Genomic DNA, 66,647 nt, shown 5'->3' on the forward strand with positions numbered 1-66,647 from the left:
TGCAAATCCAAATATACACCTTTGGCAAAGCAAAGGAAGAACAAAAGGGATAGAGAAAATCAATAGTTACAATGATTTTTCCCACCATTCTTCTCATACAGCTTACGTCCCAAAATTGCCTCGTCCCAAGACGAGAGGCAATACTCTTAGCAAGTTTCCATTTCCCCGTCTAAACATTCCCTCCTGCTGAGTGTTGGCCTTGTATTTAAAGATACTGTGCCTATTTTTTTTTAAATAGTTTTGGTCCTAAACCCAAGTCAAATACATATAACCTGGTGCTCACGTGAAATTCAATAATCTCTTCCAACACTGAAGGAAAAACCATGGAGGCTTATGGAACGTTGTTTTCTACTGTGTTCATAGACTATTAAAAGGATCTCTAAGGCTAAGTTATATTATACCTTACCCTTGACTTTAGAACATTCCCTCTTCATCCCCACCCCCAAAACTCCATGTCTCAAAATGTGACCCCACTATAGGTAAAGCCAAATGGTTCAACTATGTCACTGAAGCAAATTTGAAAAAAGAGGGTAGAGTCTAGGATGTAACCCCAGAGAACACTGACCGCTAAGTAGGGCTCAGACAACCAAAGATCTTGAAGGAAACTGAGAGCTGGCTAGCGAGGCAAGAGGAAGGAAAAATCAGAAGAGGATGGAAGTTAAAGAAATTTCAAGAAAGGGATGGTCTGTAACTTCAAATAACCACTGGGTAAGATAAAGGTAGAAAAATGTCCATTAGATTTGGTAATAAGAAACTGTTGGCCTTAGCACCAAATCTTACAGAGAGGTAGAGAGGGGGCAGAAGCAGTTAAGGAGTGAGGAGACGATAAGGAAGAAGAAACAGCAAGTGTAACTTACAGCTTTTTTTTTTCCAGGAAGAGTAACTATAAAGGGAAGGAGACAATTTGAAGAGAGTCACTATATATAATTGCTCAGGTTGTGTAATGGTCAGTCCCAGAAAACCTGGTCACCATGTTGATTCTGTGAATGCTCCCTGCTGGGCACATGCAGTTCACAATAGGATGTGGTAGCCTGTTTTGAGGGGGACACTGGATTGAGGAAGAGCTGTTTGTTTGTTTGTTTAGTATTAAAAAATTAACTTTATATATTTATATATATATATTGGGAGGAATTTATATATTGGGAGGAAAGAGGTATCAGAGAGGAGGAAGTTGTGGTGTGTGTGTGCAAATCTGTGTGTGACACAGAGAGAGAGGGAGAGAGAGAGACGGTGGGGGGACAGTTGAGAACATGTGGTTCTGAATAGGCAGGAGGGGGTTTAATCAGAACACACTGGAGTATTTAACTTTGGATAGAATGAAGAATACTACTTACAGTGAAATGGAGGAAAGAGTGAGAGAAAACAATTTGATCGTGGTACAAGTTGGGGATTTATCAGGAAGTTGAGGTGTGTGTGTGTGTGTGTGTATGTGTGTGTAGGAGAAAAATGCCTTGACTGAGAGTAAGGGCATGGGGAAAGGGAATTACTTTTAGCCAAATGATGGGGAAGAGAGCTTGAAGTTTGGACTAGCCACTGAAGACAAGGAGACGAGGGATAACTCAGCACCCAAAACGATTACTGTGGTATTGAGGGTCCAGCTGATAGAAGAGACCACAATTTTATAGTGGAAACAACCCTTGGCAAAGCTTGAAAACAAATGCTGAACTAGTAACAAAGAGTAAATGATGGAAAGATTCCATTTAAGCCTTTTTATTTTGCATTTTAAAAAAAGAGAGAGCTGAATAGGGTTTGTAATCTACTGAAGAGGCAAAAGAGTATAGGAAAAACATTATAGTCATTCACTGAGTATATCCATATGCAGACTATTAAACAGTAAACTGTAAAACTAAAAGAGATGATGTTACATAGACATCAAGTACACAGGACCACCCCTAGGGTGTGAGGGGCCATAATCAAATATATTTTTGCTCAGTTCCCTGACTATAAATACAATTTGATTTAAAAATTGCATGACAAAATTTATGGGCCAATCTGAGAAACAGTGGTTTATCAGTGAAGATTTAAAATAGCTGATAGAAAAGAGATAAAGAATTTGTTTACTGTCCAATCAGTACAGATGAATATTCTTCATAGAGTCCAGGTACCATCTCTTCCTGTTCTTTAGTGTCAAATGAGTTGTTCTGGGCTAATTTCATATGTCCCACAGCTGGAAAAAGGTAGCAACACCATTACTACTCACAATGCCATGGCTCTTTGGAACCTGCCTGAATTTAAACAATATAGATTTCTTACTTCCGCCGTTCCCTAATACCATTTACTGTCTTTAATACTGGTTATAGCATTACTCATGAGGCTGCACCATCTATCATGCCAATCACTCTCTCAAAGTTTGTCCTGTGCTTCCATGATGATGACCACAAACATGAGGCCAGAGTATGCAAAAAAATGTGAACAGTAATTTGTTTTCTAGTCAAGTTAAACTTACTGATAGAAATTTTATAGTGAAGGCATAGAGAAATATCTTCTGATCTTTCCTTCTCTTAAACCCATTAGGACTAATCACTGCATTCCATATATATATACATCAATATGTATAAAATAGATAACTAATAATAAGAACCTGCTGTATAAAAAAAATAAATAAAATTTAAAAACTCAAAAAAAATAAAGGGAACTATATTCAATATCTTGTAATAACCTATAATGGAAAATAGTCTGGAAATAAGTGAATCACTGTGCTGTACACCTGAAACTAACATAATATTGTAAATCAACTATACTTCAATTAAAAAGTCTAATAGTTTTAAAAAAAAAAAGAGAGAGAGAAGGCACCACTGCCTTCCAAACACTTCACCAGCAGGGAGGATAAGTGAGGGACCCAGGGGCGGAGCCAGAGGATGGATCCCATTAGCTTAAGGTCAGTCCCTGATCAGGAAAGGCTTAAGACCCCCTGGGACAGCATGACTGTCATCAATCAAAAAGATTCATTAGTATTGCAGAGCAATGGCCTTTAAAAATCCCTGGAGGAGACAAGCAAGGCCACCCCTGCAGGCTGTCTGACACAAGGCCGGGAGCCTGTGGTAGAGGTGGGGTGACACTGATGAGGGAAGGAGGGTGTGCCATAGAGAACAAGACGCCCACTGCCACCCTGCCGCCCTTGGGTGCTTACACTGGGAGTGACTCCACAGTTGGAACACACGTGGGTGAGAGTCGGAGCATGGCCAATACATGCTGCTCAAGCCCAAGTCAATGCAGGGTCACCAGTACCCCAAAGCCCCGACCTTGTCCTTAGTCCTACATGAGTGAGAATCTCCCCAAACCAGCATGTCCACACCATCCCAGTGGCCCTGCCACCCTGCAAAAGAAATATCTTGCTGGCAATGGGAGCAATCTGTCACCAGGTCACTCCTGAAGCCAGGCCCTGGCACCAGACCCCAGGCTCCACTTCATAGGCATGAGTCTAAAAGCTCCACTGGGCATTATGGCCAACATGGTGGGGGAGATGGGGTGAGGTGATAAAGAGTCAGAAATTGCCCTAAAGGAGAAATGGACCCCTGAGAGAAATAAGTACCTGGGACCATGTGGGTCCTGGTTAAAGCGGGGTACTTTGCCCAGACATTACTTTGCCCAGTATTGCCAGCTGTAGTGATACTAGTCACTGGAGGAAGACTTAAAAACTTTTGAGGAGGGGCTTCCCTGGTGGCGCAGTAGTTGAGAGTCCGCCTGCCGATGCAGGGGACACGGGTTCGTGCTCCGGTCCAGGAAGATCCCACTTGCCGCGGAGCGGCTAGGCCCGTGAGCCATGGCCGCTGAGCCTGCGCGTCCGGAGCCTGTGCTCCATAACAGGAGAGGCCACAGCAGTGAGAGGCCCGCGTAACGCAAAAAAAAAAAAAAAAACCTTTGAGGAAAGCACTTCCCTCCACTGGGACCCATGTGGGATCAGGTCTGGGCTCAGGTGCAGGATGGCACTGCACATCTCAGTCCTCTCAAGCACTGGAGAGGGACCTACAAAATTCCAAGGAAGGCATTCCAAAGCTGGGGCCCAGGGCAGAGACCCAGAATGTCTAGCCTAAGGGAGGCACAGCATGTACCCGCTTTATGAAAAGAAACTCTTATATTTTTTAAAGTTCCGTGTAAGCCCCTCTCTGATAACACCTCTCTCCCTCCATACTCAGAGATAAACAATATCCTAAAATTTTCCTTTTTTTTCTTTACGGTTTTACCACATATATTTGTATTATTTAAAAAAAAAAAGATAGTTTGGTTTTTCATTATTTGAACCTCACATAAATAGAACAAACTTGTATATATTCTTGCTTCTTCCTTGAATCCATGGATCAATTAGGAGAAAATAAAAAAGAGAGGCCCGTGTACCGCAAAAAAAAAAAAAGTTTACTTAGGTTTGATAATGTTAACAACGGGGGAAGCTGGGTGAAAGATATATGGGAATTTTGGTACTGTTTTTGGAACACTTCAGTAAGTCTAAAATTATTTCAAAATAAAAAGGGTTTTTTTTAAGTGGAGAGGGAAGAGTTTGAATGAAAAGGAAAGGCAAATGCAGACAATCATTGAAGCTGAATGGTGGGTATGGAGGAGTTTGTTTTATGATTCTCTCTACTTTTTTTTGTATGATTGAAAATTACTACCAAAAAAAATTTTTTTAAGGAAAACAATCACAACAACAAAAAATTTATCTGGTCTGGGTTTTCACTTTGTGGGACAATTTTAAACAACTGATTTATTTTCTTTAAATTTTTTTGGACTACTATTTTCTATTTCCTCTTGAAGAAGTTTTGGTAGGTTATATTTTTCTAGGAATTTACCCATTTCTCTAAATTTTCCAATTCATAGCCTTAAAGTTGTTAATAATCCTTCTTATTAATCATTTAATTATCTGCTTCAACTGTAGTTATCTCTTTTGTTCTAATATTTATCTGTAAGAGGCTTTTCAAAGAAAGAATTTTGGGCCTTGTTAATTTTCTTTTATATTTTTTTCTATTTCATTGATTTCTGCTGTTACCTTTATTATTTCCACACTTTTATTTATTTTTATTCATTATTGTTTTTCTAACTTCTTAGTTCATTGTTAACTTTTCATGTTTCCTAATAAAAGCATTTAAGGATGTAATTTCTCACTAGATCTTACTTTATCTGCATTGAATACATCCTGATTTATAGTACTTTTGTTGCCACACATTCTAGTATTTTCTAATTTCTATCATAATTTCCTCTTCGGGCCACAGGTTATTTAGAAGAGGATATCTTAATTTTCCACATATGGGCTTTTTCTAGTTATCCTTTTGTTACTGATTTCTAACTTAATTGCATTATGGTCATAAACTGTGATCTGTATGATTTCAAACTTTTGAAAATTGTTGATATTTGCTTTATAACTCAGCATGTGATCAATTTTCAAAAATGTTCCATGTTGGTTGAAAAGAATGTGAATCCTGTAGTTGTTAGATACAGTGTTATCAATGCTTATTCAATCAGAGCCAGCTTATTAATTGTGTTGTTATAATCTTCTATCTCCTTACTGATTTTGTCAGCTTGATCTAATTACTTACAAGTTTACAGAACTCTTAAATTTTCCTGGAGAACTGAAACTTTTATCCTTATGAAATGGTTGTCTTTAGAGTTTTCTGTCTTAAGGACTGTTTTGTCTGATACTAATATAGCAAGACCAACTTTCTTGTGGTTAGTGTCTGCATGGTATAATTTTATCACACTCCTAGTCTCAATTTTTCTGAATCCTTATGTTTTAAACATGACAGATAAACAGAATATAGCGGAACTCTTTCAAACAGAACATATATGTATACACGCACGCACGCACACACACACACACACACACGCACACACACCATCTGTAAATCTTTGCCTAATATGTTGGGCATTGAGTCTATTTTTGCTTATTTTAACTCCTGAAATATTTAAATTTATTTCTACCATCTTATTTTCTGCTTTTTAATGTGACTTGAGCCTTCAATATTTCTTTTTTCTCTGTTTTCATGCACTTTTGTATTGAATATTTTTCTCTTTCCCCTTTTTTTCCTTTTTAATTAAGAAGTTATACACCCTTTTGGTAGTTATTCTGGAAATTTTAACTTGGATACTTAATATCGTTACCATTCTCCCAAACAATAAAAAGGACAGAATACTTGAACTTTGATCATTCCACTCCCAATTTACCTGCTATTCATGGCTGTGTATTTTATTTCTAGCTAGCTTTTGAAAATCTCTTAAGAGATTATTATTATTGTTGTTCTTTTTAGCCCATATTTATTTACAATTAAACACGTATTTAGCACTTTCCTTGCTCCTCACTCCTTTATTCATCTCTGACCTTCCATCTGTGTTCACTTTCTTCAGGAAGAAAATGAGAGCAGCCTTTAGAATTACCTTTTGAGGGTCTAATTGGTGGCAAGCTCTCAGTTTTTGTTTGCTTGTTTGAAGACGTATGATCTTTTCCATTGTCCTTGAAAGAAAATATACAAATTTAGGTTGACAGTAGTTTTCTTTTAGTACACTGGCTTCCGTGGTTGTTAGGTTTAATTGTTGTCCTGTTGAAAGTAATCTGTCTTTACTTTCTTTGGCTGCTTTTACATTTTTTCTCTTTGTTTATGGTATTCTGCATTTCTACTGGAATGTGCCTAAGTGTAAATTTCCTTTTATTTACACTTATTGGGATTGTTGGGCTTTTTGAATCTATGGTTTGTCATTTCTTGGAAATTCTCAGTCCTTATTCTTTCAATTATTGCTTTCACTCATTCTTTCCTCTACTGTCTGCCTGGAATTCTGATTAGATCATTGTTATATTTCTTACAATATCTCCATGACTTATAACCACTCTTTTATGTTTCCATTTCTTTGGGCTAAATTATGTAAAATTTTTCAGATCTATATTTCTTAATCCATTTTCTAGCTGTGGTTATTCTGGTATTAAATCCATCCATTGTATTTTTAATTTCAGATATTACATTTTAAAGTTCTAGTAGTTCTTTTGAGTCTTTTTCAAATCTGCTGGGTCATGTTTTATGTATATTTTCAATCCCTTCTCTCATTTCTTTAAATACATGTAAAATACTCATTTTATAGGCTGTGCCTGGTAATTCCAATGGCTAATGCTTTGTAGTCCGATTCTGTTGTTTGTTGTTTCTGCTGGCCCTTGTTCGTGGTTTATTATTTCCCTTTGTATTTTGTTATTTTTGACCATAAGCTCATATTTCTTTAGAACTTATTGATGGGAATTCTTTAAGGCTTGTGTTGAAGATGGGTACCCCCAGAACAGATTTGTATTTGTTACTGCTAGGTGTCTTGGAACTAAACATTGAGGTTTACTTTAAACTTAATTCTTGACTTGAGTTTTTTGGACTCCCAGGTATAGTGTGGATTTGGGCTGCAAGCCTGTGTGTTGTCTGTGTTACAAATCCTCAAGGAATTTTTTGTTTTTTCTCTCCCTCCATTTAGAGTCATCCTCAAGGCAGCAATTTTCCTTGCAATTTTCTGGGGGTGGAGAAAATGCGGTAGATTTATATGTAGTTCATCCTTTCACAAAATGGGTAGTCTTTTGGGCATCCAGGTTTAAGAAGTGGTGGATGGGTCTATACTTAGACTTCTAACTTTGTGCACACCTTAACCAATGCATTCACTCATCTGGCAAAAGCCCTCAAGGCAAAAGACTCTCTAGGTTTTTGTTTATTTCTCGGGTTCCCACTTGCATTTCTTTTTTTTTTTTTTTTTTTTTTTTTTTGCGGTACGCGGGCCTCTCACTGTTGTGGCCTCTTCCGTTGCGGAGCACAGGCTCCGGACGCGCAGGCCCAGCGGCCATGGCCCACGGGCCCAGCCGCTCCGCGGCATGTGGGATCCTCCCGGACCAGGAGGACACGAACCCGTGTCCCCTGCATCGGCAGGTGGACTCTCAACCACTGCACTACCAGGGAAGTCCAGAACTTGGGTCTTTATCCTAAGAGTAAAGGAGAGCCACTGAAGAGTTTTAAGCATGTGAGTGACATAATCTAATGAATGTTTTAAAAGATTATTCTGGTTGCAGCAAGGGTAACATATGTAAATATGGCAAAAATATCAATTAGGAGGTTGCTGCAAAAAGCCAAGTGAGAGCTTACAAATAGCTAAGCTACAGCAGGGCAGTGTGCGTGAGCACAATCAGATGGATCTGGAAAATATACAGGACATTATGAAGAAGAAAGTCAAAGATGCTGCTCGGGTGACTGGTTTGAGCTGCTGAGAGGCTGATGGAGCCAGTCCCTAAGAAAGAGAGACCGAAAGAGGGTCAGCCATCGGGGGGTGAGTTTAGTTTTAGAATGTTGTGGAGCAAGGCTTTTTGTGCCCTGCTTTCTACCCCATTGGCTCATCTCTGATTTCCATGCAGCTGTGGGGAACAAGTCCCTGTACTCTGAGTTTCCTACTTATGCTTTTCTGCCACAGAGCTTTCTCCAGAGCTGGGGAAATTCATTCAACCTGGCAAAGATGCAGCCTGGAAGTGCCTCAAGTTACCATTTCCTGGGGGCAGTCTGCATCTAATGGGTGCTGGGAGCTGATGGACGATATCCCAGGCTCCCTCATTCAGAGAGAGAATTCTGAGTCTCATAGACAGTGATGGTCAGTCTATGCCCATAATGATTACAGCTCAGCAATGTATCCTTTATGGACTTTTCCTCCTTCTCTGTTTTACTATTCTTGCTCCCTCACTCCTGCTTCCTGGAACTGTCTTTCCAAATAAACTTCATGCATCTAAGCCCTTGTCCTAGGCTCTGTTTGAGGGAGGGAGGTCCAAACTGAGATAAATTTCTGGAGGACTTCAAAGTGAAGACTTACTTCAGACCTTCAGAAGAAGAAATTTGGGGTAGAAGCATAAAGTTGTGCTTTCTTTCCAGTAAAGGCTGAAAACAAAGAAGTAGATTAAATCATCCAGTGAGAAAAGAAAGGAGCTTATGAGGGAAACCTGAGGGACAGTAACATTTTAGGCACTGGCAGAAGAAGAGACAGGAGACTGGCAAAGAGATGACCAGAGAGGCAGGAAAAGAACCAAGAGAGTTAGCAGACATGGAGGCCCAGGGAAAAGGAAACTTCAAGAAAGAGGGAGTGATTGGTAGTGTTAAATGCTATTGAGAAGTCAACAAAAGTATAGATAAGTAGCCATTAGATTTAGCAAATAGAGTTCATTTGTGACTTGGTGAGAAAACAACTCTAAAAGCATGATGAGGCTGAAGCTAGGAAACAAAGAATTGAGTGTTTTGGGGAGAAGTGAGAATATGAACAGAGTAAATATAGGAAACTCTTTTAGGAAGTTTGGTTTTAAGGGGAGGAGAAAGATGAGAAGATATCTGGTTGAATGAAGTAGGGGTGTGTGTGTGTGTGTGTGTGTGTGTGTGTTAAGATGGGAGATACTTGGGCCTGTTTAGTTCATAAGAAGATTGGCACAGAAAAAACGTTGAAGGTAGGGGAGAGTGAGGAACAACAAAGATAATGAGTTTCTAAAAAGAAAGAAAAGGATGAATTCCAGGTAGATAGTTCAGTTCATTCTGAGGGAGGGACTTGTCTTCCACTGAAATAACAACCTGGTTCCCTGCCTGTTTCAAAGATGATACAGGTGGATAATTCCAAAACATGGCTGCATATTTCTTTTGCACTAAATTGTCTTTATCTGATAAATTTTAGTTGAATTTAACCATTGATAGTACTTGATAAAAAATATATATGTCCATCAACTAGTTTACTTGATGTTACCATATTAAGATTGTAATCCCTCAGATGTTACATGGGTATTTGCTTGACAGTGAGTGAAAAATATGTGTTCCTCAAGTAGCGGAGAGAAAGGGAAGCATCATTAAACCTTAGTCTAGTGATGTGGCATTATGTGACCTCATCTGCCTTTTTTAGGGGAAGCCAGCAAGTCATTTGCTGCTTTGTGGTCTGTTCCTCGTTTATAAACTGAGACTCATATAATTGGTATTTATGATTTGATTTATTCCTGGATATTGGTCGTAAACTGAGCTTCTGTAAGTTAAACATTTAATATCTGTGAAGATAGTGTTCCTGAAGATACATTTTAATACTCTAAAATACCAAAATCAATCATGGAAAGACGAATACATGATTTTACAATGATTTTCTAAGTTTGTCAAGAAAAAGTCAAAGTTTCAGATGCTCTTAGAGAATTCTTTTTTATCACCTGGTTGAGGCTTCTTAAAAATGCCTGTCCAAAGAAGTTCTAACTAAAGAAATTTTATTTTTCTGATAAATCTCCCTGAAGCAAGAAAATGCTTCAGTGCTCTAAAGACCTTCAAACTGTGATGAAAATTAGGGCCATCTGTCTAAAAACTATCATTGCAGATTCAGTGGTGAAATTTCTTTGAATGTTAAAGTTTTCCTTATTGCTATGTTCTCTTCCTTTTCTCCTTCTCCTGCACCTCCTCATCGTCTTCCCATCTCCATGCCTGATTTCAGCATCATTAAACACCCAGAGCACATAGTAGCTGTTATCTTTAGCAGGCTCTGTGGATAAATTATCTGATGCTATTCTACTGGTTCTTATGGCTTCTTCCCTGAATAGTTAGTGTTTTGCCAACTATCTTCTAAAAGTGATCCACCCAACTTTTGCTTGCAATAAAAACTTCTCCCTTTGATGTCTTGGGGTAGCTCTTTTTCAACATAAATGGACAACGCCTTTGCAAAAGCATTGTCTAATTCAGATGTTATGGATTTGCTTCATGTACACCTGCATCCATCAAATCAAAAGTTGTTCTTTACTTCTGGCACCACTTCACATAAACGCAGCTTCATTTCTCCTGTCACTTATGATGAGAGTCATAGGCAGTCACATCATGAGATTTGACCAATACTGGGAGAGTCATATTTACAATAATAAAGGTCATAACAGCAGGGGTCTAAAGTGAAGCAATTGTGAGTCAGGAACCATCTGTACTCTTCTATCAGTGTTTATTGTGAGGATTAAGAGCATAAAGTGCTTCAAAAACTGCAAAACCTTATACAAGTGGGAGGAATTATTGTAATCCAAACCTGTATAATATATACAAAACCACACAAACCAAACAGCACTAAGGCGTTGCTCATACAGGTCTGTGTAGCTAGAATTTGAAGCATTTCTTTTCCCTAAAAATCACAGGCTTCTTCTTGCTGAGTTTCAGAAGAATTTTGGTCACCATAGAAAAGTAACACCCAGTGAACAATCCACCCGTGACTAGGAAAGGAGCCATTCTTTCTCCAGCCTCCTCCCTGGTCCCTTCCATCCCTGTACATCACCCCTGGTCTTTCTCCCTGGCCTTTGGCGGAGCCCACTGTCTGCCACTCGGGAATGACATCTCTCACCTTGGAGTTTTCAGGCTTGAAAAATTCTTACAGACAAATGAAAGCACAAAACACCACTGTACCATTCAGATCTGAAACAGTTTTCCACCTCAGTGACAGACTGTTAAAAAAGTTTGCCCCTCCCCAAGCTTTTAAAGGATCAGCGTTTCTTTTATTTAAGGACAAAAGGAAGAAAGAAAAACCCAGCTAACTTGTTATAAACAAAGCAATTTGAAATTCTAGTCACATTCTAGAAAAATGTCAGAAGATCGGTTTTCCACAGAACCCCCCCCCCCAATTAATGCCTCGTGTGACTTTTGGGAAGGCTTCAGGCAGTAGAATGCATGAGAAATTCACTCTGGGTTTTGCTGTCCCACATACTCCTGTAGTGCTGAAGTACCCTATTGGCTCTGAGAAACGAAGCCTCAAAGCAATTGCCCAGCCATTTCCCCCTTAAATTTCTAAAAATTAACGCAACATGGGGGTGTTGGTTACATTCATATGTATTAATTCAATAATGTTGATTAAGTCCCAACCACACCCACACATGTTGTCCCTTTCTCTTAGCTACCCACAATTTGCTTCTAGTGTTTCTTACATCCCTAGAACAACAGCTAGAATAACAACCACAGGAATTTTCGCTAGAATAAACATGATCAGTAGCCCTTGTAATTCTCCATGAAAGCTAAAAAAAGGAAAAATAGAAAAGAGTTACATGAAATATGTCTCCCTTGAGTCTACCAGTATTCATTTCCATGCTTATTTCCAATGTTAGTTACTTGAAAGATAGTTTATAGATCTTTTAAGTCTCCTTCAAAGATTAAGCTGGGAGAAATGGACCTTTGGACCTGACCTTGGTATGATTCTTCATAGTTTACAGAACACCTCTGTGTTCATGATTTCTTTTCATCTGCACAACAATGGTTGGGTAGGTATTACTGTAGATAGAGAAACTGAATCTCAGAGAATTCAACTGTTACAGCTAGGATGCTCAAAACCAGACCATCTGACACTCTCCACCGCTCCATGTTTCCTTAGGTAGATGAATACAAAGACAACAAGACATAGGAAATGATAGTATGAGAAATCTTCAACTATAAAGAATACAGAAAAAATTTTAAACTGAGAGGATCAGAAAAAAACACATTAAAAAGACAATCCTGATTTTTTTTGTATATACACATGCAAACACACACATATCACTGTTTACAATTTTTTAAAATGATAATCTATTTTTCTTCTAACAAGACTGATGGTGTTAATAAATTGGAAAAATAAGCAAAAACCATTTTAACTAACATGTGTTTCTATTGATTTATTTGTGGTGGTAACACTGGGGCTGCTCATAGGCTATCTTCTCCCACATAATAATTATTATTTACTGATGGCAAAGCTCTGTGGATGCGACTAAAGTGTCAGTGACATAAAGAAAAGCCTGTTTAAATGATCTGCAAAGCAGGGCCACAGCTGTAACTTTGCCCTGGCAGAGCCTGTCAAGTAAATAGCATGATCTTTTCAAACACAGCCGTATTATTTTCTTCCCGGCATTTGTAATTTGTTAAAACTCTCAGTGTGCATGCCTTTCTTCCTATTAACAATGGCAAATGGCCAATCTCTGTATTTATCTCTTGCACACACATTATTTCTATATATATTTGATCTGGTTTCTATATTTTAAGAAGTTATATATAGATATTGAAGAATGTACCTAGCTGCAAATTTTAAACAGCATTCTGTGAGTGGTATGATATAACCTATAACTCCACGATATAACACTCAAAAATGCTGAATAAAACAATTTTGTTTTAGGTGCTATCAAAGTAGCCCAAGATCAATTGCTGGATCTACTTAGAAGAAAAAAAAAACACACACACAAAACACACAAAACACCATGACACTTCAAAACTGCTGATATTTGGTTTTGCAAGACATACTACATTTGATATTTATAGGCTTAGTCTTATTGCCAGAGCCCAAGAGCATCTGTCTGGGATCCCAGCCATTGTCTACCAACTTACTTGTACCTTGGTAGATATATGAATATCCAACAGCTTTCTAATTTAGAAATGATGGGTGGATTTTCAGTGACTTTGATTTTATTCATAACTTAAAGATTAGATACTAAAACAGGAGCCACCTAACATCACTGCCAACAAAATTAATCTTTAATATAAATCCCTTAAGGCATGACTTTCCCCTCTGCACAATTATACAATCTCAGGATTTGATGAAATCTTGAAGGTTATGGAAGCCAACCACTCTTTGCAAACAATGTACATTGATTCAGAGGTGAGGCTCTGGAAACATACTGCCTGGGCAGTTCATACTTACCTTCTATGTGATACCAGGCAGGACTTTAGATTCTCTCTGCTTCTGTTGCATTTGTTAAATGGGAATACGATAGAACATCCCTCACTGGGTTGCCATGATTAAATGAGATAGTGCATGGCTCGGTACATGCACACATTGGATGCTCAAGAAATGTGAGCTTTTTCATTCTTACAGCATTCCTGCCACATGGTCACTCAGCCTTTGGTTGAAAACCTCTAGTGACAAAGTACTTTTCACCTCCTAAGGCATCCTTCTAAGAATTTTGAATCACTAACTCTTAAAAGTTCTGCCAGAGCTTAAGTCTCTCTTCCCCTTGCCCCTTAATGATCCTGACTACACTTCCTTGGGCCTTTCAGGAAAAAAAAAAAAATCACTGTTACACATAACAATTTTTTTCTTTAAGTAGCTTAAAACAAGATAATTTGGCTCTTTTTTTTCCCTCCTGTGAGTCTTTTCCCCGTGTAAAATATTTTCAAATATTTTCCTCATATGCCATGTTTTCAAAGTCCCCTCCTTGTCACCACCATGATTATTTCCCTACAAATCTCTTTTGGTTTATGTCCACACAGTAGTCTTAAAATGTGATACATACAGCTAATGAAATAGTCCAGGTGAGGACTAAGAAGTTAAAAGCATATGAAATTCTGATTCTAAATAATGACAATTTTGTTTCTCCTTTTCCAATCCTTACACCTTTTGTTTCTTTCTTTCTTCTTCTCCTTTTTTCTTTTTCTTGCCTGGTTTAGTGTAAATAAAATGTGGGGAGTGGAAGAGGCAGTAGTAGGTATCGCTGTCTCCTTGATTTTAAAAGGAAGCCTCACTATGTCAAGCAAATTTTGTCAGAACTTGTACTAATGTTTTGGAAATTGAGGTGCGGTTAAAAGAAGCATGGAGAGGGCTTCCCTGGTGGCGCAGTGGTTGGGAGTCCGCCTGCCGATACAGGAGACACGGGTTCGTGCCCCGGTCCGGGAAGATCCCACATGCCGCGGAGCGGCTGGGCCGGTGAGCCATGGCCGCTGGGTCTGTGCGTCCGGAGCCTGTGCTCCGCAATGGGAGAGGCCACAACAGTGAGAGGCCCGCGTACCCCACCCCCCAAAAAAAAGAAGCATGGAGGTTTCTGAGTTTTAATAGAGGTTAATGCCTGTGATGTCTGTATCTGACAGTCTGAAAGAAAAACAAACTATTGAAGCTGTACTTTTTTACCTTGTTTTCTGTGAAAACTGTTTGCCTTACCTTGAGGATGAGGAAGTGTTTTTGATTACACAGATTCCCCGACAACTGTTAAAATATTAGCCAATAAAATAATCTCAACCACATTTAAATCAAACATACTCTGAAGTTTTGGCAGTGTTACAGAACTATAGCTTTCCTGATTCTGGACCTTAAGCTTTTACTAATGAAGTCCAAGATCCCAAGAGATTTTTGGCAGCCAAAGCACACTGATGCTGGCAACCTCAAAGCTCCCCCAACCAGAGGTTATGTAATTGGTATTCTGAACCCAAGAGCTGGTCTTCACTCTATTCATATTATATATTATATGATAGAAGATATAGGTAAACAGTTATATAAGGATCTCTTTCTGAGTAGGATATGAAAGGCAAGAACAATTAAAAACAATTAAACGGGAACTTCCCTGGTGGTGCAGTGGTTAAGAATCCACCTGCCAGTGCAGGGGATATGGGTTCAATCCCTGGTCCAGGAAGATCCCACGTGTCGCAGAGCAACTAAGCCCATGTGCCACAACTACTGAAGCACGCGCGCCCTAAAGCCCGCGCACTGCAACTACTGAGCCCATGCGCCACAACTACTGAAGCCTGCGTACTCTAGGGCCCACGTACCACAACGACTGAGCCTGCGTGCTGCAACTACTGAAGCCTGTGCACCTAGAGCCCATGCTCCAGAACAAGAGAAGCCACCGCAATGAGAAGCCCGCGCACCGCAACGAAGAGTGGCCCCCACTCGCCTCAAGTAGAGAAAAGCCTGCGCACAGCAACAAAGACTCAACGCAGCCAAAAATAAAAAAATTAAAAATCAAAAAAATTAAATGATTATAGATTTAACTTCTTAAAGGTGAAAATCTTTTTGTCAGAAAAATAAACTTCATAAGCAAAAGAAAAATGACAAACTTGGAAGAAATATTTGCAATATGTATTTCAAGAAAGGATTAATGTGCATAAGATATAAAAGCCCTTAAGAAACGTTAAGATATACACTCTAGTTAAAAAATGAATGAAAGACATGAACATAGATGCTCCAAAACAAGAAATGCAAATAGTCAATATATGCATGAAACAATGTTCAGCTTCACTAGTATTCAAAGAAATGCAAAATAAAGCAAGACTCTAATTTGTGCTTATAAAATGGCAGGAATTTTGAAAATCATAATATTCAATGGTGAAGCAACAGAGAAACAAGCCAAGATTCTCATACATTGCTAGGAGTTTATCAGAAAGAAATAACTGTAACATTTTTCTAAAAATAATGCCATAGGAATATTCATGGTAATCTTAAAGACAAAAAGGGGGCAACATACTCTAATTGCATAAATAACAGTACAGTCGTGCAATTGAGAAAATATTATTTAATGATTTGAAAACCGTTTGATTTTGAAACAAAAGAAAAAAGTTTAGAAAACAGTATTACAGCATGTTTTGAGAGGAGATTGATTAAATAAATTATGTTATATTAAAATAATATTGAAAAATAATAATGATTTGGAAATGTTTATGATTTCAAAGTGTTAAAATGTTTAGAAAATCGTATTAAATTGTTATCCTAATTATATTTTTCACAAAAAAATAGACTGTAAAAAAAGAATAATTTTCTCAATATTTGGCAATTGACATTTATTATTATTATTTTTTTGGAGCAGAGAAAGGTTTATTGCAAGGCGATGCAAGGAGACGAGGTGGCTCATGCCCTAAAAAGCCTCAAGCTCCCCAAAAAATTTAATATTATCTTTTTGGACTTAGCCATTTTTCCAGCTTGAAGGATCCTGCTAAACAATGTGTTTTTCCTCAGTAAATTTGATAAGCATGTCCTCAGCAAAAGGGGTGATAAAAATGTTGACTAGAACAAGGTCAAGGGAAGAACTTTATAGTAAAAACAAAAGCAAAAGCAAAAATAAAAACTAGATCAAAAAACAACCTCCCTCCAGACTGAAGCAATTTTTTAATTAGTGTCCTTTGGGTATGACCACTTAATAAGTTTCTAATTCACTGATTTACACTCAACATTTAGTGAAAATTTCTCAATCTTGTCTTAAGACAAGGTATTACATATCTTAATGAAGTACTTTGCTGAAGCTCAGATACACATTCAGCCGCATTTCCCTAGTACATTAGTCCCTTGATTGCAATGAAGACAGACTCATTTAGGTCACCTTAAGAAATTAGGGTTTTTAAATGTAAAATGGATGGCTAGTGGGAAGCTGCTGCATAGCACAGGTAGATCAGCTCAATGCTTTGTGACAACCTAGAGGGGTGGGATAGGGAGGGTGGGAGGGAGGCTCAAGAGGGAGGGGATATGGGGATATATGTATACATATAGCTGATTCACTTTGTTGTACAGCAGAAACTAACACAACACTGTAAAGCAATTATACTCCAATAAAGGTGTAAAAAAAATAAAAATAAAAAATGAGTAATCCAAAAAAAAGAGAAATAAAGAAATTAGCGTTTTTGTAAGATTACACATCCAGTACCTAAAACTAAATAAATCCCAAGAATCAAGGCAGTTCTGGAGTAAACATGCTCTTTCTATTCTCTCTTTTATGACCTACATGGTGCCTCCCTCAAGTACTGGCTTCTGTTTCAAGATCTGCTTTGCTCTTCTTTTGAAATTGACTAACCAGTTTCTTCTACATTGTCCCACTACAAGTCATGGAGACAGCTAATCTGATTAGCTACCACTGTGCAAAGAGTAGCCCAACTCTGCTTCCCCGAGCAGGAGGCTATGGGTAAGTCATTTTCATCTAGAAGTTAAACACTGTTATGGTAGGCACTGTGACTGATGTGCCTGATACTACTAATTTGCTAATTCTGACAAAGAAGAAAATGAGGTTAGAATGACATGGTATGCTCATAATAAACATACTCTGGCTAATAATCACAAATTTTCCTTATATATATATTCATAGACCAAAGCATGGGGAGAAAAAAAAAAAGAGAAAATGGGAAGAAGCAATATTTGAATAAATAACACCCAATAATTTTTTAAAATTCCAAAATATATCAGCCACAAGAAGAGCTATAAACCTTGAGATGTGAATTTTTAAAAATTAGAAATTCATATCTAAACACATCATAGTCAAACACTGAAAATCAAAGACAAAGTAAAATCTTCAAAGTAGCCAGAGAAAAAGGTACAATATCTACAAAAGAACAAGAATAAGACTAATGGTTGCCTTATCATCAGAAATAATGGAAAAAGTGGCAATGGTATGTCTGTCATCTTTAAAGATTCTGCCAACCTACAATTCTACACCCAGTGAAATATCCTTCAAAAATGAAAGCAAAATAAAGACATTCCAGACCAACAAAATCTGAGAGGATTTATTGCTAGAAAACTGATACTGAAAGAAAGAGGGAATATAATCCCAGAGAGAAGCATAGAAGTGCAAGAAGGAATAAAGAGCAATAGAGTAAAAGCCTGGGTAAATCTAAATGAATATTAACATAAAACAATAATAATAACATATTGTGGGGTTTCAATTGTATGTAGAATTAAAATATGTAACAACATTAAGGCAAAAGGCAGGATAGGGGCAAGTAGAGTGTTCTAAAGTCCTTACATTGTCTGGGAGGTGGTAAAGTATTCATTTGTATTAGATTCAAGGCTGCATTTTTCTCTAGGGTAACCACAAAAGAAGTAATAAAGAATGCATACCTAACAAGCTAGTAGAGGGAGCTATAACACAATTTAAAATAAATCCAAAGAAAGCAAGAAAGGAGATAAAAGGGAACACAGAAAAAGTGAGAGAAATAGAAAATTATGTGGTAAAGCAAAAGCATTTCCAGAGTTACAAAAGACATTTCATAATGATAGAAAGATCAACTCACCAGGAAGGCATGACAATTCTAAATTTCTAAGTTCCTAATAACATAGTTTCAAAATATCATAAAGAATATTAACAGAACTAAAAGGAGAAATGGACAAATTCGCAATCAGAATGAAGGTTTTTAACATACCTTCCTCAGTGACTGATAGAGCAAACAGACAAAAAAATCAAAATATAGAAGATTTAACTAACATTTAACAAACATGATCTAACTGACTTAAATAGAACACTTTCATTAGTCAGGGTTCTCTAGAGAAACAGAACTAATAGAAAGAAAGATAGATGATAGATAGATAGATAGATAGATAGATAGAGTTTACCCTTGAACAATGCAGGCTTGAAGTTCATGGGTCCACTTACATGTGGATTTTTTTCAGTGGTAAATATTACAGTGTCACACCATCCGAGGTTTGTTAAATCTGAGGATGCGGAATGAGGGATTCTGAGGAACCGCATACAAGAAAGGCGAACTGTAAGTTATATGTGGATTTTTGACTTTGTGGGGAGTCTGTACCCCTAACCCCCGTGTTGTTCAACTTGTGTGCGTGTATACACCTATATATGTATGTATGTTTGTATTTTTTTTTAATAGGAATTGGCTCACTAAGAGTTATGGAGGTAGAGAAGTCCCACAATCTGCTATCTGTAAGCTGCAGAATCAGGAGAGCCAGTGGTACAATTCAGTCTCAGCCTGAAGGCTTGAAAACCAGGAGCTCTGATGTCTGAGGACAAAAAGATGGATGTTCCAGCCCAAGAACAGAGAGAGTGAATTCACCCTTCCTTCCCCTTTTTGTTCCATTCAGGCCCCAGTGGATCGGTGAGGGGGGTTTCTTCTCTCAGCCTACTGAATCAAATGCTAATCTCTTCCAGGAACACCCTCACAGACATACCTAGAATTAATGTGTTACCAGCTATCTGGGTATCACCTAAGTGATGTGCAGTCAGGCTGACACCTAAACTAACCATCCAAACATTGCATCCAACAACTGAAGGAAACATTGTCTTGTCAAGTGTACCTAGACATTTATTAAAATTGACCATATGCTGGGCAATAGAGCAAGTCTCAACAAATATTAAAGGATTAGAATAATACTAAACTCTTTGACTACGATGGAATAAAGCCAGAAATCAATTACAAAAAGGTAACTAGAAGTTCCCTAGTGTTTGGAAATAAAAACAATATACTTCTAAATATCCAATGGGTCAAAGAAGAGATCTCAATGGAAATTAGAACATATTTTCAACAAAATGGTAAGAAAGATACTACATATCAAAATTTGTAGTTTAGTAAAAGCCAAACTTAAGGGAAATTTTATAACTTCTAATATACCTATTAAAAATAAGAGAACCTGAAAACCAATGATCTACATATCTATCTAAAAAATCATATTCAAAGAAAGTGAAAGCCACAGAAAGTAGAAGGAAATGATAAAGATTAGAAAAGAAATTAAGAAACAGAAGACAAATATGGAGAAAACCAAATGCCAAATATTGGTTCTTTGAAAAGACTAAACAGTTGCAAACCCCCTGTCAACACTGATCAAGAAAAAACAAAGAAGGTACAAATAACCAATACCAAGAAGAAAAGGAGAGATATCAGTATAGATCCTGTCAGCATTAAGAATATACAGCTCACACCTGTCAGAATAGCTATTATCAAACAGACAAGAAATAACAGGTGTTGGTAAGGATGTGGAGAAAAGGAAACACTTGGGCACTGCTGGTGGGAATGTAAATTGGTGCAGCCACTATGGAAACCAGTATGGAGGTTCCTCAAAAAATTAAAAATAGAGCTATCATCTGATCCAGCAATTCCACTTCTATGTATTTATCCAAGAAAATAAAAACACTATTCAAAAAGATATATGCATCCCCATGTTTATTGCAGCATTATTTACAATAGCCAAGGTGTGAAAACAACCTAAGTGTCCACTGATGGATGAATGAATAAGAAGATGTGATATATACACACAATGGAATATTACTCAGACATAAAAAAAGAATGAAATCTTGCCATTTGTGAAAACAGGGATGGACCTTGACAGCATTATGCTAAGTGAAATAAGTCAGAGAGAAAAAGATAAATAAATATGACCTTATTTATATATGGAATTTAAGAAATCAAGCAAACAAAAAAAACAAGCTTATGGATATAAAGAACAGATTGGTGGTTACCTGAGGCAAGGGGTGGGGGGGAAGGGTGAAAAGGGGGAAGGGAATCAAAAGGTACAAATTTTCAGTTATAAAATGAATAAGTCATGGGGATATAATGTACAGCATGGTGACTATAGTTAATGATACTGTATTGGATATTTGAAAGCTGCTAAAAGAGTAAATCTTAAAAGTTCTCATCACAAGAAAAAAATTTTGTAACTATGTGTGGTGATGGATGTTAACTGGACTTATTGTGGCGATCATTTTGCAATATACACCAATATTAAATCATTATGTTACATACCTGAAACTAATATAATGTTGCATGTCAATTACAACTCAATTTTTATAAAGGATATAATAATAAGAGGAAATTATAAACAACTGCATGCCAATGAAATGGACAGATTGCTAGATATATACAACTTAACAGAGTGGACAAAAAGGAAATAGCAAATATAAGTAGTTCTATCTATTAAAAAATTAAATTCATCGTGGAAAAGGGATGGAGTGGGAATTTGGGGTTAGCAGATACAAACTATTATATTATAGAATGTATAAACAACAAGGACCTGCTGTATAGCACAGGGAATTATATTCAATATCCTATGATGAACCATAATGGAAAAGAATACAAAGAATGTATATATGTGTATGTATATGTATGTATATAGGTATATACATATATATACATCCTTTGTATTCTTTTCCATTACATACACATATATACATATATATAACTTTTTTTTTTTTTTTTTGCGGTACGCGGGCCTCTCACTGTTGTGGCCTCTCCCGTTGCGGAGCACAGGCTCCGGACGCGCAGGCTCAGCGGCCATGGCTCACGGGCCCAGCCGCTCCGCAGCATGTGGGACCTTCCGACCGGGGCACGAACCCGTGTCCCTTGCGTTGGCAGGCGGACTCTCAACCACTGCGCCACCAGGGAAGCCCCATATATATAACTTAATCACTTTGCGGTACAGTAGAAATTAACACCTTGTAAATCAACTATATTTCAATTAAAAATTTATTTATTTATCTTTTAATTTTTTTTAATAAATTTTTTTATTTATTTGTTTTTATTTTTGGCTGTGTTGGGTCTTCGTTGCTGTGTGCAGGCTTTCTCTAGTTGAGGCAAGCGGTGCTACTCTTCATTGCGGTACGCAGGCTTCTCATTGTCATGGCTTCTCTTGTTGCAGAGCACGGGCTCTAGAGCACAGGCTCAGTAGCTGTGGCACACGGGCTTAGTTGCTCCGTGGCATGTGGGATCTTCCCGGGCCAGGAATCGAACCCATGTCCCCTGCATTGGCTGGCGGATTCTTAACCACTGTGCAACCAGGGAAGCCCCCCAAAATTTTTTAAATTAAATTTATAATTTTAAACCTTCCCACAAAGAAAACTTTAGTCACAGATGGCTTCTTTGGTGAATTTTTCAAAACACAATAGGAAAAACATGAATATTACAGAAAATCTTCCAGAAAACAGAAAAAGAAGGAGTATTTCCAACTATTGTATGAGGTCAGTATAACTGTAACACCAAAAGCTGGCAAGAATATCACAAGAAAGAAAAATTACAGGTTAATCTCTCTCAGGAACATAGATGTGAAAGTCCTAGATAAAATATTAGCAAGTAAGTCCAGGAGCACTCTTTGTAATAGCCCCAAACTGGGGGAAAAAAACCCAAAGTACATTACCATTTGGATGAATAAAATTCATGGTGTATTCAAACAGCAAAATATTACACAGCAATGAAAATGGACGATTTCCATTTACTTCTACACACAACAACGTGGATGAATCTCACAAATGTGATGCTGAATGAAAGAAGTAAACACAAAGGTACATAATATAGGATTTCATTTATGTAAAAATAAAATCAGGCAAAATTAACTTACACATATAGAAATCAAGATAGCAGTGACTTGAGGAGGAGGAGGAGGAGGAGGAGGAGGAGGTTAATGACTGAAAGGGGATACATGGGGGTGTTTCTGGCTGTTGGTAGCATTCTCTTTCCTGATCTGGTGCCGGTTACACAGATGGGTACACTTAGTCAAAATTCATGGAGCTCTACACTTATGATTTGTATACTTTTTTGTACGCATGTTATACTTCAATTAAGAGAAAAGAATAGGGCTTCCCTGGTGGTGCAGTGGTTGAGAGTCCACCTGCCGATGAAGGGGACGCGGGTTCGTGCCCCCGTCCGGGAAGATTCCACATGCCGCAGAGCGGCTGGGCCCGTGAGCCATGGCCGCTGAGCCTGTGTGTCCGGAGCCTGTGCTCCGCAATGGGAGAGGCCACAACAGTGAGAGGTCCGCGTACCGAAAAAAAAAAAAAAGGAGAGAAAAGAATAAAACCACTTTAATTTACCTGGATTTATATCACTCTCACCAGTCTGTGTTGTTCAGAATCGATCATCCCACTACCCTGTAAAAATTAGAACTCTATCTGACTTTGTAACTACTTCCTTGAGGACTCGCAATTCATTGGGTTATAAATATGAAATGGCTTTATTTTTCCAATAATCTCCCCCCAAAATTGTGCTCTGCCCCTGCCATTTTCTTGCTGGGTGTCAACTCTCTTCATCACACCTTGGCTCGATTCTATTTATCCACCTCTTCAAGTTATTAGGATCATCTCATTCTGGCAAGTAAGGTTCAATTCTGTTCATTTTCTACTAAGCTTCAAACTGAATTAAAACTATTTTTCCTCCCTTCCCTCCAGAGAAAGGCAGACAAGTCTGTTGCTAGTGGCTTGGAGTATGTGGCGGGGAGTGGGGGGGAGCGGGGGGCAGAGAGGGTTGAGGGCAGGAGCGCTCTGTTCTGTATATCCTTCCCTCTCCTTCTTTCCAGTGCTTCACTTCTAATGTCAGGGCAAGAGGAGAAATGAAGAAGTGGCTATCTTATGTGGCTCCCCAGTAGGAAGATGGTAATTCCCTCTCTTTTGGATGCTGCTGCTTCTCTAGTTAACCCTGTCAGATTTTCAACGCTCTCTAAACTGGAGAGAATCCAAGTTCTGGCTCCTTCATTGTTGAAGGTCCTTGGGGTGCCTCCCTGCTGCTCAATTCCTTGAGGCATATCTTGCATCTACTTGACCTCCTCCACACGGGGTCCAGTGAGCAGCCTCTCTTGGAGGGGGCAATGTGGGCGACTGTGGTGTCCCTTCCTTCATCTAGATCATCTCTCTACTGCCCCTTCTCCTTGTCCTAGAACACTTGAGCACTCTGCCAGTCCAGGAGAGATCAGAGGTGAGACAATCACCAGTCTCCAACCTAGGAGAGGGGGAAGGTTGGGCATCTCTAAACTTTATAAGCAATTCTCTTGAATGCTCTTCTCTAGACTTTAAGAGGAAGAAGTGCCTCCATCTCCTTTATTACAGTGAGAATGGGGTGAAGAGAGGGAATAGAGTAACCTTATGAATATTCTACTTCACAAAAAGCTAACCTTATCTCTACTCACCCTTTCCTTACACTTCAGGGAGTAGGGATGGGATGGGGTAGGGGATGTTTGGTGTTTGGGCTGTTTCCCTGTATTGACATTTCTTGGCCTAACTATAGGTGGGCTGGCCTAACCACAGGTGGTCCCTGAACTTAGAATATGTGAGCTCATCTCCTTACGTGCACAGCATTAGAACTCAGCCAGGGCCCAGGGAACATCCCTGTTGACATACTATTACACTTGTCTCCAACCACCTGGAAGTTCTGTTAATCTTCACAGCATGTGTTGGAAAAAAAAAAAAAAAGAACAATTCTGTATTAGCTAAAAATATAATAGGAAAAGGAAAGGGATATAGGAAAAAATTGCAATGATTTTCTATTTTGCAAAGCAAATTTACCTTCAAGAAAATTTGGAGAGTTGTGTTATTTATCTATATAAATATAATAAATCATTTGAATTTATTTGAACTCTTTTACCTATGTGTACACCCATCATTTTAATACTAAATTGTCCATTTATAAGATTTCTGCCCTTACAATTTTGATGTGATTGGGGATCAAAACTGAACATGACTAAGCAACGTATAGTACATTATTGAAGACAAAGTATACTATTTGTTAAAAGCACAAAACCACAGTTTAAAACAAGCAAGAGATGGACTTCCACTGTGGTCCAGTGGTTAAGAATCCACCTGCCAATGCAGGGGACGTGGGCTCAATCACTGGTCTGGGAAGATCCCACATGCTGTGGGGCACTAAGCCCGCACGCCACGACTACTGAGCCTGTGCCCTAGAGCCCGCGAGCTGCAACTACTGAACCTGCACCCCACAACTACTGAGCCTGAGCTCTAGAGCCCGCAAACCTCAACTACTGAGCCTGTGCACAAATACTGAAGCCCACGCACTCTGGGGCCCACGTGCTGCAACTACTGAAGTCCGCATGCTTAGAGCCCATGTTCCACAACGAGAAGCCACCACAACGAGAAGCCCATGCACAGCAATGAAGAGTAGTCCCTGCCTGCCGCAACTAGAGAAAGCCCGTGTGCAGCAATGAAGACCCAGCGCAGCCAAAAATAAATAAATAAATAAAACAAGAAAGGGGGGGTAAGATGTATCAATATTTAGTGGAGGGGAGGAACCAAGATGGAGGAGTAGAAGGACATGCTCTCACTCCCTCTTGTGAGAACACCAGAATCACAACTAGCTGCTGGACAGTCATCGACAGGAAGACACTGGAACTCACCAGAAAAGATACCCCATATCCAAAGACAAAGGAGAAGCCACAATGAGACGGTAGGAGGGGTGCAATCACAGTAAAATCAAGCCCCATAACTGCTGGGTGGGTGACTCACAGACTGGAGAACACTTATACCACAGAAGTTCACCCACTGGACTAAAGGTTCTGAGCCCCACGTCAGGCTTCCCAACCTGGGAGTCCAGCAACGGGAGGAGGAATTCCTAGAAAATCAGACTTTGAGGCCTAGTGGGATTTGATTGCAGGACTTCGACAGGACTGGGGGAAACAGAGACTCCACTCTTAGACAGCGCACACAAAGTAGTGGGCGCATTGGGACCCAGGGGGAGGAGCAGTGACCCCAGGGGAGACTGAACCAGACCTACCTGCTAGTGTTGGAGGGTCCCCTGCAGAGGCGGGGGGTGGCTGTGGCTCAATGTGGGGACAAGGACACTGGCAGCAGAAGTTCTAGGAAGTACTCCTTGGTGTGAGCCCTCCCAGAGTCTGTCATTAGCCTCACCAAAGAGCCCAGGTAGGCTCCAGTGTTGGGTTGCCTCAGGCCAAACAACCAACAGGGAGGGAACACAGCCCCACCCATCAGCGGTCAAGCCGATTAAAGTTTTACTGAGCTCTGCCCAGCAGAGCAATAGTCAGCTCTATCCACCACCAGTCCCTCCCATCAGGAAACTTACACAAGCCTCTTAGACGTCCTCATCCACCAGAGGGCAGACAGCAGAAGCAAGAATAGCTACACTCCTGCAGCCTATGGATCAAAAACCACATTCACAGAAAGATAGACAAGATGAAAAGGCAGAGGGCTATGTACCAGATGAAGGAACAAGATAAAACCCCAGAAAAACAACTAAATGAAGTGGAGATATGCAACTTTCCAGAAAAAGAATTCAGAATAATGACAGTGAAGATGATCCAGGACCTCAGAAAAGAATGGAGGCAAAGATCGAGAAGAGGCAAGAAATGTTTTAAAAAGACCTAGAAGAATTAAAGAACAAACAATCAGAGATGAACAACACAGTAACTGAAGTGAAAAGTACACTAGAGGGAATCAATAGCAGAATAACTAAGGCAGAAGAACAGACAAGTGACCTGGAAGACAGAATGGTGGTATTCACTGCTGCAGAACAGAATAAAGAAAAAAGAATGAAAATAAATGAAGACAGCCTAAGAGACCTCTGGGACAACATTAAATGCAACAACATTTGCATTATAGGGGTCCCAGAAGGAGAAGAGAGAGAGAAAGGGCCCGAGAAAATATTTGCAGAGATTATAGTCAAAAACTTCCCTAACATGGGAAAGGAAATAGCCACCCAAGTCCAGGAAGCGCAGAGAGTCCCGTACAGGATAAACCCAAGGAGAAACATGCTGAGACACATAGTAATCAAATTGGAAAAAATTATAGACAAAGAAAAATTACTGAAAGCACCAAGGGAAAAACGACAAATAACATACAAGGGAACCCCCATAAGGTTAACAGCTGATTTCTCAGCAGAAATTCTACAAGCCAGAAGGGAGTGGCATGATATACTTAAAGTGATGAAAGGGAAGAACGTACAACCAAGATTACTCCACCCAGCAAGGATCTCATTCAGCTTTGATGGAGAAATGAAAAGCTTTACAGAGAAGCAAAAGCTAAGAGAATTCAGCACCACCAAACTAACTCTACAACAAATGCTAAAGGAACTTCTCTAGCTGGGAAACACAAGAGAAGAAAAGAACCTACAAAAACAAACCCAAAACAGTTAAGAAAATGGTCATAGGAACATACATATCAATAATTACCTTAAACGTGAATGGATTAAATGCTCCAACCAAAAGACACAGGCTTGCTAAATGGATACAAAAACAAGACCCATATATATGCTGTCTACAAGAGACCCACTTCAGACCCAGGGACACATACAGACTGAAAGTGAGGGGATGGAAAAAGATATTCCATGCAAATGGAAATGAAAAGAAAGCGGGAGTAGCAATACTCATATCTGATAAAATAGACTTTAAAATAAAGAATGTTACAAGAGACAAGGAAGGACACTACATAATGATCAAGGGATCAATCCAAGAAGAATATATAACAATTATAACTATATATGCACCCAACATAGGAGCACCTCAATACATAAGGCAACTGCTATCAGCTATAAAAGAGGAAATTGACAGTAACACAATAACAGTGGGGGACTTTAACACCTCACTTACACCAATGGACAGATCATCCAAATTGAAAATAAATAAGGAAACAGAAGCTTTAAATGACACAACAGACCAGATAGATTTAATTGATATTTATAGGACATTCCATCCAAAAACAGCAGATTACACTTTCTTCTCAAGTGCACACGGAACATTCTCCAGGATAGATCACATCATGGGTCACAAATCAAGCCTCCATAAATTTAAGAAAATTGAAATCATATCAAGCATCTTTTCTGACCACAATGCTATGAGAGTAGAAATGAACTACAGGGGGAAAAATGTAAAAAACACAAACACATGGAGGCCAAACAATACATTACTAAATAACCAAGAGATCACTGAAGAAATCAAAGAGGAAATCAAAAAATACCTAGAGACAAATAACAATGAAAACACGACGATCCAAAACCTATGGGCTGCAGCAAAGGCAGTTCCAAGAGGGAAGTTTATAGCTATACAAGCCTACTTCAAGAAACAAGAAATATCTCAAATAAACAATCTAACCTTACACCTAAAGGAACTAGAGAAAGAAGAACAAACAAAACCCAAAATTAGCAGAAGGAAAGAAGACATAAAGATCAGATCAGAAATAAATGAAATAGAAACAAAGAAAACAATAGCAAAGATCAATAAAACTAAAAGCTGGTTCTTTGAGAAGATAAACAAAATTGATAAACCATTAGCCAGACTCATCAAGAAAAAGAGGGAGAGGACTCAAATCAATAAAATTAGAAATGAAAAAGAAGTTACAACAGACACCACAGAAATACAAAGCATCCTAAGAGACTCCTACAAGTAACTCCATGCCAACAAAATGGACAATCTGGAAGAAATGGACAAATTCTTAGAAAGGTATAACTTTCCAAGACTGAACCAGGAAGAAATAGAAAATATGAACAGACCAATCACAAGTAATGAAATTGAAACTGTGATTAAAAATCTTCCAACAAACAAAAGTCCAGGACCAGAAGCCTTCACAGGGGAATTCTATCAAACATTTAGAGACAAGCTAACACCTATACTTCTCAGACTCTTCCAAAAAAATTGCAGAGGAACGAATACTCCCAAACTCATTCTATGAGGCCACCATCACCCTGATACCAAAACCAGACAAAGATACTACAAAAAAAGAAAATTACAGACCAATATCACTGATGAATATAGATGCAAAAATCCTCAACAAAATACTAGCAAACAGAATCCAACAACACATTAAAAGGATCATACACCATGAACAACTGGGATTTATCCCAGGGATGCAAGGATTCTTCAATATACACAAATCAAGCAATGTGATACACCATATTAACAAACTGAAGAATAAAAAACATATGCATCAAGAGATGCAGAAAAAGTTTTTGACAAAATTCAACACCCATTTATGATAAAAACTCTCCAGAAAGTGGGCATAGAGGGAATCTACCTCAATATAATAAAGGCCACATATGACAAACCCACAGCAAACATCATTCTCAATGGTGAAAAACTGAAAGCATTTCCTCTAAGATTAGGAACAAGAAAAGGATGTCCACTCTCACCACTATTATTCAACATAGTTTTGGAAGTCCTACCCACAGCAGTCAGAGAAGAAAAAGAAATAAAAGGAATACAAATTGAAAAAGAAGAAGTAAAACTGTCAGTGTTTGCAGATGACAGGATACTATATATAGAGAATCCTAAAAATGCCACCAGAAAACTACTAGAGCAACTCAATGAATTTGGTAAAGTTGCAGGATACAAGATTAATGCACAGAAATCTCTTGCATTCCTATACACTCATGATAAAAAATCTGAAAGAGAAATTAAGGAAACACTCCCATTTATCACTGCAACAAAAAGAATAAAATACTTAGGGATAAACCTACCTAGGGAGACAAAAGACCTGTATGCAGAAAACTATAAGACACTGATGAAAGAAATTAAAGATGATACCAACAGATGAAGAGATATACCATGTTCTTGGATTGGAAGAATCAACATTGTGAAAATGACTATACTACCCAAAGCAATCTACAGATTCAATGCAACCCTATCAAATTACCAATGGCATTTTTTACAGAACTAGAACAAAAAAATCTCAAAATTTGTATGGAGACACAAAGACCCTGAATAGCCAAAGCAGTCTTGAGGGAAAAAAATGGAGCTGGAGGAATCAGACTCCCTGACTTCAGACTATACTACAAAGCTACAGTAATCAAGACAATATGGTACTGGCACAAAAACAGAAACATAGATCAATGGAACAAGATAGAAAACCCAGAGATAAACCCACGCACCTATGGTCAACTAATCTATGACAAAGGAGGCAAGGATATATAATGGAGAAAAGACAGTCTCTTCAATAAGTGGTGCTGGGAAAACTGGACAGCTACATGTAAAAGAATGAAATTAGAACACTCCCTAACACCATACACAAAAATAAACTCAAAATGGATTCAAGACCTAAATGTAAGACCAGACACTATAAAACTCTTAGAGGAAAACATAGGAAGAACACTCTTTGACATAAATCACAGCAAGACCTTTTTTGATCCACCTCCTAGAGTAATGGAAATAAAAACAAAAATAAACAAATGGGACCTAATGAAACTTAAAAGCTTTTGCAAAGCAAAGGAAACCATAAAGAAGATGAAAAGACAACCCTCAGAATGGGAGAAAATATTTGTAGACGCATCAACGGACAAAGGATTAATCTCCAAAATATATAAACAGCTCATGCAGCTCAATATTAAAGAAACAAACAACACAATCTAAAACTTGGCAGAAGACCTAAATAGACATTTCTCCAAAGAAGACATACAGATGGCCAAGAAGCTCATGAAAAGCTGCTCAACATCACTAATTATTAGAGAAATGGAAATCAAAACTACAATGAGATATCACCTCACACCAGTTAGAATGGGCTTCATCAGAAAATCTACAAACAAATGCTGGAGAGGGTGTGGAGAAAAGGGAACCCTCTTGCACTGTTGGTGGGAATGTAAACTGATACAGCCACTATGGAGAACAGTATGCAAGTTCCTTAATAAACTAAAAATAGAATTACCATATGATCCAGCAATCCCACTACTGGGCATATACCCAGAGAAAACCATAATTCAAAAAGACACATGCACCCCAATGTTCATTGCAACACTATTTACAATAGCCAGGTCATGGAAGCAACCTAAATGCCCATTGACAGACGAATGGATAAAGAAGTTGTGGTACATATATACAATGGAATATTACTCAGCCATAAAAAAGAATGAAATTGAGTCATTTGTTGAGACATGGATGGATCTAGAGACTGTCATACAGAGTGAAGTAAGTCAGAAAGAGAAAAACAAATATCATATATTAACACATGTATGTGGAACCTAGAAAAATGGTACAGATGAACCGGTTTGCAGGGCAGAAGTTGAGACACAGATGGAGAGAACAAATGTATGGACACCAAGGGGGGAAAGCCACGGGGGGGTGGGGGTGACTAATAAGAACCTGCTGTATAAAAATAATTAAATTTAAAAATTAAAAAAAAACTAATACTAAACTTTCTTTGGGTTATTTGTATTGAAGTATGTTAATATAAATGTTTCAGACATTACATAAAATTCCTAAAAATCTTTTATGTTCTGGTATAATGTTATAAGTCATAATTCTAGTTATTACTTTAAACTGTATATCTCAGAAATAACTAAATTTCCTTGTCAATTGCATTATTATGAACTTTCATCAAATCTTTAACCGTGGTCATTTTTAAGTGTTTTGTCATTTACGGACAGTTCTGGGTGTACTCTGATGTTTTTGCAAAAATGTTCCTATAAAAGGGTTTCATCTTCAAGGAATTCATGGAAAAGACTCTGACAAGTACAGGTTTCTGGTAACTGACTATAATGCTGAACTGAATGAATAAGCATTTTCAGAACTCTAATGGAAAACTGATGAATTCATAAAAGTGCTAACAAAAGATCAAGATGAGAAAAAAATTAATTACATGGGACTGAGTGAACTGATGAGGATGATTATAATTTTTGTGACTTTTAATTTAAAAAATGTGATAAAAAAAGATTAACTTACTTAAGTGAGGTATTATTTATAAAAATAAGTTTAAAAAAATCAAGAAAATGAAAGACTTCATCTGTTTTCTTTTCTAGTGTCTGTACGTTGGAGGAAGATGTAATGATATTCCTGGCATGTCATTTTGTCCTCTGGAACCATCAAACGTTATAGATGTGATTAGGTAGAATTATTTAAATATGGTCGTGTATCTTTACCTTTCTGGTTTGTTGTTTGTTTTTTTTTTTTTAATAATGAGTTTTTGTTTTGAAAAAAAAATTTAGGGCTTCCCTGGTGGCGCAGTGGTTGAGAGTCCGCCTGCCGATGCAATGGACACGGGTTCGTGTCTGGGAAGATCCCACATGCCGCGGAGCGGCTAGACCCGTGAGCCATGGCCGCTGAACCTGCGCGTACGGAGCCTGTGCTCCGCAACGGGAGAGGCCACAACAGTGAGACGCCCACGTACCACAAAAAAAGAAACTTAGTGGAGGGGGAGGAATATTTTATTACAGTCACTAAAAGGTAAGGATTAATTTCCTTTTAGAAAGGGGGACATAATGCACATTTTACAGTGCAATATAAAAAGTATTACTAGCACAATAATACTATCACACTAAAAATGGAACTTATTACTTATTCAGTAAAATGGCCACTTGCTCCTAATCAGTAGCATAATTCACTAGACAGATCTGAGGTTCCCTTAAAGGTTTTGCTTTACTGATCTTCCCTGGGTTTGTCATTCTCATTTCCCACATAGTGTGACGCATGGAGCAGCTGCTTGCTATAGCACATGAAGAGTGCGGTAATCTAACACAAAGAAATGTCACAGAACAAAAAAACTATAATATACACAGTATTTTTAAAGGGAAAGAACTTTCTAGTAAGAATGCTCAATGGGTATGTCTTTGAAGACAAAATATTAAAGTCAGACTTAAAATATCACTTAATATAGTAAGAAAAATTCCTTTCATGAGGTTTGACTGTCTATGTAATTCATAGCCTGGTTCTTTCTTATAAACCTTTGAAAAGTGTTGTGAATAGAATATATTATACTTGGGATTCCAAAAGCTTTTTATTATTCATTAACAATTTGAGGATTATAAGATTACACTTTAGGTAATTTAGAATAAGATTTTTTAAAACTGAAGTATAGTTGACTTACAATATTGTGTTAGCTTCAGGTATACAACAAAGTGATTCAATTATTTTTTTTTAGATTATGTTCCATTATAGGTTATTAGAAGATACTGAATATAGTTCCCTGCATTATACAGTAAAGCTTTTTTGCTTATCTATTTTATGTATAATAGTCTGTACCTGTTAATCCCATACTCCTAATTTATCCCTCCCTCCCTTTCCTCTTTGGTAACCATAAATTTGTTTTCTATGTGAATCTGTTTCTGTTCTATATATAGATTCATTTGTATTATTTTTTAGATTCCATATATAAGTGATATCATATAATATTTGTCTGATTTACTTCACTTAGTATGATATTCTCTAGGTCCATTCATGTTGCTGCAAATGGCAATATTTCATCCTTTTTTATAGCTGAGTGTATCCCACATCTTCTTTATCCATCCGTCCAAGTTGATGGACACTTAGTTTGTTTCCATGTCTTTGTTATTATAAACAGTGCTGCTATGAACATTGGGGTGCATGTCTTTTTGAATTAGAGTTTTCATCTTTTCCAGATATATGTCCAGATGTGGGATTGCTGGATCATATGGCAAATCTATTTTTAGTTTTTTTTGAGGAACCCCCATGCTGTTTTCCATAGTGGCTGCACCAATTTACATTCCCACCATCGGTGTAGGAGGGTTCCCTTTTCTCCACACTTTCTCCAGCATTTATTATTTATAGACTTTTTGATGATGGCCATTCTGACTGGTGTGAGGTGATACCTCATTGTGGTTTTGATTTGCATTTCTCTAATAATTAGCGAGGTTGAACACCTTTTCATATGCCTGTTAGCCATCTGTATGTCTTCTTTTGAGAAATGTCTATTAAGGTCTTTGGCCCATTTTTTGATTGGATTATTTGGTTTTTTGATATTGAGTCATATAAGTTGTCTGTATAGAATAAGATTTTTTAAATGTGGATGCTGATGTGGAATCATATCTAAAGATATTGTGCCATATATAACTTACCTTTAAATTTATCTAAATTCTTATAAATATCTCACAGTTTTTGTTTGTTTGTTTGGCTATGTGGTATCTTATTTCCCTGATCAGGAATTGAACCCAGGCCCTCCTCAGTAATAGCGCAGAGTCCTAACCACCGGACCACCAGGGAATTCTCACAGTTCATTTTAAGGCAATAAATTGATTAACATGTTCACTTTAAAATATTGTTTCTAAACTCTTTATTAGTATCAAGTGGAAAGAATTTATACCTTTATTATAGTAAGAGGTAATTTTAAATTATTTAATAACTCACCAAATCAGTTTCTTGTCACATAGGGTAACATGTTATTACCAAACAACTTTGCCTCTGGTCAAAGAGAAACAAATCATTGCACAAGGCTCAAAATTTTTGTGAAAATAAATATTTAGGAAAGTAAACCATAGATGTAATTGAATCCCAATGAAATACATTAAACAATTATTGGAGAAGTAGCTATTACTCTGACCATCAAGTTTGGTATAAGAAGTAAACAGTTTAGCCCAAACTGCCCTCAGCCGGCCGGTCGGCCGGCTCTGTTATGGCGATCTGCAGCCCCAGCATCGTGATTAGCAATAATTAACCAGCTTATGACCTAGATTTATTTTGTATACCTAATCATTATGCTGAGGATTTGGAAAAGCTGTTTATTCCTCATGGACTAATTATGGACAGGACCGAACGTCTTGCTCAAGATGTGAAGAAGGAGATGGGAGGCCATCACACCGTGGCCCTCTGTGTGCTCAACGGGGACTACAAATTCTTTGCTGACCTGCTGGATTACATCAAAGTACTGAAGAGAAATAGTGATAGATCCATTCCTATGACTGTAGATTTTATCAGACTGAAGAGCTACTGTAATGACCAGTCAACAGGCGACATAAAAGTAATTGGTGAAGATGATCTCTCAATTTTCACTGGAAAGAATGTGTTGATTGTGGAAGGTATAATTGACACTGGCAAAACAATGAAAACCTTGCTTTCCTTGGTCAAGCAGCATAATCCAAAGATGATCAAGGTTGCAAGCTTGCTGGTGAAAAGGACCCCTTGACGTGCTGGATACAGACCAGACTTTGTTGGATTTGAAATTCTAGCCAAGTTTGTTGTAGGATATGCCCTTGACTATAATGAATACTTCGGGGATGTGAATCATGTTTGTGTCACTAGTGAAGCTGGAAAAGCAAAATACAAAGCCTAAGATGATAGTTCAAGTTGAGTTTGGAAACATCTGGAGTCCCACTGAAATCACCAGTAAAATTATCAAATGTTCTAGTTCTGTGGCCAGATGCTTAGTTGAGATTATTGCATGTAACTTCTTAGAATTTTATCTGTTGTATTTTAGAAATGCCAGTTGCTGCATTCCCAAACTCTTTATTTGCACTGTCAGCCTATAGACTATCATTTCCCTTTGGGTGGATTGTTGTTTTACTCGTGAATGAAAAACCTCTTAAACCACACCACTATGGAACGAAAATATTGACATTGTATATGTAAAAAACATTTAAAGAAAAGAATATATTAGTTTTTTAACTGGTATTTTACTTTTTATATATTCAGGGAAGAACAGAAGTGATTGAATATTGTTAATTATACCACTGTGTGTTCAGAAAAGTAAGAAACAGTCAGTTTCATATCAGTCACAGCACTTAGAAGTATCGTTATGTCGGATAAACCACACGTCCTGGAATTATTTTAGTAGCTTTTAGTAGTATTAACTGTAATTTCCCACTTGTTCAAATTATTTTTGGTGAATCTTTGTCAACAGATTGACCTGTACCTTTTAAATACAGATCAATAAGTTCCAAAAACCTACCACTTTTTGAATTCTTCAATATAAAAATCCTTAAAATAAAGGCTGTCTCTTTAAAAGAGAAAAAAAAAGTAAACAGTTTAACTTTATAGGGTTATTTATTAATCTTTTTTTTTTACATCTTTATTGGAGTATAATTGCCTTCCAATGGTGTTAGTTTCTGCTTTATAACAAAGTGAATCAACTATACATATACATATATCCCCATATCTCCTCCCTCTTGTGTCTCCCTCCCAGTCTCCCTATCCCACCCCTCTAGGCGGTCACAAAGCACCAAGCTGATCTCCCTGTGCTATGTGGCTGCTTCTACAGGATTATTTATTAACCTTGCTGGAAATGATTCCCATGATTTTGAGAATGGAGACTCCATACTTCTCTTTAGATCCTTAGTAATAGGTTTAGAATATGGGAAACCCAAATTATACTAGTCTATTGATTCCACAAAAGTAGATTCCCTTCTTTGTTCTGCAGTATTTCACCAATGTGATTGCTTTTTATAAATATTGTGAGAATAAACTAACAGTAACATTTGGAAAGTTTTTCGAGCCCTTTGTGACATCAATAATGGCAGGATACTTTCCAAACCACAAGTTTTTCCTCTCAAAACCCTTCTCTATTTTTGTACCATCATTGCCTCTTCCTTTTTTTTTTTTTTTTTTTTTTTTTTTGCGGTACGCGGGCCTCTCACTGTTGTGGCCTCTCCCGTTGCGGAGCACAGGCTCCGGACGCGCAGGCTCAGTGGCCATGGCTCACGGGCCCAGCCGCTCCACGGCATGTGGGATCTTCCCGGACCGGGGCACGAACCCGTGTCCCCTGCATCGGCAGGCGGACTCTCAACCACTGCGCTACCAGGGAAGCCCTTCCTCTCTATTTTTAATAAGATTTATTTCAAACTATGAAATGCATGGTTATTGTAGGAAATTTGAATAATAAAAGTAAAAATACCCATAATTCGATCAATTTTTCCTCCAGAATTTTGATGAAATAATTGCAGTCTGAACAAGATATGTTACATTTTTTTTCAATGCTAGGAAAAAAATCTTTAAAGGAACTCAAGCACGCAAAAAAAAAAAAGAATTCATGGACACACTCATGGACCATTTTATGGTTAATTGCATCCACTGGGAAAGCAATAGAGGTATTGCCTCACAGATACAGTTGAATTCAGAAACTTAAATACTAGCATGATTTCACTCCATTGTAGGTATTTCTTCTTCACAAATATCATTTTAATAGATGTGTCAATGATAGCTATCACTTATAGAAAGCCTTATTTAATGATAATAATCTTTACATCAACCATAACAGTAAATTAGCACTAGCTTCACTTTACAAAACAAAGGTTTGAAAACAACCGCATAGCTCTTACGTGGTGAAGTGAGAATTTGAGGGGATTTGAACACTGCTCTCTCTGCTTCCAAAGGCATCCTTTCCACTACAGCTTAACTACGTCCTGTGGTTGGGCATTTCAAATGCTCCCCCCACCTTTTTTCTTTTTTTTTTTTTAACTAAAATCAATAATGTTAGAAGTAATATCTTGGAGTATGAAACTTTGTTTTTATGATTATTTCCCCCAAATAGAGCTTAAAATCTGGATTAGTGTGTTAAAGGCAGGAATATTTTTAAGGCAATTTGTACACATTGTTAATTGCTTTCCTCAGTGAGATTGTTCAAATTATAATCCATTCAGCAGAGCATGAGGCTTCCTGCTCCACTGTGCTCTTTATAAAAATCTTGGTTAATTTAATAGATCAAAATTGACTCTTCGTTGCTAAGTTTAAAATTGTTTTGGTTGCTATAGTTAACTGTGTTTTAATACATCAATTCTCCATTCTACAGAGTGAAGGCTGGCTAAGTCTTTGAACTAGAAATGGGAAGATAGGGAAATGGTCTTTAGACTTTTTATTCCCTTTATTCATTCAATGGTTATCTAGTTCCCATTCTAGGTCAGGCATTGTGCTAGTGTTCAGGATATAAAGATGAAAGCCCATCCCTGACCTCAAAGAGCTTGTGAACTAGCAAGAGAAACAGACATAAATAGACTGTAGTACAGTGTGACTGGCACTGTGACCAAAGTAACACAGAAGAATATGCTTTGAGAAACACAGAGAAGGGCACTTAAACCAGCTTCAGGGAGGTCCTAGAAGCCATTTTGGAGGTGCTGAGGGCCGAGCTCCGCCTTGAAGAGAAGCAGAAGTTAGCCAGCTTTCTCCTGACATCCCCAACCAGAATTAATTGCTTCCTCATCTATGTTCCTTTACTAAAATATAGTGTACTTATTTGTTTCCACGTCTCTCGCTTGGCTGTTCTTCTTGATGGGGAGGGACTATATCCCTATTAGCCCAAGACAATGCCCCAAAATGAGTAGGAATGCAATTAACATTTGTTGAATTATTTTGAAATTCTACCCATATAGCGATTTCCTCCCATACCTTCCTCTTGACATTTATATAAATATGTGTGGTTTTTCTTTATATTGTAAAAATAATACTGTTCACCACATACCCATCAGAATGGCTAAAAGGAAAGCATGGAAAATGACTAGCGCTGGTGACGGATTTGGAGCAACAGAAATGCTCATACGTCACTGGAGGCAGTAGAAATTGGTACAGCCACTTTGGAAAAGTGGCAGTATCTATGAAATCTGGGTTGTACCTCATAAGCCAACAATTTCATTCCTAGGAACAAAGTCAACACAAATACATGCATATGTTCACCACAAAGCATATTTTCACCAAAAGCAGCACTACTGATAGTAGCTCCAAACTAGAAAATACACAGATGCTCATCAGCAGTAGAATGGATAAACTTATTGTGGTACGGCCACACCACAAGGAAAAAGAATCTACACTTAACAATATGAAGGAATTTCATAAGAATAATTTTGAGGGCAAAGAACTAGTGTTTTTTTTTAAGCACTTATTGGATAATTACTTTTATATAAAGAATAAAAATAGGCAAAACTATTCTATGCTATAGAAGTCAGGAAAGGTCGGTTAGAAGTGGAGGGTTAGTCACTGTAAGGGAATAGGCATGGAGAGCTTCTGGGGGTGCTGGTAAGTTTCTGTTTCTTGATCTGGGTTTTGGTTACACCTGTATATTCGGTTTGTTCCCTTTTCTGTATATGTATTATACCTAAATAGTTTTTTTAAAATATGTCTTATTTGAGAGAAAGCTGGAAAATACATAATGTTTAAAAACTTTTAAATCACCCACAATCTACTACCTAGAAATTACTATTAACATTTCGGATTATTTCCTTCTAGTCTTTTTTTGAAGCCGCAGTGCTTGTGCCATCTCCTCCCCTTCTCTGCTTCCCACATATTTACACACACATTTACTAAATTAGGTTAATTCCTATTTAGTTTTACTTCTGGTTTTTAATTTTTACTTAAATTTAATCCATATTATCAAATATTCAGGGCTTCCCTGGTGGCGCAGTGGTTAAGAATCTGCCTGCCAATGCAGGGAACATGGGTTCTATCCCTGGTCCAGGAAGATCCCACATGCCTCGGAGCAACTAAGCCTGTGTGCCACAACTACTGAACCTGTGCTCTAAAGCCCGAGAGCCACAACTACTGAAGCCCGCGTGCCTAGAGCCCGTGCTCTGCAACAAGAGAAGCCACCGCAATAAGAAGCCCGCGTGCAGCAACAAAGACCCAACGCAGCCAAAAAAAAAAAAAATTCGTTGCAAGCATGTTTTAAAACTGCTGCAATGTGTTCCATCAAATATATATATGTAATATATGGTGTATATATATAAAATATTCCTAATATAATCATAAATTCCTGGGAGAGAGTTGTGTGTGTGGCATGTATATATATGAAATATTCTTAGTATATAATAACATATATTCCTAGAAGAGAGTATGTGTGTGTGTATACATACACACACACACACACAAACACGTATAAGCTACTGGGTCATGAACGTTCTCTAAGCTCTGCCTTCATTCTGCATTTCCTTCCAGAAAGGTTGCATCTCACTGGCAAGGTTATTAGAGCTCCTTGTATCACAGTCCAACCCCAGGTCATTTATTATTTTTTTTATTCGTTGTTAAAGTGGTGGAGCTTAAAATAGGACTAAGGAATCCGCGGTTTTGCACCTGGCTAGGCGCTCAGCAGGAATGGGTTCCCCCGCACTCCTCTCCCTTCCAGAGAGCCCCACGCCTCGGCCGTGCCGTGCGGCCGCGCGTGCGCCCGGGCCCCCAGCGCCCTCGCCTCCCGGTTGCCGTGGGAACCTCAGAGCACCACAGCGCCCGAAGGCGCAGCAGTGAGCCAGTACCAAGGCCAGAGCATGGAGCTGCCAGGTCCGGTCCGCCAGAGGCTGGGAAACTTCAGCCGGACCGTGTTCAGTGACTCCAGCCGGACCGGGCCGGAGTATAACGAGGGTCCGGGTGAGTGGCGGAGGCCCAGCGCAGGACGTGTGGCCCTCGGAAGACCTGGCGCGGGTTTTGGAGCGGCCAGATTTTGCCCAGACCTAAGATGGCGGTTTCGCCTTCAGGTGGTTCTCCGCAGTGCGGGAAGCTCCTTGGAGGAGGGGCCAGGCCGAGGGATGGGGCTGAGATGGGTACCAGATACCCCGGCCCCGTAACCCAGCGGGTTCCGGGTTGATAGAGCTGCGACCTAGCCGGCTAAATGGCAAGCTGGGCGGCTGAGGTGGCGCCGGCCTTCCTCAAAAAAGAATATAAAAGCCGCCTTCGCAGCCCGCGTCCGGTCCCTTGCCCTCCGAGAACGCTGAGAAGGCCGACTTTGCTTTTCCCCTACGGCATTCGCCCTGGCTTTTCTGGCCAGGGTGGAGTGGAAACAGCCCAGGCAATCCCTTCTTTCCACTTACTATCCCCTACCCCAGTAAAATATCTTTTCCTTTTCTCCTTTCCTAGCAGAACAAGTACTTTCCACCACAAGTCCATTTTCTGGCAGAAGACATGGAAAGAAATTTTATTTTAAACGCTATCCAATACAGAGTGGCACCTGCCACTCTAGCAACGCCTTCAACAAAACTCTTACTCTCCCTGCCTTCTCCTTCCCATCCCCTATTTATACTTCTTGTCCTAAATCAAGTAACAAAATACCACGATGCTACATCCAACATGACAAGTGACAACGCAGTTTTCTGCAAAACAGTTGCCCTCTCTTAAATCATGATAGACAACATACTGTCAACCAAACCCACGCAGCTTTTATCACTGAACTGTGCTGGGAAATAGAAATCTTTTCCTCTTGCTTGGTTTAGGGATTTTTTAAACGGGGCAAAGAAAAGTCATTTCCCATCGTTTCAATTTTTCACCCTGATTACTTGCCTGTCCTCTCAATTTAGGCCTGGTCTTGATTTAGGATGTACAGAGAAAAACATAATGTGAAAAATTAGGTTATTATGTTTTTGATTCTAAAGCCAAGGCACTAAAATCTGATGATATAAAGTATCAGGGGTTTTCTGTAAAGGGCCAGATAGTAAATATTTTAGACCTTGCAGGCCGTAGGTCTCTGTGGCAGTCATAGGTAATGGTAATTGAATAGACATGGCAGTGTTCCAATAAAACTTTATTTGTGGACACTAAAGTTTGAATTTCATGATTTTCAGTGTCACAAAATATTATTATTCTTTGATATTTTTTCCTCAACCATTTAAAAATGTGAAAAAACATTTTTAGCTCACTTGCTGTACAAAAACAGGCAGCTGGCTGGTAGTTTGCCCACCCCTGACTTATATTACATAATGTTTTAATTTAAATTCCGTTTACAGAAGTCAACTTGTACTTTTGCAGAATTTAGTAAATTCATGTCTTGTGCTTTCAAGGTTAATTTACATATTAACTTGATTTTCAACTGCATGATGGTAAGTTTGATCTGCTGAAATACAGACATAACTCTTAAGATGCTCATGTACAAAATTCTTAACATAAAAACTTCTTCGCAAAATTTGACTACAGTGTTTGCTCTAAAGGTATTAAAATTTTCAGCTTAACTAATTTATCACTATTTTTCCACATTTTCTTCCTTGTGGATCTGAATTAGGTTTGATTATTTGTACTGTAATTGCAAGCGTGTATTATGACCACAGCTGACCAAGAGTTGTACTATTGTTATGAGAAAATTCTAGGCAAGTGAGTTACCTTCAGATTTAACAGACTGTAAGAATGCATTCCTTTATTAGTGGTAATTTAATAAATGGGTGCAAGCAAAAGTAGACATAATAATCAGGGATATTCTTGGAGCTAAAGGAAAAACCTGGCTGTGAGAGACTATGACTATCTTATATTTTAAAACTGTTAAATGATAGATATAAAATACTCAGATGCGGAGAAAAAGACATAAAAATCTGTTTTTAAGAAATTTATTTTAGGGGCTTCCCTGGTGGCGCAGCGATTAAGAATCTGCCTGCCAATGCAGGGGACACAGGTTCGAGCCCTGGTCCAGGAAGATCCCACATGCCACGGAGCAGCTAAGCCTGTGTGCCACAACTACTGAGCCTGCGCTCTAGAGCCCACGAGCCACAACTACTGAGCCTGTGTGCCACAGCTACTGAAGCCCATGCGCCTAGAGCGAGAGCTCTGCAACAAGAGAAGCCACCGCAATCAGAAGTCTACACACCGCAACCAAGAGTAGCCCCCGCTAGCCACAACTAGAGAAAGCCCGCGCACAGCAACGAAGACCCAACACAGCCAAAACTACATAAATTAATTTAAAAAAATATTTATTTTAGAGCCTTTGTAAATTCTTTCATTTAGAGCAATGGATTTCAAAATATATATCTGCTCTTAAATTGTTGGAATTTAGTCAAATTTAGGATGCATTTGTAGAGCCCAATTTTAAAAATCAAATTCTTAATTTAGGACCCTTCTCCCTTATATGAAAGCAAAAGGTACTATGTAATCAGCCTTAGATAAATGAAACTCATGTATCATGAATGACTACACTGGTAATGCCCTTATAATAGTATGTTTTCATTCATTCATTAATGAATTCATTAATTCATTCTTTCTGCTTATGCATATTTGGTATTTTCCATGTGTAAAGCAAGATGCTAGGTTCTATGAGGGCCTCAAATTTGGGTAGAATGTGGTCTGTGCTTACAATGAGCCTGTGTATAAGTAAAAGAGAAGGAAAAAGGACTCATATTTATTGAGTGCCTACTAAGTGCCAGGCATAGTGCTAGGGTGAAGTAATTTATATTATCTTTAATCTTCACAAGCAACCTGTGAGGTAATTTTAATGTTACTGTTTTACAGGTGAATAAATTAAGGCTCAAAGAGGTTAAATAATTTATTCCAAGTCTGGCATCTAGAGTTCTGAGGGAGTTTGGGGAGCTCCGGGTTTACTTGGACTCCAGAGCTCATTGTCTCTTCAGTAACCAGATTGTGTCTCAAGTGAGGGGAGTGTGGCTCTTTGCTAGCACTTCTTACACACAGACTAGAGGGATAAGTACCTAGAGGGGAAAGAGATTTCTGCTGGAGTGGGGGAATGGGATCAAGAAAGGATTTATGGAAAAAGTGGCATTGAATTGGATATGAATGAACAGGTAGGATTAGGATATGCTGAAAAGGGGTGTCTGTTTAATTATAATTTGGGGAGATTAGATTTTGCATGAGATTAGTTTATATGTGAGAGATTAGTTGTTATGTATTTTATGTGTTCATTTCATAGGCTCTTTACACAGAACTCTACAAAGGAGGTAATGATTATTATTATCTGTTCAATAGGATTCATATTGATATTCCACATTTAATTTATACCAGTAGTATGCAAAAAAGTCAGCAGACTGTAGTGGGAAAATGATAAAGTAATTGAAAAATATGAAACATACCCCCAAGTAGCCAACATAGGAACTAAATAGTATTATGATGACTATTTCCTTTCACTGTCAATGATTATAAATAGGCTTAAAATTTGGAGTTTCGTTAAGCTGCTGCTATGGTTATTAATTCTAAGGAACTAAAGGACGTATAGGGCAGAGACCAGGGTTAAGAGTTTGTTCCTTTTCTCTCTCTTTCTTCCGTAGATAATGAAATGGTTTCCAGTTTGGCATTGCAGATGTCACTTTATTTTAACACTTATTTTTTCCCACTTTGGTGGGTGAGCAGCATTATGATGCTTCAGATGAAGGTAAATCTACACTTTACTACTTCTGCTGAGGTCTCTTCTGCCGTCCCTAGCATTGTTACATTGTCAATAAAATTAAAGTTCTTCATATTTTTTTTTAATCTCAGGTCAGTCTTACTATATGTGAGATTTTATGAACACGTTTATTTTTGTTTTTTTAGTATTCAATCTTGCCTGATTACTACAAATTCATTGTGGTCACCGTTATCATCCTAATAACCTTAATTGAAGCTATCAGGTTGTATCTGGGCTACATGGGGAACCTGCAGGAGAAGGTAGGCTCTTCTTTCCTTTCTCTCAGTGCTACACATAAATGCAGTAAGATTTTCCTAACAAGGAAAAGGCAGTGAGATGTGATGGAAGGAGCAAAGGCCTGTAGTTAAGGCTTAGCTCCAACTTCACCACATCTGTCACTGTGGTCTGTTTGCTTAATCTCTTGAGCCTTGGTTTCTTCACATATAAAATTGGGGAAATATTTACTTCACAGGTTTGTTAGGATTAAGTAATTTATATAAAGTACCTGAACATAGTAAACACTTAAGAAGTGGTAGTTTTCCCTCTTCTCACCAGTCTTGAAAATACTTGGTCAATTAAACGTGATTATTTAGATCCTGAATAAGAGAATGGGGGGAAATGATAAACTCATTTCCTCTGCAAGGCTCATGTTTTCTGAATCATCATGCTGCCTAAGCATTTACAGTTACCAGAATTTAGGGATAATCCCTAAAGATTTCTGTGTTCTTTCAGGCCCTTCATAAGGGCCTGTTCCAGCCTGTCCCACTGTATACTGTCCCAAGTATTTCTTGCTTTTTCCTAATCCAAGCATCCATTCCAGGTGATGTGTTGTTTCCCAGTCATACTCATTCCACATCTTTGCTTACTTAAGTTCTTGCCTCTTCCTCCTTCTACCCAACTTTAAAAGCCTACCTCCTTGAATTCTGTCTTTTACCTACCCTACTTACCCTCTTGTCTTATTTTTTGTAGCATTTAGTCTATAATGCTAAGTGGTGCATTTCATTATTCACTGTAGTATTCTAGGACTGTCCCATAAGTAAGTTTTCTCTTCCAGTCTAGACTGTAAGTTTTCTGAGGACAAGGACCATGTTGTACTCCTTTTGATTTACAGAGCTCAAAATGTACGTTCACAGTAGTGCCATCAAGTAGTATCACTTGCTTATTGATACAAACAGAAGACTGTACTTCACTGATCTGATACTCATCATGTGTGTCATTGCAGGTTCCTGAGCTGGCTGGCTTTTGGCTTTTGAGCCTTCTATTGCAGTTGCCTTTAATTCTATTCTTGCTGTTCAATGAAGGCCTAACGAATCTGCCCTTGGAAAAAGCAGTACATATCATCTTCACTATATTCCTTACTTTCCAAGTTGTTTCAGCATTTCTTACCCTAAGGAAAATGGTAAATCAGTTGGCAACTCGTTTCCACCTCCAAGACTTTGACCGGCCCTCTGTGAGCAGAGGAGACATGAGAAGAGTGAGATCCTGTATAGAAGAGATTTGACCCAGTGCTGTTGAGTGAAAATCTGAAAGATCATTCTAGAAAACTGCAGGAATTAGGAAAACACCAGAGGGCTAGCACGAGAAAAAGGATAAAGCAAGTGTTTTGAACTGTATGCTCTCTGGCTCTGAAATTCCAAGGTTGGGGGCAATGATAAGACTATTTGCACATCACATGAAAGCAGTAAATCAACCCTAAAGCCTATGTGTTGTCTACCTGATGTCAAATATCTGAAATTTTTTGTTGTTGTTGACTTTTTCAGGTGTGTAAAAACCTGTATTGGTGGCATTACATCTTTACTGTAATATTTCTAATTAGTACCTATAACTAGAAATGTGTATATTTCTTTTAATCTTGTTGGCTATCTATGTGTTGGCAGTATGTCTGAAGCACGTGGAAATGCTTGTCAGTATTCCGATGTATTAGACTACATTTGTAAACTAAGACACCAAATTTTCATGTCTGCTAGGGTCTTAGCTGTTATACTGAGGTTAAGAAGAAAACAGGTGGATTATCATGCTATTTAAGAAATGTTTTTATTCTAAAATTGTTACTTTCATAAAACCATGTTCAGGGACTTCCCTGGCAGTTTGGTGGTTAAGACTTCGCCTTCCAGTGCAGGGGATGCAGGTTTGATCCCTGGTCGGGGAGCTAAGATCCCACATGCCTCACGGCCAAAAAACCAAAACATGAAACAGAAGCAATATTGTAACAAATTCAATAAAGACTTTAAAAGTGGTCCACATCAAAAAAATCTTTCAAAAAAATAAATAAGTAGATAAATAAAACCGTGTTTGGTATTTATGGCGGTGGTGTGTAAAATGTCTTTACAATAAGGTATAAAATATTTATGTTAAAGTATCTGTAGGAATCATTCCTGTCTTGTACAGTTCTTTTGGGCTGTGGGTTTGTTATTTTTATTACAGAGTTTGCTTGGGTGTATCTGAACATTATTTTTAAGTGACTATTGGATTGTCTTAAGGGATATAATGTTTTCTGTCCTATAGGGAAATGTGCCTTTATAAGTAATGTATTTTACTGAGATAGTTGTAGCTACCTTAAAAATCATTCTTTCTAATCTTCCTGTTCTGTAATTCATGCTTATTTTAGGACTTCCATGCTGTGCCTTATACATTCTTATATTGCTTAATTTTTGAAAATTTTTTTATTTCGCACTCTTAATCATACCTGACCAGTCTATTTATGCTCTTTCTATTATTATATATAAAGTTCAGTCAAATTTTTCTACCCCCATGCACTGGCTGATTAGCCTTTCCCCTATACCAAAGCTGTCACTAGGTATATTCCAATAATTTGAAATTCAAAATAGAATTCTGTTTGGATAGTTTACTAAAACATATTTGTTGCGTTTGTTTCCAGATAGGAATAGATAGGTGAGTTTATAAGAAAATATAAAATAACACTAAATCTACATAGCAGATAAATTAAGGGGATGATGAAGAAAGAATTTTCTATTTAATAGCTGTTTCCAGAGTTTTATTTTAAATATCAGAGCCTCTGAAACATTTAACATTTAAACTTTAAGGTTAAACGAGTAATCACTAAAATGTTAAGAGTGATAACCAAAAATTTTAACAACTATAAAAATTGGGGGAAAATGTATTCAATTTATTAAAATTTTAAAAAAATTTTGCTCTAATAGCCATAGTGCTTAAAATACAGATATAATAAGGATGGGAAAAAAGAAACTAAGAAAATCCATTGAGAACATGACCAAGTTATTTGTTTTTTGTCTAAACAATAAAACCATGATTTTGTGTTAGGCTGAACCAATATTTTCTTTTGGAGTATAGCTGGTTCCCTATGTAAGCATACGAAAATCAAGATAGATATTTCCATGTCAGCACATTTGGAGTTTAGGCAGTCCTTATTTTTATTTTATTTGAATAAGTTTGCCCATCCTTAATTCCAGTTACCTCTTCCTCTTCAGGGTTCACAGCACTGTTCTGAAGTTTTCTAGTTAGGACATTGAGCTTCACAAACACTTTGTCTTTCACATATTTTTTTTTCCAGGGTTTTTTCCTAATTATAGACAAGGTGGATGTGAATTTCTGTAAATCGGAATGATTTTTAAAAATTGGATTTTAATCAACATATGTTTGAATGCCTAGTATGTACAAGGAAGAGTGGAGAGTTCATAGACACATAAATGTGCTCCCTGTTCTCAGGGGTACAACGTTGGAAGTAAAGTCTAACTTCATCAGGGAGGTGCAGTGAATGAGTTTCTACCTAATAAGTACCTGACAGCTAACAGTCCTTGGCTTCCAGTGCATCTCCTCTCTTTTTTCCTAGCATTTGGTGTCCAGGATTAGCATACTAGCCCTTCATCAACACCATTTAGCAATCACTATTCCTCTCATTGTCAGAGCACAGGGAAGGGACATGGGGCGGGAGGGGCAGGGAGTGCTGTTAAACACACTTGCTCATACACACTCGCTTGCGCTTGCCCGTGCACACAATAACAAGACGTTTACTGTCTGGTGGAAAAAGCAGATGGGCAAATCAGGGATAGCACTGTAGGATTACAGAGAATACATAAAAGATGAGGAATCTGGGAAGGCTTCCCAAAGAAAGTAACACTTTGGGATTTGAAGACTGAGCTGGTATTAAGTGTTAGTTTCAGTATTAAAAGACAGAAGCAATAGTGACTCTGAGTACTGTTTCAGGTTATTACATGTAGTTTGATAAAACTGGTGGGAAGGGTGCATGAGAAGAAAGGACACAGAATCAGATAGAGAAGCTTGGGAGGAGCTAGTAAGCTAAAGACTCTAATATTCTGAATCCCTGAATAGTTTAAACAGTGAAATATCACATACATTTAGGTTTCAGAAAGATTTCTCTGAAAACAGTGTGGGAAATGTACTATAAGGGTTGGGCTAGAGGTAGAACTTGATGAAGCAACTTTGGAGAGAACAAACTGGCCTGGATAAAGTCAGTGGCAGTAAAATAAACTTGAGTAGAACCTATTAAGATTTTTTTTTAATAATTTTATTTTATATTTTAAAATAGGTATTAAAAATTTTTTTTCTAATGTATCTTTTTGGGGATTACACACAATGGTAAACAAAATGATGTACTCGCTATCTTATCCACCCCCATCCCCTGGCCATTGTTAGATTATTATTAGACTTAAATAGAGCTCTATCTGAAATAGTCTTTTATAAATTTTATTTGACGTGGCATATCTGAAGAGTTCTTAATTTGCATCTGTGAAGACTATAGTTTTCAAAAACTTAAATTTTAAAAGAATTTGAATCAAGATTTTGAGAGTAAAGGAAAGAAAAATCATCTATAATTCCATACCCTAAAATAACAAGTATTAGCAAATGTCCTCTTTCCTTGCAGTTTTCCTGTTGTAAATGCTTTTTAAAACATAGCTGTGACCACCAGCACTTACGACTTTGCACCCTGCTTTTCTGAAAACATTATAAATTTTTACCTATCTTTCTACATAGTCAACATGACCATTATCTTAAATGATTGCACAATATTCCATCAAGTAGATAGACAGTAATTTATTAAACTTCTCTCCTATTGTTGGATATTTGGGTTGTTTTCTTCTTTTGCATGTATACTGTTGGACCTCAGAGCAGGCTGCCCCAAGATATGCTACAATGACATATTGATTAGTTTGAATTTAAGCCAGTGGAGAAAAAATGATATAGAAAAACACTCTAACCCCCTCTTTCCCCATGAAAGCAGGAAATAACCTCCCATGTGAAAGTATCCTCCTTATACCAGGAGGATAGAAAGCATCCTTATCACCAGAGTTAGGAAATTCAAGGCTAAGAAAACTCTGTAGACAAACTTTGTTACCTCTTCATTAGTCTGCTACCCCAAGCACAAGCCCCTTTGTTAAATCTTCACAAATAATTGTTTCCTTGTCTAAAAATAATAAATAAACAGCCTGCTTTGTTCACCTCGAGGATTCCATTTTTATGAGACCTCTGTGCATATGAATTAAATTGGGGTTTTTTTCTTCCTATTAATCTGTTTGCATCAATTTAATTATTAGACCGAGCAAAAGAACTCCCCAACAATACATAACATTGTAATGAACATCTCATGTATACAGCTTTTTTCCATATCTTAGATGATTCTTTTTAATTAGTAAGCTAGAGTCTCAGAAGTGAAACTGCTGGATCATAGGGTATGAACATTTTTGAGGGCTGTTGATGCATATTGCCAAATTATAATATCCACTTTCTGTAATTCTAAAGATATTGCAATGAAAATTTTGACAAGGAAAGACTTAGAGACCTTAGTCACCCACTCATCTTTGTGTTTCTGAGTAGCTATCACAGTAACAGAGTCTCCAAAGGAGGAAAAAATCTAAAAGCTGTGAAAGGAGAAGTGCAAAGAATTTTAAAAAATAATTTTTTTTTTGAATTAAGGGAAAACTGATAAGGGACAGGAAAAGGCTTAGGCAAGCTGGTCGCAGTCAGCACAGACAGATGTGACACAATAAAAACTGGGTCATTGAGTTGGGACAGCCCTAGGACATAAAATGACTGAAATGAAGTAAAGCTCTGGATTACTTTGTTCTTGAATATTGAATTTTTTCAGAAGCATGGAGCATGAAATATTACAGTGATAAGCCAAGATTGGAAACATAGCCAAGAAAAAGAGGTCTTTAAGGGATTGTTTAAAATGTTCTGAAGGAATAATTTGGTTTGGTCTTAAACGGCTCAAAAAGTAAATTGACATAAAGCTTTTGCATAGCAAAATAGGCATAGAGGCAGAAAACAATGAGGCAAGTGGAATGGTTTATCCTGTAAATTCGTTCCAATGTAAAACGTTAGATTTTTGGTCCTAGAAAAGGTTTGTCAGCAAACTTTAATGCTGTATTTTTTAAGTGCAATTAACAGTAATTTGTTATGGGTATACATCTTATTCTAGTTTTAAAAGACTGTTAATTTGAGGGTTTTCAGTCAACAAAAAAACAAAACTAAACAGCTAATCATTCTAAAAATCATTCTAAGAATCATCCTAAAAATCTCCTGTCCACTGCATACCCCACTCCCGCCACAGTGTTTAAGCATTAAGCATTTAAAAACATTCAGGCCCTAGAAAAATGTGTTTAAAATCAGGTTTAACCACAACGTTTAAATTTATCCTGGTACTTACATAGATGTACATCTTTCTGAAAATGAGGGTAAGAATTGGTGTGTAATCATTTCAACCAAACTCAAGAAAGAATAAAACTCTTAAAAAGGCACAGAACAGAAGATAAATAAAACATATATTCTATGAAAAATTAAGACATTTGGAAATTTAGCTTATCAACATGCTCAATCTAAACAAGTTTCACAGCCACACCCTTGTCTGGAAAGGGCTTTCTAAGCCAGTGAGGTCTGCACAATCACAGTGTATATATCACAGCTACTTATTCGTCCTTCATTGTTCCACAAGCCTAAGTGTTTAGCACTTGGCTACATTAAAAATGTAGACTTTTAAAAACAATAATCAACCAAGAATGGCCTTCTCTTTTAATTTTTCAGAACTCTAATAGCACTATATTTGGCTGACAGGAAAGTGGTATTATCGATTCATCTCTAAAGGGTTTTAGTTCCTGATCTTGAGTTACTTATATTCTAATCGAAAATACATTGGAGACACTGCTCAATATTATAGCTCAAAAGAGAAAAATGTTTGATATTCAAATTCAAAATGCAAATTCAAAAAATGTTTGATATGTACATTTAATAATTATTTTATAAATGCTTGATTCATTAGTACCTAGAAGAACTAAAATGATCACTAAAGAGAGTGGAAGTTTAGGACTTTGCTTCAATAGCTTTCCTAAAAAGAATAAAAGCTGGTAAGAGTTAAAGTTTTTGCTATCCTAAAAACTAGAGCTCCTGATGCCCAATAAGCCCTTGCTAAGGAAGGCAGGAGAGCAGTTCACTGTTGATTATTTGGTAATTTACTAAGCAGACCAGCAAAGGATATATTCATGCCTTTTATTTTTAGTATGCTATAATTTTGTTTTGCAAAGTAAACTTAATTTACTTAGCTCCAACAGTATGCCATCCACACTATGCTTTGGTACTCCAGGACAAAAAGATAAATAGGATTGAGTCCCTGCCCTTCCAGCCAAGGGCTCGCAGAGGAGACAAATTTAAGGTGATCATCATGGCTTATGAAAATATTGTAATAGAGCTATGTAAAATATGAAGAAAAGTGAGGAATCCTGACTAGGAGGCAAGATAGTCTTTCAGACAGATGGAACAGCATAGACAAAGGCACAGACATTTGAAAATATAAGGTCTGACCAGAACCAAAAGTAGTTTGATATGATTAAAATATAAGCTATGTTGAGAAGGGCCTGAGATGAGCTGGAAAGACTGGCATCAGGATGTTATCAGTGTTTCATATAATAAAGAGTTCGAACTTTATACTGTAGGCAAGGAATGGTGTATCTATATTGAAACAGAAGACAATGCTGCCATATTTGAAAATGATACAAAGCTGAGAGGGAGAGCTAATTTGATAGATAATGATCACATTTCAAAAGAATCTCATAACAGGCTGAAATGCTGGCACAAATACATTTTACACACACATACACACACACATCTTCCAATCTACACCTCTCAAAAAATCAGTTCACTAATAATTAAGGAGCTCATTATGTGCTATTTTTCAAAGGAAAATATCTGGGTGGTCTTATGCAAGGACAAGCATATCTTAATAGAAGTATAATGACCAGATCATGGAAAGGAACAATCTCACTGTTCTCTTCCACGTTGCACTAGTAAATGTCTCGTCTTTATTGTACCTTCCCTACATTTATAGAGAAATCTAAAAACAAATCTAATCATGCCACTACTCTCCTTAAAATTCCACCAGACTCTCCACTTCCTGCAGCAGAACACCCACAGTCCTTTGCGTGGCGCACCAGGCCTCTTCCCACCTGTCTGGCTCATCTTGCCATCCCTCCAATCCTACACGTGCAGCTCCTCCAGTGCACCATTCTGGATTTTGCCTCCGGACCTTTCCCCTCCATTCAGCTCTCAGCCTGAAGTAGCTTTATCCACGTGGTGAAATTCTGCTTGTCTTATAATGCTTGGCTCAACTGTCATGTCCTCCATGGAAATGTTCCATTGTCTCCTACCTACTTCCAGGTAACACTTGCACACTTTTCTTTGTATCTCCACTGCTCATCTTTTATGACTGTATCTAAAATGATTATATGTATTTTTATATATTAGATTCCTACTACTTAATTGTAAGGTCTTCATGGTAAATGTCTTATTCATCCTTGTATTTCCAGTGCTTACCACATTGTAAGTGTTCAATAAATATTTGGTGATGTTGGGGAGCAAAATTTGCTGCCCCCAAATGTCTCTGGCTTGTAGATGATTTCAAGCTGAAAACAAACAAGGCCCAAAAGCCTCAGGAAGAAACTTTGACCTTCCCCCAACTGCCTAAAAAGAATTTAGATGGAGGGCCTGTTTCCAGAATGGAGCTATCACCACAGATACCTGTAGCGGATACAGGCCAGGTGTGATGAGGGAAACTCTTAGAGATCAGAGTCCACTCTGTGTCCCCTTGTCTCTGCATGGCCTAGCAAACATTTACTTAACAAACATTTGCCTTCCATCTTCATGTTAATTGCCTTCCTCCCCTATGAAGTCCCAGACCCTTAACCCCCAACATCCTCTTTTGTCTTTAACTGAAAATGGTATTTAAGGTGAGGGTTTCAGCCATTTTGGTGATTACTCAGTTTTCCTGGGTCTCTCCCATGTACACGTTATGTACACGTTAACTTTTGTTTGGATTTCTCCTGTTAATCTGTCTCATGTCAATTTAATTCTTAGACCAGCCAGAAAGAAAATTTCCTCCTCCATGACAGTGAACAAATGAATGAACGGACTTAGTTAAGGGGAATCTGTGTTGTACAGTGGTTAAAACCACGGGTTTTGGAAGCAGACTTATGCTCAAATCCTTGCTCCGTTTATCAGTTTGGTCGAGTTATTTAACTTAACCTAATCCTTAGTTTATTCATCTTTAAAATGAGTGCTTATAGGACTTTTGCAAGAATTAAATGAGATAAACATAGTAGAATAAGCATTCACATATGGAAAATATTCTTATAATTTTATATTCTGAATTTCCTGGGCACTTTAATTCCTTCTAGGTCTTTAAACTCACTTTTTTGCTTTATGGGCCCAGCAACTTGACCCTCAGGCTTGATCAGGCAGGGGTTTTGATTACCTCAATCTAAACTGATTAGACACTTACTGATAATGTATAATAGGAGCTATATCGGCTCTGAGTTCCCTGCACACTGAACACAGGCATAAGGCTTGCCCTCCCTGAGGGTCCACGTCCATGTCGGGGGATCAAGTTATAACTGCAGAGACTGCTTGGAAAGCACAGTTTTAAAAGAAGGAAATCAGATATTATTACAAGGATGTTTTTAACAAGCTAGTGTATATCCATTGGGGACGTTTCCACTACAATAGGGCACATCTAAGATTTTTTTTTGTTACACCTTTCTCTTGAGGCAGTATGATCTTAGAGTTGTAAAGGTCTTTAGAAGTCATTGCTGATGTAGGGAGGTGATATAGATACATTGTCTCAGGCGGCCAGCTAACTACTTTGGTGTTGTCCATGTGGGTTTAGAAGTTTGATCCTTGGCTTTTCCAACCAGAAACTCGATTTTGTTAGTATATCCCAAATTAAACAGACTCAAAAGGAGCGACCGCAGTAACTAAACTTATAAAAGATTGATGTACGGGGCTTCCCTGGTGGCACAGTGGTTGAGAGTCCGCCTGCCAATGCAGGGGACACGGGTTCGTGCCCTGGTCCGGGAAGATCCCACATGCCGCGGAGCAGCTGGGCCCGTGAGCCATGGCCGCTGAGCCTGCGCATCTGGAGCCTGTGCTCTGCAACAAGAGAGGCCACAACAATGAGAGGCCCACATACCGCAAAAAAAAAAAAAAAAAAAAAGATTGATGTACAAACCAGGGTACGAATTTATTCATTTATAATGCAAAATACAACTGCCAGTATACTTTCTTCCTATAGGAAATCTATTTAAAAAGCCAAATTATAATCATTAAACTTGCTTGGTAATCATGAGATCAAACTGATGTTTGTGTCATCTAGCTATGATAACTTGAGGCACTCACCTCTGCTCTACAGATGTGTCTGCCAAGGAACTGACTACTTGAATCGAGGCTGATCAGGGCTCCCTCTCCCCAGGCCTGGGGGATGCCATGAGCAAAGTCAAGGAAGGCAAAAATTTCATTTCATGTTGTGTGTAGGGAATCCCATTCAGTGTATGTAATGTTCAAGCGTGAGCTGAGAGGAAGAAAGCAGAAAGATGAGGCTGAAGAGACCAGATCATGGGATGTAGAAAGTGGTAGAAGGATTGACCAGGGCAGGACAAAGAATTATTAAGCGGTATTGAGAGCTCACCTGGGGGTGGAAACGATGGATGTGTGCAGCTATTCCAACCTATGCAATTGCGTCGTTTTCTAGAGCTTTCTGGGTACTCTTGGGCAAAAGGTAGATGTTTAAGTTGATCCAGAGTTAGGAGTATATGGAGCAAATGCAGTGGAAAAACAACAGTAAGAAGATTTTCAGGTATTGCTTATAGTGGCAAGAGGAATGAACCCTGAGATTTCTACTAAGTGAAACTATGAAGGATAATCAGCAGAAAAGGATGGGGCAGAGGTCCTGATGAGGTAGAAAGCAAGTTTGAATATCTGTCTCCACTACAGTTAACGAGCATCTTGAGGACAGGGACTAGGTCTTATTCACTGTATCCCCAGTACCTAAGACCATGCTCGGCACATCATAGGTATTTAAGAACGTTAACTGAATGTACAGATGAATAAACAAACAAGCCATGTTAGAACTCAGAGCTCCTGCCTCCTGTTCTTAATATACAGTAATTTCTCTAATAGGTAATAGATAATAGATAATTTCTACCCTAGAGGGTAGAAATGCCACATTTACTCATACTTAAATCTTTTTGGCATAAAAAAATAATCTTAATTTTAAAACCAATAACCACTCTTAACTAAGTATAAGCTTTCAAATTTTGACGAGACTCCCAAAACTAATACAAGTAATAGACACCACCATTTAATTGAAGGTCTGCCATGTACCAGATGCTGTGCTAGGACTTTATCTCATTTGATTTGCATGACAACTCTGTAAGGCAGGAATTATTCCCATTTTACAGAAGCTAAAATTGGGACTCAGGAGAGGTTAAAGAACTTATTCAGAGTCATACAAGTAAACAGAAGACAAGATTTAAACCTAAGCCTGGGACTTCCCTGGTGGTACAATGGTTAAGAATCTGCCTGCCAGCTCTATTTACAATAGCCAGGACATGGAAGCCACCTAAGTGTCCATTGACAGATGAATGGGTAAAGAAGATGTGGCACATACATACAAAGGAATATTAGCCATAAAAAAGAAACGAAACTGAGTTATTTTGTAGTGAGGTGGATGGACCTAGAGACTGTCATACAAAGTAAAGAAAGTCAGAAAGAGAAAAATAAATACTGTACGCTAACACATATATATGGAATCTAAGAAAGAAAAAAAAAAGGTCATGAAGAACCTAGGGACAAGATGGGAATAAAGACACAGACCTACTAGAGAATGAACTTGAGGATATGGGGAGGGGGAAGGGTAAGCTGTGACAAAGTGAGAGAGTGTCATGGACATATATACACTACCAAATGTAAAATAGATAGCTAGTGGGAAGCAGCTGCATAGCATAGGGAGATCAGCTAGGTGCTTTGTGACCACCTAGAGGGGTGGGATAGGGAGGGTGGGAGGGAGACACAAGAGGGAGGAGATATGGGGATACATGTATATATATAGCTGATTCACTTTACTATAAAGCAGAAACTAACACACCATTGTAAAGCAATTATACACCAATAAAGATGTTAAAATAAAAAAGAAAAAAGAATCCACCTGCCAATGCAGGGGACACAGGTTCGAGCCCTGGTCCGGGAAGATACCACATGCCATGAAGCAACAAAGCCCGTGCACCACAATTACTGAGCCTGCACTCTAGAGACCATGAGCCACAACTACTGAGCCCATGTGCCACAACTACTGAAGCCCACACGCCTAGAGCTCGTGCTCTGCAACGAGAGAAAATACCGCAACGAGAAGCCCATGCACCGCAACAAAGAGTAGCCCCTGCTCGCCACAACTAGAGAAAGCCTGTGCACAGCAACGAAGACCCAACGCAGTCCAAAATAAATAAATTAATTAATTAAAATAAATAAATAAATAAACCTAAGCCTGCTGGGCTCTAAAGACCATGCTTTTTCACTAAGCAGTGTTACTTGTCCCCAAACATATGTTCCAAAAATATTTTTTTGAGTTGATTTAGACCTGTCCAATCTGGAAGCCAAAGCAGGAAAAATGATGCTATTTCTCCTCTTTGGACCCCAGAGCTTCAGGGGTCAAGACAAATAGTAAAAAAGGGGTACACAAGCTATTATCATTTTTTTAATAGAATAGTATGTTTACCTATGGAAAGGCCGAGCGAGTTTTAGCAAACTAGAAATCTGGGGGGGTTTGCTTTTGGTTGGAATTATACTCAGAGCATTGGCCTTGGTCATTTCAGGTTCATCCAAGCTGGCTGGCAGTTAAAGAGACATGTATTTGATTAATTTTTTAAATGGGAACCCTTTTGATAAACTAACTAAAAGGACTGCTATTTTCTGATGTAGTTCCTTGCGAAAAGCTAAATGTTTTTCCTGTATTATTTACTCCTCCAAGGAATTCTAATAATTGTATTATTATTATTTTACATTAGTGTAATACAGCTCTTCCTCTGTTTACAATGGGGTTATGTCCCGATAAACACATGATAAGTTGAAAATATCATAAATTGAGTATGCATTTAATGCACCTAACCTACTGAACACCATAGCTCAGCCTAGCCTATGTTAAACGTGCTCAGAACACTTCTATTAGCCTGCAGTTGGGAAAAATCATCTAACACAAAGCCTCTTTAAAATAAAGTGCTGACTATCTCATGTAACTTATTGGATACTATACTGAAAGTGAAAAGCAGGGTGGTTGTATGTGTATTCATTGTTTTCCCCTGTGATCACGTGGCTGACTGAGTCACTGCTGCCCCTGCTCAGCATCACAAGAGAGCATAATGCGGCATATTGTTAGCCCAGGAAAAGGTCCAAATTCAAAATCTGAAGTATGGTTTCTACTGAATGCGTATGAGTTTTGCACCATCATAAAGTCTAAAAGTTGTAAGTAAAACCATCATAAGCCAGGGACATCTGTAATCATTATAATAGTACCATTTTCCATTTTGCCAGTGAGAAAAACCGAGCAACAGAGAGCTCTAGCAAGTTTATCAAGATCACATAGCCTGTAACTGGCAAAACTGGGATTCAAATTGAGGTCCATCCAAAGCTTTACCACACAGTTCAGTTCTACAGATTAACAGAAGTCCTATTGTTTGGTGGGCACATGGGGTTCTCAGATGAGTTAAGATACTGTTCAAGAGACTTACAGTCTAGTAGCACCTTTCCAAACTTGGGGTGTCAGAGAGAGTAATAAAGGGGTGCTTGTGGGGGGACTCTGGGCCCCACTGGATGGGGTTCCATCCCATTTCAAATAGCCAAGGTGTGCAGAGCACGAACCCACTGTTAGAGGTAGGAAGCAGCAGTGCTTTTAAAGCAGTTTGGCACGTAGAGCTGATTCACTTTGTGATACAGCAGAAACGAACACACCACTGTAAAGCAAGTACACTCCCATAAAGATGTTAAAGATAAAATAAAATATATTTATTAGGACAGGAACATCCACTAGTTACCAATTAAAAGAATCAGGGCAGAAAAGGTGATTGAATGGGAAATTCAGGGTGTTTACCAAAGCTAAATGGCATTTTTGGGGATAATATTTTGCCTCTGCATGGGAATATATTATTTTCAAAATATTTTGTAAATGCTAACTCAAGTAATTTCTAACATTCAATTTTATAGATAGAGAATATTTAATAATAAAAATATTAAAACAAGAAAATAAATAAATAAAGCAGTTTGGCATGCACACTCACTTTCTTCTCTTGAAACAAAACCCAAAGCCACATTTTATTAAGCAAAATTCCTGCAAATGCAAATTAATGAAGTATAAACTGAGAGCTCACACAGAAGCTGACAAAGGAGAAAAACGATCAGTCATATGGGGTGGTCAGAAAAGGATTCTGAGAGGCAATTTAAATTATGGGGGCTTCTGTGCCAGTTAAGATACCATGCTTTTCTGTTTCTTTTAGTAAAGGGCCTGGTATTAAAATTTAAAAATAAGAAAACCTTTCCACAAATGCATAACTTCTTGAGTCCTGTGAATCTATAACTCAGACGTTTCTAAACTGTATTCTTTAAAATGAGTTGCCAGATCTTTCTCAATATTTATACCTCAGCATTTATAGTAAGTTTTTCTTTTTAATATCGAGTTAAATATTTTCTGAAATCCATTTTTGGTCCTACAGAAACAAAAAGGAATTGATTCTGGATTTTGTAGATGTAAGACCGTGGAGCTTAAATGTCCAAACTTACCTAATAACATTTTTCTTTTTTTCCGGTACGCGGGCCTCTCACTGTTGTGGCCTCTCCCGTTGCGGAGCACAGGCTCCAGACGCGCAGGCTCAGCGGCCATGGCTCACGGGCCCAGCCGCGGGCCGCTCCGCGGCATGTGGGGTCCTCCCGGACCGGGGCCCAAACCCGTGTTCCCGGCATCAGCAGGCGGACTCTCAACCACTGCGCCACCAGGAAAGCCCACCTAATAACATTTTAATGGAAGGTTTTTATCTTGTTTTGCTTTGCTTTTTAAACTTAAAAAAAAAAAAGAGTTAAGGGTGATGCCCATGTGCACTAGGGGTGTTATTGTGTGGCTCCCTATCACACAAAATCTTAATAACACACCTATGGCTCGCCAAATTTCTTTTGAAAACTTCAGTCTTCTAGGTTATAAAAACAACTCCCGGTAAGCTGCTGCCTTTACTGTGTGAAATGGAATGAGCCAAACACTTCTTTCCTTTGCAAACAAGCCCAAATCAGCACATAGACTGAAGAGTGAAAAAGACACAACAAAAATACAAGAATAACCAAGCCCCTCACAAAAATGCCCACGCCAATCAATCACAGGGCAATCACAAGGCAACATGGTCCTCACCAAAGACAAAAGCAATTCGCTTGTAGCAAACACAGCGGCAGTTAATAACATGAATGATATCAAGAGCAGATAGGAGTGCACACATGCCAGATTTTCATGATTTCAGTAGAGAAAACTCCACCTTCTACTTCATTCAGGGCCAAGAGTAAAGACAGGCAAATGGAAAATATGCTGGAAACTGTTGCGACTCTCCAATGAAAACATTCCTTCCCTTTTCTTTTTAGCTATCTGAGACAGCCAAGCTCCGGAGCTAGAAGAAGAAGAATCAGTCACCACTTACCCCTGGGGTAAACCCACCCTAGGAGTGTTTTACTATAATGCTTTCTGAGATGCTGGGCCACTCCAGAATATGGTTACCCTTTCCAAAGCCTCAGGGTGTCCATGTGGTGTGCGCTGCCAACCTCAAGTCACCTGGTAAAGGTGTCCATTTGTAGAAGGCATGTTGCTTTCAAGTTTAATTCCTGGCTTAACAGTATAAGCCCCTGTATTATTGACAAAAACATAGCCAAATACCCACACACAATGGTGTGTGTTTGTGTGGTTTTGTTGTTTTTAAATCTGGCCCCTGAGCAGAGAAATTGTGCTAAGGATGGGGAAGTCTTTAATTCCACCCAAAAAAGAACAGAATAAAACAGGAGTGTCAGCAAGCAGGAGCTCAGTATAAGCCTTTTAAATCCAGCCTCTTAGTAGGTTAGGGACTTTCTGTTTCTTTCTTTGATTTCCCTAGATTCTGGATTCAATTCCTGACTTTCCCAGTCAAACTACAAACGAAATTTAGCTTTTAGGAGAACTGCATAAATGAGTCCTATGTGTTTGAATGGCAATCTTGGAATGGCAGTCAGAGTTGCTCCTTGCTAGTTGCTTTTAGGATTGCCCTAAATATCACAGGTTTTCTAATTCTTTTTCAAAAAGCTCATTTGTTATTTAAAAAAAAAAAGTTTGTCCATATCTTGATTGATTGATAAAAATATTCTATTCCTTCATGTAAAATTCAGCAAGGTCAGTACCAAGGCCGTGGCTTTTATTGTCCACGTGGCATCTTTCTATGGCATTCACCTTAATAAATACAAATAGCTTTGCATTTGGGTCATACCTTTCCACAGTAAGTATCTGTGTTTAAACTATCATCTTTTTTAAAAAATATATTTATTTATTTACTTACCTATTTGACTGCGCTGGGTCTTAGTTGCGGCACACGGGATCTTTGTTGCCACATGCCGGATCTTTAGTTGCGGCATGCAGGATCTTTTAGTTACAGCATGTGGGCTCTTAGTTGTGGCATGCGGGCTCCAGTTCCCTGAACAGGGATCGAACCCGGGCCCCCTACACTGGGAGTGCAGAGTCTTAACCACTGGGCCACTAGGGAAGTCCCTAAGCTATCATTTTGGTTACTTTCAAAGCCACTTGGGAAGGCAAAAACAGGGGATCACAGACTCTGGAAGAGGAAATGACATACTCAGATCAAGTTCATGTGAGCACACAACTTGGATCCAGGTCTGACCACTGGTCCTGAGGCAGGAGATAGATGGGACCCAGGCTGAGCAGCTGGAGTTCATCCCCTGTGGACAGATACTCCAAAATAGCAGGAGGGAGGAGAAGCTAAGCCCTGCCCAGATAAAAGATAGAGACCACATATTCCTCATTCTCAAAGTCAAGGAGACCTTCCCAGCTACACACGCACAGAAAGGTTCCTTGAAGGTCAAAAAGGGAGGGAGTATCACCTCACAGTAAGCGATGTCAACCTACCCATAGGCCTCTTCACTAGAATCCATCTTAGCTGAGAGATCCGCGCACACACATGGGAGGACCCTGAGATAAACCAAATACAGACTCAGAACCAGGCAAAGCAAGATGACTGGCCAAAGGAAACCTGGAAGAAACGCCCCATTAAAGTGATTCAAACTACCATGAGGGCGTGACTCTCTCTCTCTGAGCCCTCCCGTGTTTCTCTCCACATGTACCCTTTTCCTCCTAATAAACACTTTACTTGTTTCACTACTTTCCATCTCTCTGTGGAAATTCATTTCTACACAGCTGACGGGTCAGGGCCTTGTCACTGGCCACTGGTCCCCGGTGGTCTAGTGGGTAGGATTCAGCACTCTCACTGCCACAGCCTGACTTCAATCTCTGGCTGGGGAACCAAAATCCTGCTTCAAGCTGCTGCAGGCCAAGGCCAACAGAGATCAGTCCTACAAGGTCATACTTTCCCTATGCTCCTTCTCTTTTATATGCATTGTTACCTAGAGTTACAGCCTGGACATGCACTGAATACCATGACCTGTATCTCAACTATTCCATATTTCAAAGTGAACTCAGGGTGAGATCTGTGCAAGTTTTGTTTGCTTACTTTCTTTTTTTTTAACTTCAGTTTTCTTATTATTAAAAAACATTAATCCCACCCACTCACCTATCTCAGAGGCATTTTAGAGTCAAATGAGGTGTATAAAAGGCTTGGAGAAAGGTAAGGGTTTATGATTAAGGTGAGCAGAACAACAGTCCCCCAAAGATGTCCACATCCTAATCTCTAGAACCTGTGAACATGTTAGGTTACATGGCAAAAGGGAATTAAGTTTGCAGATGGAATTTGGGTTGCTAGGCAACTCGTTTTGAAGGAGAGAAATGATCCTGGTTTATTCAGGTGGGTCCAATGTGATCACAAGGGTTCTTAAATGTGGAAGAGGAAAGTAGAAGAGTGAGATGCATTTGTGTGGTTTTAAGGCACTAAATTTATAGTAATTTGTTACGTAGCCATAGGAAATTAATGCAATTATTAAAATATTTGAACTTCCAAGGACTGAAATAAATTATCAATGGATTATAAGAGCTGAGTGAAATACAGTGAGTTGTTCCCCAGTGTCTACCTGGTAGGTCACCAAACACTAGTAAGATCTCAGGGCTGGCAGGAGCACACAGCCAACCAGGAGTGGTAAAGCCCTGACTGGAGCTGTCCCCAGGATACCCTGAGTAGGGGCATGTGCTAAAAATGACAAGAGTTTGATATCCTTCCCCACTGTTAGGTGGGAACACCCTTTTCCATCTGCACCTCCCGCCTACCAACCCTGCTGTCACCAAGGTGTGGGCAGGTGATCCCCCTCTTGCTTGTTGTCCCTCCACTGGAGCTGCATCCACTTTGTCTCTCTCTTTCGGTTCCCCCACTATGCTTTTCAGTCCCTTCCAGACTGCTCTCAGCTCATTTCCCAGGCAGCAGGAGTCGGAGCTCTGTGATCCTCCCTGGGGCCAAATCCCCAGGGACACCTCTGCCATCAGGTTCCAGATTCAGGAAGGGGGCAGAGTAACTAAGCAACTTCATCCTTACTCTATTCTTTTTTTTTTTCTTACATCTTTATTGGAGTATAATTGCTTTACAATGTTATGTTAGTTTCTGCTGTATAACAAAGTGAATCAGCCATATGTATACATATATCCCCAAATCTCCTCCCTCTTGCATCTCCCTCCCACCCTCCCTATCCCACCCCTCTAGGTGGTCACAAAGCACCAAGCTGATTTCCCTGTGCTATGCGGCTGCTTCCCACTAGCTATCTATTTTATATTTGGTAGTATATATATGTCAATGCTGCTCTCTCACGTCATCCCAGCTTCCCCGTCCCCCCTCTCCACCGTGTCCTCAAGTCCATTCTCTACGTCTGCATCTTTATTCCTGGCTTGCCCCAGGTTCATCAGAACCATTTTTTTTTTTTTAGATTCCATACATATGTGTTAGCATACAGTATTTGTTTTTCTCTTTCTGACTTACTTCACTCTGTATGACAGACTCTAGGTCCATCCACCTCTACCTCAAGAAACAAGAAAAATCTCAAACAACCTAACCTTACATCTAAAGCAATCAGAGAAAGAAGAAAAAAATAAACCCCTAAGTTAGCAGAAGGAAAGAAATCATAAAGATCAGAGCAGAAATAAATGAACAAGAAATGAAGGAAACAATAGCAAAGATCAATAAAACGAAAAGCTGGTTCTTTGAGAAGATAAACAAAATTGATAAACCATTAGCCAGACTCATCAAGGAAAAAAGGGAGAAGACTCAAATCAATAGAATTAGAAATGAAAAAGGAGAAGTAACAACTGACACTGCAGAAATACAAAGGATCATGAGAGACTACTAGAAGCAACTATATGCCAATAAAATGGACAACCTGGAAGAAATGGACAAATTCTTAGAAAAGTACAGTCTTCCAAGACTGAACTAGGAAGAAATAGAAAATATGAACAGACCAATCTCAAGCACTGAAATTGAAACTGTGATTAAAAATCTTGCAACAGAGGACACGGGTTCGTGCCCCGGTCTGGGAAGATCCCACATGCCGTGGAGCGGCTAGGCCCGTGAGCCATGGCCGCTGAGCCTGCGTGTCCGGAGGCTGTGCTCCGCAACGGGAGAGGCCACAACAGTGAGAGGCCTGCATACCGCAAAAAAAAAAAAAAAATCTTGCAACAAACAAAAGCCCAGGACCAGATGGCTTCACAGGCGAATTCTACCAAACATTCAGAGAAGAGCTAACACCTATCCTTCTCAAACTCTTCCAAAATATAGCAGAGGGAGGAACATGCCCAAACTCATTCTACGAGGCCACCATCACCCTGATACCAAAACCAGACAAAGATGTCATAAAAAAAGAAAACTACAGGCCAGTATCACTGAACACAGTGATGCAAAAATCCTCAACAAAATACTAGCTTACTCTATTCTTGTTGGAAGATCGCACCTGCTTCACATACATCTCATCAGAGGGCCTCCAGGGACAGAGGCAGAGCAAATGCCAGATTTGAAAATTATTTTCCTCCAGCTTTGCATTAATACTTTATTCCAATATTGCCCCAAAATCTGCTCAAGATGAAAAGCTTGAGGGGGTTCCAAAGGTGGATCAGAGCCAAACTGATTTCTGTTCATGTCTCCAGCCGCACCCCACCCCACCATTAAAACGACAATCCTGCCCCGAAGAGTCCTCTATTCCTGCAGATTTACACACACCCAGCACCCCAGCCAGGCTTCTGAGGCTCTTTCCTGGTCAGTTCAGCTTCCACAGGAGCGTCCACTCCGACCCACATTCCTGGAACCGTTTCTTTTGCAAATCAGCAGGTTTTAAGCAAACAAGGGCACATTTCAGGACATGGAACTGCGCAATTAGCTGAGAGTAAATCTGGCAAAGCATCTGGTCTGCTCACCAAAATAGAAATACAAAAAAAAAGCAGCTTTTAAAATTAAACATTAACTGTGTAAGGTTAATTCTGTGCAAGTCTACTTGAAATGGAACAGAGCTGCACTGGCTCTGTACAGGGGGTGGGGGGCCTGGGGTTCCTGGGCCTGCTCAGGAGGATCATCGTTTGATTGGGGCAGATGCTGAACACAGAGACAAATATAATTCAGCAGTGCCAGAAAATGACAGTACATAGCTGGTCATCTGTTGCCATCTCCTAAAATCAGCTTTCAGTAGGTTTTAGCACTTTACTAACTGTAAAATTAGAATTGTGCATTAGAATTGCTAAAAGGACACACTGGATTAATCAAATTAAAGAAACACTCCCTGATCTCTTGGATCTTAGAACACATACCCTATGTAAAATCCTTGTACCACTCTTCTCTTGCATAATGCAAGGTCAAAAGCGCAGGTCAGTGGAACAATAATAGGGCAATGAAGAGAAGAAAGTGGTGGCAAACATATTCACCATAAGACCCTTGGAGCTGAGAGGCCCTTCCATTTCATGAATATTTTTCTTGAAGTTTTGTAACCTCCCCCCTCTGAGAATCAGAAAGACCAGTTTCACGTAATATTTGCAAACATTAGAGTAAAATAACACAGGTAAAAAGCAAAAAGATCAGGCAAGGTTTTCAGGGGAAGAAGCAGGGAAGCATGGAAGTCAATATTGTCTTTTCCCCACTTCTGCAGCAATAGGAAGCCCCTATAATAGAAATTATGAAACAGTTAGGAAAGTCATGACTGCTCTTCTCCTATCCCTCATTCTACTCATCTGAGGAATTCTTATATAATTATCCACCAGCTGACTTTACAGTATGACCATCCTTTTGGGTCAAAGCCAAACTATTCCAAACAATATGAGAAACAGGTAGAAATAGATTTCAGTTGAGATAAATACAGACTTGGTGACATGAAAAAATATCAAAGCACTCAAATGGAAGCTGGAAACTAAAAGGTCACACAGAGTAGAGGGTCCTAATGGACCACAAACTGAACAAAAGTCAGCAGGTCTTTAAAGGACAAGGATAATACTCGGGAGGCCAGAAACAAGATCAGAACATGTATGTGCTATATACAATGGGGCGAGTTAGCTACATGTGGCTTTTTAAATTCAAATCAATTAAAACTAAATAAAATTTGAAATTCAGTTCTCCAGTCAGCCTAGACACATTTCAAGTGCTCAATAGCCACACATGACCAGAGGCTACTTACTGGACAACACAGATCTAGAACATTCCCATTAATGCAGAAAGTCCTATTGGATGCTGCTACCCTAGAGATAGAGGAGCCTAGAAATAGTCTGGACAAGTACCACCAAGGTCATTGAAAAATAGAACCTTTGAAAGAGGCATTAAGACTAAATTAAGTTTCTTAAACTTTGAAAGGAAAAAGGTGAGGATTGACTGTGGGCTTTAAAGCTATGTTAACTGCTGAGCAAAGCCCAGATGTTTTCCACTTGTTTGAAGAGCTCCAACAGGAAGCTTGTAAATTAGTCATAGAGAACCTCTAATTGTGAGGTGACTGGACACTGGAAGTGAATAGGAAGGAACACTGTCAAATTTGTATCCAGGGAAAGATTTAAAAATAGAGTAGCAACATGACATCTGGATTGACTAGAATGAACTTTGTCTTAATCACCAATTTGATCAGTTCAAGTCCAGGACACAGAACACTCAAGTGACAGGCATAGAGGTGGGTGGCTGCATGAATCCAGGAGGCTTTGGTTTTGTTTTGATCCCTTGTACATATGGGGACTGCAATCCCAAATCATGGCCTTAGATCTTGACCTCAAAGTCTGGCTACCTTTGTTTCACCCTACAGACTCCCTTTGTCTCCAAAGGGAATTAGAAAAGCTCAACTCGTGGTTCAAGGGTACAGCAAACTTTAGACAGTT

General features: G+C 38.6%; 1 protein-coding gene and 1 pseudogene across 1 annotated transcript; both read left to right on the forward strand.

Moving 5' to 3' along the window:
- Positions 1–33,259: 33,259 nt before the first annotated feature.
- On the forward strand, positions 33,260–35,494 carry LOC149747739 (hypoxanthine-guanine phosphoribosyltransferase pseudogene; annotated as a pseudogene).
- Positions 35,495–39,664: 4,170 nt separating this feature from the next.
- Positions 39,665–46,720, forward strand: TMEM17 (transmembrane protein 17). Its single transcript, XM_089922343.1, is given in 4 exon segments — positions 39,665–40,119; positions 43,725–43,930; positions 43,933–44,100; positions 45,063–46,720. Coding segments are annotated over 4 exon segments (753 nt in total). The 5' UTR covers positions 39,665–40,019; the 3' UTR covers positions 45,342–46,720.
- Positions 46,721–66,647: the final 19,927 nt, after the last annotated feature.

The sequence above is a fragment of the Delphinapterus leucas genome, chromosome 13 (assembly GCF_059928025.1).
Source record: "Delphinapterus leucas isolate spDelLeu-1000000601 "Yukka" chromosome 13, BTC_Dleu_Yukka2, whole genome shotgun sequence".
Taxonomy (NCBI): Eukaryota; Metazoa; Chordata; class Mammalia; order Artiodactyla; family Monodontidae; genus Delphinapterus; species Delphinapterus leucas.